The 70,832-nt window shown below is 45.9% G+C and overlaps 4 protein-coding genes, 1 long non-coding RNA gene and 3 other non-coding genes across 8 annotated transcripts; 3 read left to right on the top strand and 5 right to left on the bottom strand.

The window, feature by feature from the left end:
- Window positions 1-25,644: 25,644 nt before the first annotated feature.
- Window positions 25,645-25,726, bottom strand: TRNAS-GCU (transfer RNA serine (anticodon GCU)). The gene has a single exon. It is a non-coding gene; the product is annotated as a tRNA-Ser (tRNA).
- Window positions 25,727-25,854: 128 nt separating this feature from the next.
- LOC125545956 (transcription initiation factor TFIID subunit 9) lies at window positions 25,855-30,216 on the top strand. Its single transcript, XM_048710015.2, has 2 exons — window positions 25,855-26,216; window positions 29,506-30,216. The coding sequence occupies exons 1-2, from the start codon at window positions 25,899-25,901 to the stop codon at window positions 29,860-29,862; spliced, it is 675 nt and encodes a 224-aa protein (XP_048565972.1). The 5' UTR covers window positions 25,855-25,898; the 3' UTR covers window positions 29,863-30,216.
- TRNAS-GCU (transfer RNA serine (anticodon GCU)) lies at window positions 28,000-28,081 on the bottom strand. Its single transcript has one exon. It is a non-coding gene; the product is annotated as a tRNA-Ser (tRNA).
- Window positions 30,217-30,450: 234 nt separating the features above from the next.
- Window positions 30,451-30,523, top strand: TRNAK-CUU (transfer RNA lysine (anticodon CUU)). Its single transcript has one exon. It is a non-coding gene; the product is annotated as a tRNA-Lys (tRNA).
- Window positions 30,524-30,624: 101 nt separating this feature from the next.
- On the bottom strand, window positions 30,625-32,808 carry LOC125549221 (transcription factor MYB1-like). Its single transcript, XM_048712686.2, has 3 exons — window positions 32,592-32,808; window positions 32,171-32,300; window positions 30,625-31,301 (listed from the first exon to the last, which is right to left on the bottom strand). The coding sequence occupies exons 1-3, from the start codon at window positions 32,722-32,724 to the stop codon at window positions 30,773-30,775; spliced, it is 792 nt and encodes a 263-aa protein (XP_048568643.1). The 5' UTR covers window positions 32,725-32,808; the 3' UTR covers window positions 30,625-30,772.
- A 10,087-nt stretch (window positions 32,809-42,895) lies between these two features.
- LOC147981542 (uncharacterized) lies at window positions 42,896-43,586 on the bottom strand. The gene is made up of 2 exons (XR_015599920.1): window positions 43,399-43,586; window positions 42,896-43,125 (listed from the first exon to the last, which is right to left on the bottom strand). It is a non-coding gene; the product is annotated as an uncharacterized LOC147981542 (long non-coding RNA).
- Window positions 43,587-53,845: 10,259 nt separating this feature from the next.
- LOC147981541 (serine/threonine-protein phosphatase 7 long form homolog) lies at window positions 53,846-55,206 on the bottom strand. The gene is made up of 4 exons (XM_087517149.1): window positions 55,114-55,206; window positions 54,599-55,036; window positions 54,216-54,508; window positions 53,846-54,137 (listed from the first exon to the last, which is right to left on the bottom strand). The coding sequence occupies exons 1-4, from the start codon at window positions 55,204-55,206 to the stop codon at window positions 53,846-53,848; spliced, it is 1,116 nt and encodes a 371-aa protein (XP_087373275.1).
- Window positions 55,207-62,557: 7,351 nt separating this feature from the next.
- On the top strand, window positions 62,558-63,736 carry LOC147981540 (uncharacterized). Its single transcript, XM_087515996.1, has 3 exons — window positions 62,558-62,689; window positions 62,798-63,258; window positions 63,352-63,736. Exons 1-3 carry the CDS (start codon window positions 62,558-62,560, stop codon window positions 63,734-63,736), a joined length of 978 nt encoding a protein of 325 aa, XP_087372122.1.
- The last annotated feature ends 7,096 nt before the right edge of the window (window positions 63,737-70,832 follow it).

Genomic DNA, 70,832 nt, shown 5'->3' with positions numbered 1-70,832 from the left:
AGTAACCTTTATTTCTGAAATTAAATCTTCCAAGGTTCGATCGGTGGATCTTGTTAATAGATTTGATATGGCTAATAGCTTTGTTGTTCCTTCTAGAGGTGATTCTGGAGGTCTCTGGCTTATGTGGAATGACGATATTAAAGTTTATGTTCATGGCGCCTCCTTTCACTATATCCTAGCAATGTAGTTCATCAAGCATCGGGTGTTCACTTCTGTTTGATTTGTATATATGGCGACCCCTATCATAGGCAGACTAGTACTATTTGGAGTCAAGTTTCTACTTTTGTGTATGATAATCTGGGCAAGCCCATGATGTGTATGGGAGACCTTAATGATATCTTGTATGATACTGATGGTTGCAATGGTAGTGTAAATTATTATCGTATGTCGTCTTTTCGGTATCTTGTTAAAAACTGCGGGTTTTTTGATATTGGTTTTAGTGGACCTGCGTACACTTGGCGTAATAGGCAACACACTGCTAATCCTATTTACAGACGCTTGGATAGATGTCTTGTTAATTCTGATTGGTGTGCACATTTTCATAATACGCAAGTTCTCAATTTGCCTATCATTCTCAGTGATCATGCTCCCATTCTTATTTCCACATATGGTAACTTTGTTAAGCCAAGGCAAATGTTTAAATTTGAAAACTGGTCGTTACTTGAAAAAGATTTTAGTAACTTTGCTAGATCTGCCTGGAATAATAGTGCATCTGCTTCTTTTGTAGCAAAATCTTCTTCTTTGGCAGGTTCCTTAAAAAATGGTGTAAGAAGAAAAAGCCCTTCCAGCAAGAACTTTTGGAATTAGAGACTAGCATCAATCAGATTCAGCAGCTACCAATGCACCAGCAAGATCATAACTTGGAAAACTCTCTTATTCTCAGGTATGAGCACACTCTCTCTAAACTTAATCAATTTTACAAACAGAGAAGCAAGAAGGGTTGGGCCATTGGGGGTGATCGTAACACTAAGTTTTTTCATCAAGCTGTGATCAAAAGAAGGAAAGGAATACTATTTGTTCAATTAAAGATGAGAATGATGTGTTGCACTTAAAGCCTAGTTCTATTACTAATACTTTTGTCAATTATTTTAGATACATCTTCTCCTCACCAAATGTTAACATTGAGAGACCTTTTCTCACCACTCATTTACCCGAGAACTCTTTAGATCCCACTTATTTTATTCCTGGTAAACATGAAGTCTTGCAGATTTTGAAAGATATGAAGCTTAATGCTTCTCCGGGTCCAGATGGATTTAATGTTGAATTTTATTTGGCGGCCTGGGAGTGGATAGGATAGGAAGTCACTCAGCTTCTGGTAAGCTTTTATCAAACTGGTATCTTACCTCCTCATATAAATGATACTAATATCGCTCTTATTCCGAAAAAGTTAGTGCCTCAGGTTCCTATGGATTATCGCCCTATTAGTCTTTGTAATGTCGTTTATAAAATCATTGCTAAATCATTGGCTAATAGGATTAAACCTCATCTTCCTGATTATATTGATCCTGCTCAGTAAGCATTTATTGAGGGTAGAAGAATTAGTGATAATATCATCATTGCTCAAGAGATTACTCACACTTTCTCTCTTAAATCGTGGAATCATCAAGCTTTCATGCTGAAAATTGATCTTGCTAAAGCTTTTGATCGCCTAGAATGGAATTTCATTGTGTATGCTCTCACACGTAAAGGGTTGCATCATCATTTCATTAACTTGATATATGTGTGCATTTCCTCGCCTACTTTCTTTGTGCTCATTAATGACCAGCCTTCTCATAAATTTAGAAGTTCTAGAGGTATTCGTCAGGGCTGTCCTATGTCTCCTTATTTGTTTGTTATTGCCATTAATGAGCTCTCTCTTGCCCTTAATGAAGCTCTAGCTACTCAACATCTACAAGGAATTTCGCTTGGACCAAATTGCCCTCCTATCCACTCTCTGTTGTTTTGCAGATGATCTATTGGTTTGTGGCCAAGCTAATATGCAGGAAGCAAATTCTATGGCTCAACTCATTCATCACTTTTGTTCTATTTCAGGTCAAACTCCAAATTGGGCCAAATCGGCTATTCTTTTTAGTACTCATGTCAGTTAATCTTCTATACATGAGATTAAGCAAGTTTTTCATGTTTCTACCGTGAACAACAATTTCCCTCATCTTAGTCATCCTCTTATTCTTCCTGCTAAAAATAGAACTGTTGCATATAACTTTGTTCTGGATAAATTCATGAATAAATTGTCGGCTTACAAAGCTAATATGCTTTCTCATGCTGCTAGGCTTGAATTGATTCGTTCTGTTTTCTCTGCTATTCCTGTTTATTATATGGCTAACATTTTGTTCACTAAGAAGTTTATTGCAAAACTTACTGCTGTTATTAGGAATTTCTGGTGGACAGGTGTTAGGGAAAAGGATTCCAGAAGAAGCCTTTTCCTTAGAGCATGGAAAGACATATGTGATTCTAAGAAAGAAGGTGGGCTGGGCATAAGGAATTTGCAGGCTATTAATGAGAGTCTCATTATTGCAGCAGCTTGGAGAATTGCTAAATCACCTTCTTCTCAGGTGTACTTCATTCTCAAAGCTAAATACTTTCATGACTCTTCTATTTGGGCAGCAATTTCTTCTCTGCCTAAATTAGCTTTCTGGACTTCTGTTTTGAAGATGCTTCCCAAGTTGAAAGTTCATTCTTTTTATCAATTAACCCAAGGTAACATCTCTATTTGGAGCACACCATGGTGTAGTCTTTGGGCCTCTATCCATGATCATCTTATTATTCAAGAGCCTGGCTTCATATATCCTTCTTTAGTTTGGGACCTTTGGCCTCCTGGTCAAAAAGCTTGGAATTGTGCTCTAGTTAATTCTCTTTTTCAGCATCCATTGGCCTCTGTGATTCTCCAAACGGACATTATCTATGATGATGGTCCAGATATGCTTTGTTGGGATCTTTCTTCTAATGGTATTTGTTCTTCTAAATTTGCTTATAAGTTTTGTTTGCAAGAAATTCATGAAAATCCCATGGCTGCTCTTTCTTCAGTGTCTTTGGAGGTGAAGGACTTTCTTAAGTTGATCTGGAAACAAAAGCAAATGTTACCCAGAGTTAAAACTTTTGCTTGGAGACTCTTTCGGAAAGCTTTGCCTACAGGTTTAAGGGCGGTTGTTTTTTCACTCATATTTCTCAGGCTTGTTGTAGGTGTGGTAAACAAGATGATGAATTCCATTTGTTCTTTTTGTGTGATTTTGCTCATGCGGCTTGGTTCTCCTCTCCTTGGTTCATTAGATCAGATGTTTAAATTCATGGCCATACTAGTTTGCATTCCTCTATTTCTACCTTTCTTAGCATGTCTCGTCCACATGTCTCTATCGAAAATATTCTTAATTTTTTGTGGTGTCTTTGGAAGGCTAGAAATGATTTTCTTTTTGATCGGAAAAAAGCCCTCCCTCATCATGTGCACATTGTTGCAAAAGCCTTGTCTTATGATTTATATGATGTTTCTAATCATATGTCTAGCTTGCAGGAGGTGCCTCAAGTTCAACTTTCTCCTGATCAACTTCCTCTGCAGGGAAAGACTCTTAAATCTGATTTGCTCGTTGTCGGTCCTAAAATATACTCTGATGCAGCTTTCAGATGTAAGAAATTTCCAGGATTGGTGCAAGGTTCGGTTGCTACTGGAGTTGGAGTCTATCTTTCGTGGCCTCAAGATCAAATTGAAGTAAATGTGCAAATTCAGGCTTCAGCTCCAGCTACATCTTCTCCAATACAGGCAGAAGCATTTGCACTTTCTTTTGTGGCTCATTTGGCTAACAGGCTTAACATTATTCACCCAACTTTTCTTATGGATTGTCTATCCTTGGCCTCATTAGCTGCATCGGGTGAGATTGTGGAAGCCAATACCCCATGGAGCATCCGGAAGCTTTTGGGTGATTTCTTCAAGCAAGTGTCAAATTTGCAACCTCAAGTGTTTCATATTTCTAGGGAAATTAGTGGAATCGCTCATAATGCAGCTCATCAGGATCTATGTTCTAATGTTGAACCTGAAATATGTTGCTTTGCTTCAGCTCATAGACATATATCTTGCCCTGTTGTTTCTCTCCTAGATACATTTCAGGTTCAGGGCTTTGTAATTCATGCTGTAAGATGCTACTGAGCTGAATGAATTTGGTGCTTCGTGCGCCTTTTGTTGTTCAAAAAAATGCCCATGAGTTGCAATGAAAGAAAAAATGTCTCTACATCCTTTTTATTTAATGAACAGTAAAATTTTCAAAAAAATAGAAAATGACTTTGTATTTTCAAAGGGAAAAAGCAATGTGTACGTGAATGTTTTATTTGTGTATTTGTTCAGATTCTATTGAAGTTTTACAACACTTGTGTCAGATCTGCTGCTCTCACTCTCTAGCGCCGCGTCAATCTCCTACTCGGCCGTCTATTCACGTCCATGGCCTTGTGTATCTGCATCTGCTCCCATTTTCCTACTGTCTTCATGTCTCCCATAGGGGAACGAAGTTAATTTCTTCCCTCTTAATATTTGTGCTCAAACCGAACCTACTCTTTATCTCTTTCTATTAATTCTTTCAATTTTGCTAAAGCACATCTAGATGTGCTATAAGTATTGCACATCTAAGTCCTATGTCATTGATCTTATGTTGAGATTCGTGTAGATATTTTCTTTTTCATTTTTCTCTTTCTCTCTATGCTTAATTCACTCATTTAGATGTGCAATAACTAGAGCACATCTAGATGTGCCCTAGACACACCCTAATTCTTTATAGGAGGCTTACTGATTTCAAATCCCGGATGTATGTAAATTTGTGCAAAAGGATGCAAAGCAGCGAGGTGGGACTAAATGGTAGCGAATCATATATTCTGTACACAAACACGTGCTAGCTAAGTTGGACTTTGCGTTTCAAACTGTATGTGAGGTCGGGGTTCCGATCCCACGCGCCAGCGTTTATTTTTTGCCTCCTCTGCCGCGCAGTCCTGGGCCGCCACTGTAGTTGGGCCAACTGCTACAACGTTGAGGAGCACGTGTGTGACGTACGGGCAGCTTGGATAAAAAATATATAATATGAGTGAGGTGAACGGACAAAAAAGAACAAAATTACGGTGGTAAGAAACACTACTCCCTTTATTAGTACTAGTAATCATGCCACCAACAAATATAAAGTTGACCGTGCCGAAAGGAATGGAAATTTTAAATTATAGTTGAACATAATAATTTTAACATTCCTTTAAACAACAAATAAATACATGTGGGAACATGTACTGACTACTGCATATATGGTTCATAGACAGTTTGTGGAGGTTTCACAAAAGAAATACAACATTACAAACTGTAGGCTCGAAAGATCAGATATACTGGAGAGGCATCTATGTGAAAATGAATGAGGTAACATCTGCTTTCAACATACTATATAGCTCGTTACAATCCACCAAATAGGACTACCCAATAGTGATGTCACTATCCATGTCATCGTTGTTGGTGGGCACGACAAAATATCAGGTGGAGTCTCTACCTCTCGTGAACCACACAATCTCCGGTGGTTTCAAGCTAAGCTAGGCTCGCCCGAATGACAATTTGCACTGGTAGAAAAAGGGCCTATAGTCCCGGTTCGTAAGGGCCTTTAGTTCCGGTTCCGGAACCGGGACTAAAGTGTCGGTACTAATACCTCCCCCCTTTAGTCCCGGTTTAATCCAGAACCGGGACTAAAGGCCCTCCACGTGGGCATTGCGCAGAGCCCAGTCAGGAGACCCTTTGGTCCCGGTTGGTGGCACCAACCGGGACCAATAGGCATCCACGCGTCAGCACTTCTGTGGCTGGGGTTTTTGTTTTTTTTGAAAGGGGGGGGGGGGTTGGGGGTTTTGCGGGGTTAATTTAGGTGTTTCATATATTGTGTTAGCTAGTTATAATTAATAGAGAGAAGTGTCCTCTCTTATGTCCGTGCTTGGTCGACGCTACGTACTATACATACGTATATAGAGAGGACTAGACACGCTAGCTAGCTAGTAAGCAAACGGAGGAAACAGAAGATCGTCATGAACATATATGCATATATACAGAGAGAAGTGATATCGACCACCTCTCTTTCTCCGAGAGATTGGTCGAACAACAAGTTCTCATATATCTATCTGACACTACCGGCTACATATATACAATAATTATCTCTTACAAATATAATCATACGGACTCAGGGTCCACATAGAATTCTCCGTCTTCAGGGATCACGTGGTCAAGAAAGAATGCCGCCAATTCCTCTTGAATTGCTCGCATGCGAGCTGGTGCTAGGAGTTCATCCCGCTTCCGAAACATCTAATTTGAAGAAGGGGGTCAATATATATATATATATATATATATATATATATATATGAATGAATGAAACTCAACACAAATGGTGGTAATAAAATAAAATTGTGAATGTTGTTTATTACGCACTTCATATTGTTCGTCAGAGTAGCCCCGCTCACAGGTCGTGTGGCGGATGGACTCGCAAATGTAGTATCCACAGAAATCATTCCCTTGTTCCTGCCACAACCACTTTATAAGAAATAGAGGTCAATCAAACTGATAAGCAAGAATGCCAAATGGTATTGATGAAACTAGCGCTTGAATCAATAGGAGATGTGCGGAACATGCTACTATAGTACTTACTTTCGGGTGTCTAAATTGCAGCTTCTTCGGGAGTCCCGGAGCTTTTTTGGTGAATTTTTTCCAAACCCTGCCAGACAAAGAAAACAATTACTTGATATATCAGGAAATGAACAAAGTTGCTGATATGTTGGATAATGATCGATTTAACTTCTCGAGCATTTGAGTCATGTCCGCATAGTCCTGGGGATCTTTTCGTCTTGAGTCTAAGACAGTTACTAGTCCCTGCTCAAGCTTAATCTCTAGGAGAATATAGTGGAAACTGCACACGCATGCATAACTCATCAATTACATTACTATAACCTTGACTAATACATAAGGGAAACCGAATATGGACAAGACAGTAACACTCACTTGAAGTTGTAAGGAAAGAGTATTATATCTTTGTTTTCATTTATTACCAACGATCGTAGCAAGTTGGCCTCGGTAGCTGCGACATGAAATTTAACCTGAGTTGCATCTATGATATTTGTGTTAATGAACCCAATATCACCGATTTGTCTTTTCTTCAATTCGACGATCTTCAATCTGCATAATATAGTGAGGATAATTAATACGTGCAATGAAAGAGCTGAGCTATATAGAGAGACTTAATGACAGAAGTAGTACTACTTACAGACAGTAGCAGGTGACCGTTGCTTTATCGAGGGCCAATTGATTGAAAAACTGAAAGAACTCCTCAAATGGAACAGGCAACAGATCAATTCCAACGAGGTCATGCTCCGGTTTAACTCTCGCAGACAAAGTACTCCTCCCCCCAGAGTCTCTGCAGATTTTCAAGTACCAATCATGCAATCTTCGCATCATCGTTGATAGAGATCTTTCATCTTTGACGAGAGGCTTCCCGTACTCGTATCTTTGTATCTGCACGTCCATGGGTTCATAATGTACTTCGTCGGGCAGGTAATCTGCAAGATTGCTATAACCGGGCACCATCCTCGGATCATTATCGACGTTGTGGCTAGGCACCTTGAGCGGGGGGCACGATTGCTTCGCTTGTTCGCCGAGCTGGGCAATTTGTTTCCCAGCTCGTCGTTCTTTCAGCCTTTGATCACTGACAGTACTTCCCGACCGCTCCGCTTCGGCAAATTCCTTTCCAATAATGCGGTCATAGTTTCCTTTCGGCGAATCAGACTTCGGTGGTTTTGTCAGGGCAGCCAGAGTGCGCTTCACTTTCACCCGATCTACCTTCTCCTCCGGAGGTGGATGTTTCTTTGCTTTCACCCCTTCAAAGAATTTCTTCACTTCTTCTCGCGCGATCTCGGCGTTCTCCTCCTGGGTCCTCTCGTATGGTAACTTCTCTGGAGTCTTCAGAGAAGGACCGAATCTGTATGTCCTCCCGCCTCTGGTTGTACTGCTAGACGCCGACTGAGCAGACGTAGCGGTTGTCTTCTTTACTTGCTTAAGAGGCGGAGGAGAAGGACTACGACGCGCCGGAGCAGCTGGAGCGGCGGCAGGTCTCTTCCGCCCTTGCTGACGAGGCGGAGAAGGAGGAGGCTGGCTGCTCGGGCGCGTCGGCGCAGGCGGAGAAGGAGGCGGAGTGCCGCCGCGCGCCGGAGAAGGAGCCGGCCGAGGGCCCTGATCGTCACTCGCCGGAGGAGGAGGCGGTGGAGGCGGAGTGCCCTGACTCGCCGGAGGAGGAGGAGGAGGCGGTGGCGTCTAGTTCGGAAGGTTGATGAGCTCCTTCCGCCATAGGCATGGAGTCTTCAGAGCAGACCCCAGCCGAGTCTCCCCTTCACCGGTAGGGTGGTCAAGCTGGAGGTCCTCAAATCCCTCCGTTATCTCATCCACCATCACCCTAGCATATCCTTCTGGAATCGGCTGGCAGTGAAAAGTTGCGCCGGGTTCAGTAGGAAAAACAGAGCCAACAGCCGCCTTGACCTTCAAATTCATCCATTGCGTCATAAGGTGGCAATTTTGAGACTCTGTTATAGCATCCACGGGATAGCTGGCAGGAGCCGTCAAGGCATGCTCCGGCTGAAGCAGCTCGGTGGAAGCCACGCTGCTTCTGCGCTGAGATGGCGGGGTAGCTTCGGGGGAGGCTTCGGCAGTACGTTTGCTGCGATTTGCTTCTCGTTCCTCTATCGCGTCTACCCTTGCTTGCAGCGCCTGCATTTGGGTCTGCTGCACTTTTTTCCTCCTCTCATGGGATTTGTAACCGCCTGCGTCCGGAAACCCAACCTTCCACGGAATGGAGCCTGGCGTGCCTCGTGTCCGTCCAGGGTGCTCAGGATTCCCGAGGGCCATTGTGAGCTCGTCGTTCTCTCTGTCTGGAAAGAACGTCCCTTCCTGCGCTGCTTCGATATACTGCTTAAGCTTACTGACTGGTATGTCCATTTGATCGTTCGTCCAAATGCACTTCCCTGTTACAGGGTCCGGTGTTCCGCCAGCCCCGAAGAACCAAGTCCGGCAACGGTCTGGCCAGTTAATTGTCTCTGGTTCGATCCCTTTATGAACCAGATCATTCTCAGTCTTGGACCACTTAGGCCGGGCTACGAGGTAGCCACCTGACCCCGTGCGATGGTGAAGCTTCTTCTTCGCAGCATTTTGCTTGTTTGTCGCCGACATCTTCTTACTCTTTTCCGATGTCTTGTGGGCCACAAATGCGGGCCAGTGATCTCTGATATTCTCATATCTGCCCTTAAATTCTGGTGTCTCATTATTTTCGACAAACTTATTCAGCTCTTTCTTCCACCTCCTGGATAGTTTTGCCATCCTCTTCAGAGCAAAAGACTTGATTAATTTCTCTTTAACTGGGTTCTCTGGATTATCCTCAGGCGGTAGGGTGAAATTTGACTTCAGCTCAGTCCAAAGATCATTTTTCTGCATATCATTGACATAAGAGACCTCAGGGTCTTCTGTAGCCGGCTTAAACCATTGCTGGATGCTTATCGGGATCTTGTCCCTAACCAGAACCCCGCACTGAGCAACAAATGCGCTCTTTGTCCGGAGGGGTTCAATAGGTTGGCCGTTGGGCGCGATTGCTATGATCTCAAACTTTTCATCCGAGCTCAACTTTTTCTTCGGGCCTCGTCTCTTTACCGAAGTTGTGCTCGATCCGGAGGGCTAGAAAAAAGAACAAAGACTTAATTAATATGTGTACATACCAAAACAATGAATGCATCAATCAGCTAGTCAGCATAGGCTTAACTAATATATATACCTGGCCGGACTCGGTTCGGTCACCGGAGCCGTCCTCATGTTCTTCTTCTTGCACCGGCATTAGGTCACCGTAGCCAGCTTGTTCACCCTCTCCTTCCAGACCATCGGTTTCGTTGAGAAACAACGAGATGTCATCACTTCCTTCTGCGATTATGTCCCTCAACAACGCTTCTTTTGTTGCTTCGTCTAGGGCGGTGTCCATAGTTTCTACAAATATTTACAACATGGCAATTATTATTCAAACATGATAGATGGATATATTAGTGCCAAACGTAGAACTAGCTACCTAATCATAGTAAGCTATCGGGAGGGGGTATATATCGACAACGACGACACTACATCTATGTCCCTCGACGACCCTCGTTCCCGATAAAAAAAAGAGGAAGAAGAAGAAAAATAAGAGGAGAAGAAAGAATAGAGGAGAAGATCTCCTCTATTCTTTCTTCTCCTCTTTTTTTCTTCTTCCTCTTCTTTTTTTATCCTCTTCTTCCTCTCATGTTCGATAGGATCGCCGAGGGGTCGGGAGGTTGCGTAGTGTCTCAGGATTCAACAAAACCATGTCTTCATCATTAGGCGAAAGTAACATGTGCATGATGGTACGAAGCTCTTCAAATTTGTTCTGGAACGGACTCCCAGATAGGATAATCCGCCTTTTGGTACAAAGTTCAGCAAGAGCCTTCCGAATATCGCTATTTGGAAGGCCTTTGCTGAATTGGTACCAAAAGGCGGATTATTCTATCCGGGACTCCATTCCAAAACAACTTTGCAGAACTTCGTACCAACATGCCCTGGTTACTTCCGGCTAATGATGAAGGCATGGATTTCTTCAATACTTTGACACTAGGAGAAGAAGAAAGGAATAGCTAGAGGAGAAGATCGAAGAAAAAAAAGAAGAAAAAAAAGAGGAAACCCTAAATAGCTAGCAAGTATCGTGGGTGTGAGATACATGTGGCCTTCGGTGTCGGACACTACATCCACGTCCCACAAGTGACGTGGGCGTCGAAGCCCGCGCCACTTGTGCGATGTGGATGTAGTGTCCGACACCGACGGTACATGTATCTCACACCGACGATACTTTCTATTTAGGGTTTCTCCTCTACCGCTCGGCGACCCTCTCGACGACCCTCGTTCCCGATAAAATAAAGAGGAAGAAGAAGAAGAAAAAAGAAGAGAAGAAAGAATAGAGGAGAAGACTTCCTCTTCTTCCTCTCCTCTTCTTCCCCTTCTTCCTCGCCTCTCTCATGAATGTCCGGCGTTCTCGATCCCCCCCCCACGTGTCGAAGGAAAAAAAGAAGAAAAAAAGAGGAGAAGAAGAAATGAATAGAGGAGAAAAGAGAAAATAGAATATATATTCTATTTTTCTCTTCTTCTCCTCTATTCCTTTCTTCTTCTCCTCTTCTTTTTCTTCTTTTTTCTTCTTCTTATTTATTTCTCCTCGTCCTCTCCCCTCTCGGCGACCCTAGACCCCCTCTCGACCCTCGACCCCTAGGCAACCGTCGACCCCCTCTCGACCCTCGACCCCTTCCTCTTCTTTTTTATCCTCTTCTTCCTCTCATGTTTTTCCCCGATAACATTTTTTTCTCCGAGATAGTTAGTGTTCCCGAGTGAACCGGAGGGGGACATTGGTCATATTTTCTATGAATGTTCTATATACATACATCCATCGATATCATTCCATACATACATATACATCTACATTATATATGAACAAAAAAATATCAAAATTCATCATACATACATGCATCTACAGTATATATGAACAAAAATTATAAACTTTCTCCCCAACTCATACATACATACATACATACATCTACATCATATCAATATATTGCAAATTTGGAGCAGGGAAGGAAGGAGAGGATGGGCTACCTCTCCCGGAGGGATCGGGGAGGAGACGCGGGCGGCCGGCGTCGGGGGCGACGGCGACGAGGACGGGCTCGGGGTCGGCGAGGGCGAGGGCGACGGCGGGGCGCGCTCGGCGGAGCTCGGGCCGGGGGCGCGCGCGGCAGGAGCTCGGCGGCTCGGGGACGACGGAGCTCGAGGGCGAGGGCGAGGGCGAGGGCGGGGCGGCTCGGGGTCGGCGACGACGGCGAGGCAGGGCGCGCTCGGGGGCGTGGCAGGGGCAACGGCGGCGACGGCGAGGCGAGCAGAGGGGCAGCCTGGCGGCGATCGAAGAAACTGTACCAAAATTTTCACAAGTGTGGCTTATATAGACGGAGCATTGGTCCCGGTTGGTGGCACCAACCGTGACCATTGCCCCCTTTAGTCCCGGTTCGAGCCACCAACCAGGACCAAAGGCCTCTTTTCGGCAGCCCAAAGGGCGGGAAGCGAAGGCCATTGGTCCCGGTTGGTGGCACCAACCGGGACTAAAGGGGGGCAATGGTCACGGCTGGTGCCACCAACCGGGACCAATGCCACCTTTAGTCCCGGTTGGAGCCACCAACCGGGACCAATGCCCTTGTGCTGCCCTGCGCCCAAAAGTTTAGTCCCACATCGCTAGTTGACAGCGCCCAACACCAGTTTATAAGCTCTGCTGCCTCCTCCCTCTCGAACTCCTCTGAACTGCAGGCCTATGGGCCTAATTTGACAATGCTTTGCCTGTGGGCCTATTGGGCCTTCTGCGGGCCTGAATCCTGGCCCATGTAGGGTTTCTAGTCGTATTCAGGCCGTGGAGGCCCAGTAGGTGGCATTTTTTTTGGTTTTTTCTTTTTTATTTCTACATTTTTTTGGTTTTTTATTTTTTTATTTCTACTTAAAACTAAATACTTATATTTTTTTAGTGATTTCTTTTTGCTTTTAGGTCACAAAAATTATAAACTTTCTGTTAGTGCCATTAGTTTTAAATTTTAAATAGTTTAAATTTGAATTTTTAAAAATTTGTGTGAATCACTAGTTTATGAATAACTTTACTATAAAATTAGAATTTTTTTTTCTATTTATTTTTTATTTCTACTTACAACTAAGTACTTATAGTTTTTTAGTGATTTCTTTTTGCTTTTAGGTCACAAAAATTATAAACTTTCTGTTAGTGCCATTAGTTTTAAATTTTAAATAGTTTAAATTTGAATTTTTAAAAATTTGTGTGAATCACTAGTTTATGAATAACTTTACTATAAAATTAGAATTTTTTTCTTCTTTGCTATTTATTTTTTATTTATACTTACAATTAAATACTTATAGTTTGATTTTAGGTCACACAAATTATATTCTTTTTGCTATTGAAGAATATTATAGTTTTATTTTAGTTGATCATAAAATAATATTTTAATTGATTGTTTTTATTTTCATAAAAGTTTTGTAGTTCATTCTGTTTGCTATTAATTCATTCTTTGAGCTAAATGACTCTGAAATTGGAAAGCATTTCAAAATGAACTCTGAAAAGGTTGAAAGTTGGCATGGTATCATCATTTCACCCACATAGCATGTTCCAAAAAGTAGAGAGGGTTACGACAAAAACTTGATGCACTTCGTGTACAAAATGGACAATCACTTTCGAAGTATCAAAGTTTCGAACCATAAGACATGAAAGCATTTCAAATGAACTCTGAAAAAGTTGAAAGTTGGGATGGTATCATAATTTCACCCACATAGCATTTGCTTATTGCGGGAGAAAGTCTTCACTTTTTCTTCGCTTGTGTCATTTGCTTATTGCGCCGTAACCATGGATAATCTTCATTGTTTATCAGGATGCTTGCGTCAGCCTTGACATTGAAGGGAGGAATTTCATGAAACTTTTCATAATCTTCAGACATGTTTGTCTTGCCGTCCACTCCCAGGATGTCCCTTTTTCCTGAAAGAACTATGTGGCGCTTTGGCTCATCGTATGATGTATTCGCTTCCTTATCTTTTCTTTTTCTCGGTTTGGTAGACATGCCCTTCACATAGATAACCTGTGCCACATCATTGGCTAGGACGAACGGTTCGTCAGTGTACCCAAGATTTTTCAGATCCACTGTTGTCATTCCGTACTGTGGGTCTACCTGTACCCCGCCGCCTAACAGATTGACCCATTTGCACTTAAACAAAGGGACCTTAAAATCAGGTCCGTAGTCAAGTTCCCATATGTCCACTATGTAACCATAATATGTGTCCTTTCCGCTCTCGGTTGCTGCATCAAAGTGGACACCGCTGTTTTGGTTGGTGCTCTTTTGATCTTGGGCGATCGTGTAAAATGTATTCCCATTTATCTCGTATCCTTTGTAAGTCAATACAGTCAAAGATGGTCCCTTGGACAACAAGTACAACTCATCACAAACAGTGTTGTTACCTCTGAGACGTGTTTCCAACCAACTGCTGAAAGTCCTGATGTGTTCACATGTAATCCAGTCGTCGCACTGCTCCGGGTGTTTGGAGCGCAGACTGTTCTTGTGTTCATCGACATACGGGGTCACCAAGGTAGAGTTCTGTAGAACTGTGTAGTGTGCTTGAGACCAAGAATATCCGTCCCTGCATATTATTGAGTCTCTTCCCAGAGTGCCTTTTCCAGTCAGTCTCCCCTCATACCGCGATTTAGGGAAACCTATCTTGTTAAGGCCAGGAATGAAGTCAACACAAAACCCAATAACATCCTCTGTTTGATGGCCCATGGAGATGCTTCCTTCTGGCCTAGCGCGGTTACGGACATATTTCTTTAGGACTCCCATGAACCTCTCAAAAGGGAACATATTGTGTAGAAATACGGGCCCCAGGATGACAATCTCGTCGACTAGATGAACTAGGACGTGCGTCATGATATTGAAGAAGGATGGTGGGAACACCAGCTCGAAACTGACAAGACATTGCGCCACATCACTCCTTAGCCTTGGTACGATTTCTGGATCGATCACCTTCTGAGAGATTGCATTGAGGAATGCACATAGCTTCACAATGGCTAATCGAACGTTTTCCGGTAGAAGCCCCCTCAATGCAACCGGAAGCAGTTGTGTCATAATCACGTGGCAGTCATGAGACTTTAGGTTCTGAAACTTTTTCTCTGGCATATTTATTATTCCCTTTATATTCGACGAGAAGCCAGTCGTGACCTTCATACTGAGCAGGCATTCAAAGAAGATTTCTTTCTCTTCTTTCGTAAGAGCGTAGCTGGCAGGACCTTTATACTGCTTCGGAGGCATGCCGTATTTTTCATGCAAACGTTGCAGGTCCTCTCGTGCCTCGGGTGTATCTTTTGTCTTCCCATACACGCCCAAGAAGCCTAGCAGGTTCACGCAAAGGTTCTTCATCACGTGCATCACGTCGATTGAGGAGCGGACCTCTAGGTCTTTCCAGTAGGGTAGGTCCCAAAATATAGATTTCTTCTTCCACATGGGTGCGTGTCCCTCAGCGTCATTCGGAACAGCTAGTCCACCGGGACCCTTTCCAAAGATTACGTAGTGTAAATCATTGACCATAGCAAGCACGTGAACACCGGTGCGCATGGCGGGCTTCTTCCGGTGATCTGCCTCGCCTTTGAAATGCTTGCCTTTCTTTCGACATTGATGGTTGGTCGGAAGAAATCGACGATGGCCCAGGTACACATTCTTCCTGCATTTGTCCAGGTATATACTTTCAGTGTCATCTAAACAGTGCGTGCATGCGTGGTATCCTTTGTTTGTCTGTCCTGAAAGGTTACTGAGAGCGGGCCAATCATTGATGGTCACGAACAGCAACACCTTAAGGTTAAATTCCTCCTGTCTGTGCTCATCCCACGTACGTACACCGTTTCCATTCCACAGCTGTAAAAGTTCTTCAACTAATGGCCTTAGGTACACATCAATTTCGTTGCCGGGTTGCTTAGGGCCTTGGATGAGAACTGGCATCATAATGAACTTCCGCTTCATGCACATCCAAGGAGGAAGGTTATACATACATAGAGTCACGGGCCAGGTGCTGTGATTGCTGCTCTGCTCCCCGAAAGGATTAATGCCATCCGCGCTTAAAGCAAACCATACATTCCTTGGGTCCTTTGCAAACTCATCCCAGTACTTTCTCTCGATTTTTCTCCACTGCGACCCGTCAGCGGGTGCTCTCAACTTCCCATCTTTCTTTCGGTTCTCACTGTGCCATCGCATCAACTTGGCATGCTCTTCGTTTCTGAACAGACGTTTCAACCGTGGTATTATAGGAGCATACCACATCACCTTCGCAGGAACCCTCTTCCTGAGGGGCTCGCCGTCAACATCACCAGGGTCATCTCGTCTGATCTTATACCGCAACGCACCGCATACCGGGCATGCGTTCAGATCCTTGTATGCACCGCGGTAGAGGATGCAGTCATTAGGGCATGCATGTATCTTCTCCACCTCCAATCCTAGAGGGCATACGACCTTCTTTGCTGCGTATGTACTGTCGGGCAATTCGTTATCGTTTGGAAGCTTCTTCTTCAATATTTTCAGTAGCTTCTCAAATCCTTTGTCAGCCACAGCATTCTCTGCCTTCCACTGCAGCAATTCCAGTACGGTACCGAGCTTTGTGTTGCCATCTTCGCAATTGGGGTATAACCCTTTTTTGTGATCCTCTAACATGCGATCGAACTTCAGCTTCTCCTTTTGACTAATGCATTGCGTCCTTGCATCGACAATGACCCGGCGGAGATCATCATCATCGGGCACATCGTCTGGTTCCTCTTGATCTTCGGCAGCTTCACCCGTGGCAGCATCATTGGGCACATCGTCTGGTTCCTCTTGATCTTCACCAGCTCCCCCCGTTGCAGCATCACCGTATTCAGGGGGCACATAGTTGTCATCGTACTCTTCTTCTTCGCCGTCTTCCATCATAACCCCTATTTCTCCGTGCCTCGTCCAAACATTATAGTGTGGCATGAAACCCTTGTAAATCAGGTGGGAGTGAAGGATTTTCCGGTTAGAGTAAGACCTCGTATTCCCACATTCAGTGCATGGACAACACATAAAACCATTCTGCTTGTTTGCCTCAGCCGCATCGAGAAACTCATGCACGCCCTTAATGTACTCGCGGGTGTGTCTGTCACCGTACATCCATTGCCGGTTCATCTGCGTGCATTATATATAATTAAGTGTCCAAATTAATAGAAGTTCATCATCACATTAAAACCAAAGTGCATACATAGTTCTCATCTAACAACATATAGCTCTCCAGAGCATCTAATTAATTAAACCATACATTGAAACTATGTAAAACATTTCAATGCGAAAACAAATGCGATCATAATCGCAACCAAGGTAACAATTGATCCAACGGCATAATGATACCAAGCCTCGGTATGAATGGCATATTTTCTAATCTTTCTAATCTTCAAGCGCATTGCATCCATCTTGATCTTGTGATCATCGACGACATCCACAACATGCAACTCCAATATCATCTTCTCCTCCTCAATTTTTTTTATTTTTTCCTTCAACAAATTGTTTTCTTCTTCAACTAAATTTAACCTCTCGACAATAGGGTCGGTTGGCATTTCCGATTCACATACATCCTAGATAAATAAAATCTATGTCACGTTGGTCGGCATAATTTTCATAAACAATAAATGAACCAATAGTTCTGAAGATAATATACATACCAAATCCGAATCATAGACAGGACGAGGGCCGACGGGGGCGGATACCAAAACCATCGCACTATATAAGATGCAATAATAAATGTAAGAAAATGATACAAGTATCTATCTAAACAGACAAGTAAGAATATTTTTCCTTTCAGAAAGAAGATAGGAACAAGAGGCTCACCACGGTGGTGTCGGTGATGAGATCAGCGCGGGTGATCGACGGCGGTGAAGACGGGGACGGGGCGTGACGGACCGCTAAATCTAGACAAATCTCGAGGAAAATGGAGCTTGGAGGTCGAGCTTCGAGAGGAGAAAGTTTAAGTAGTGTGGCTCGTGCATTCCATCGAACACCTCATGTGCATAGGAGGTGAGCTAGAGCACCACAAACCCCTCCCCTCGCCGGCCAGAGAAAAACAGAGCACTGGAGTGCTCTGTTCGCGGGCGAGGGTATATATAGGCACCTCATTGGTCCCGGTTTGTGGCAAGAACCGGGACTAAAGGGGAGCCTTTGGTCCCGGTTCAGGCCACCAACCGGGACCAATGGTGGTGGGCCAGGAGCGAGGCCCATTGGTCCCGGTTCGTCCCACCAACCGGGACCAAAAGGTCCAGACGAACCGGGACCAATGGCCCACGTGGCCCGGCCGGCCCCCTGGGCTCACGAACCGGGACCAATGCCCACATTAGTCCCGGTTCTACACTGAACCGGGACTAATGGGCTGAGCCGGCCTGGACCATAGCCCTGTTTTCTACTAGTGTTGGCGTAGGAAATTGTTATATCATCACTAATGTCTGAATTAGAATTTAGGATACCCGTCTTGCAAACAGAATAATCAGTTTCTCTATTTCCATCAACAAAAAGTAAACACAATCCATCACAGTGTAACTGCAACTATCAACACAAGGCCATAATTTTCTTTGATTCTGCATCCAGATTGAACTATAGATTTATTAGCAAAAAAGGCAGCATCTAAAAAAACAAATATTGTACCAGAACATGCAATTTGTAGAACTTGATACCATGGAAATAAAGTATAGTGCAATGGAAATAATAATAAACTTGATCAAGAAATTTTTGATTAGCACGGTACTTGTAAGATATTACGACTGGACCACTACTGAACTACTACCAAGATTCCAAAACACATATACCAATGCGGCGGTGCTGCTGCTTCTCGCCGGCAGGGGGTGCGCGGTGGAGCTGCCCGTGCTCGCCGGCACAGTGCAAGGCGGAGCTGCTGCTGCTCGCCGGTGCAGGGGAGGGAGCGGGGCGTTGACTTACGCATGCGGGCCAGGTCTATCATAAACGCGTTTAAAATGGATGAATCGGTTGATTTACACACATGGTAGTTTTTAGTCACAAATTAGCAAAAAAAGTGGTACTTTTCAGGACAAAATCGTAAAGTGGTAGTTTGTAGGCACGGTTCCATGAATTGTGGTAGTTTTTGGTTAAATACTCATGCAAAACACACACACACACAGACACACTCAAAGGGAAATTTGGAGATTGTTAGCAAATCCATTGAGAGTAGCATTGTTACATATGCAAATCATCGTACTAATTAGAAGAGCATAACCTGCGACCTGCGCCTCCTCGGTCACTACATTGAGCCCAGTCTTCTTGGCAGTTGCCTCGGCCTTGGCAGCATGCAGCCCCTGCCCCTGGTGTGTCCACGATGGTTGGGACGATTCAGTCCGTGGTGCCAATCCTTGTGAACTGCCAAGTTTCAGTACCAGTGCAAAACAAGAGTAAATATTCACGTCAACCTAGTGCAAGCTGCTACCTGGCATTTGCAGCTGCCATTCAGAAAAATGTGTGTGACAAAATGGTTTTATAAGATCTTATGCAATTTCCCTATGAAAGCTCTAATGCAAACACATTAATTACACATATCTGATATGCTTGTAAAGTATAAATGATTAACTTATAATCATGGTTGCCATCTTGAAAAGAAGATCTCGCATATGGGCTGACACATTTTAAACACAATATTACAATCTCCATCACAACGGTTCAGAGATGAATGGTAGGCATAGAAAAGTAACTGAAAATTTCTACAACTCACATCTGACGAAACTTGATAGTCAAAACTTTTGACCAACAGAATAAATACATGGACCAGTGTGCAGCACATATAGTAATTAAACATGGGGCAAAATGTCAATCTAACCTATGCAGTTTAATTCTACGCCAATGTGACATCAGTGATTAGAAACTATACTCATAACATTACGTTTCAGGGAATAAGAGGCGGAGGAGGCACATATATTCAACCAGCTGCTCCTGTGCAGATGAGTGCTGGCCGGCGACGCTCGAGCGAGGTTGGCCTCTCGGGTTTTAGACGGCCGCATGCGAGATCAAGGCGCTAGCACAGCGACGTGATTCAGAGGTCAAGACACCGGCCTGGTTGGTCATGTAGCCGTTTGTTGTGGCTGTAGAGATCGGGTGGCCAGCGACACCACAATGCGCTGTACTTTGCACGCTTCCATGATTCGAGTACGGTAGGCTTGGAGATGGTTCCCTTGAGCCGAAGGCGCTGCAACACCATGGTGCGTAGGGTTAGCGTAAGAGGAAAGTACACCAAAGCACGTCCCATCTTCTATCTAACTCAAAGCAAAGAGGAAACAAAAATCTGGGACATTGGTAAACAAGGTAAAACATGAAGATATATCAGCTAGAATCTGTACCTCCATATTAGGACAGTGGTAAACAAGGTAAAGCATGAAGATATATCAGCTAGAATCTGTACCTCCACATTGCAGCAAAAAATAGCAACAAACAACGTATAACAGGAAGACTTGTTAGAAGTTCTACCTCCGCATCGAGATGCTTACAAAAGACTCGTCAATGGAAGTGACAAAATCAGGGACCCATGTCAAGCATGGTGATTGCGCATAAGTAACACAATCAAGTAAAGAGAAATTCAAACAAAATGCTATGCTAGTTTAGGAGTCTTCCGCCACTAATTTCCAAATTACATTGGATATCAAATAGAACAGTTTCTATTTGACTAAGCCCCTCCTTCACTGGAGGCTTACCATATCATATCTACATGCTAAAAACTAAACCAAAACAATTCTCTGCAATATATACTGTTGGTGAAGATGATCAAAATAATCTGCAGTAGAACAAAATTGAATTTCACCATTCTAGACAGAACCAAAATTAAAAAGATATGTTGTTTATAATTTATTAAAAGATCTGATGTCATCTGTCCCCAATTCTAGACAGAACCAAAATATATACTGGTGATGGGCATATCTGTCCCCAATTAACAGATTCAAATTATTGCCAGTGCTAGGACCAAATGCAAGGGCCAATTCATGCCAGTAGCTGTGAATTAAAAAAGAAAAAGAAATAGTACCAGCTGCAAATACTCCAGGAATAAAGGGGCAACCATGGCATCGTACAAGATTTATCTACAGAGATTATAGACTTACAGGAAGGGGATATACGGAGAGGAACCTATCAAGGTAGTTGACAGACAAGGCCATAGTCAACGACAAGGAATTTGCAGATTTAATCAGCTATCACGGCACCATATATACATCAAGACGATATCTGCTGCAGTCCAATGAGAAGATCGCCAATAAAATTGATTAGAAGGGCATCTTCTAAATCCGGCCCATCACATATCAGTACCATGCTAGAGAGGAACGTTTTGAATAAAATCAAGATGCGTGGGCTCACCATCCAAATCCAATATATGGCGTCCCTCCAGACGGTGGCCAAATCCAGCCCCCTGAGTCGCCGTCACGCTACGAAGAAGTGGAACCTGAAGCAATGGACGGAAGAATCAGAGCTGCATGTGGCCGGCTGGTTCAGGGGACGCGGCGGGCGCGGGTGTAGGGCCGTGCGCGGGCGCGGCCGCAAGGCTGGTGTCGGGGCAGGTTCCATCTCCTGGACTCTGGGGATCTCGCAGGATGGATGCCACACTATGAGCGGCAACAATCGCGATGGTGATCGTGCAGGGAGGCGACGATGTGGTGCAGTGCGGCGAGGTCGCCGTGCAGGCAGGGGACGTTGGTGGTGGGCGGCGTCTCGCACCAGGCCGCCGTCGTGCCAGACGGTGAGGTCGAGGTCGTGGAGTTTTTTTGGAACTGGGAGGTCCTGAAGTTGCCTTAGTTTGCGATCAGATTTCCGTGATTGCAGGGGACGTGGGAATGGTAGTTCCAATATTACATCTTAGGTGAAGCATGGTCAGTCATTGAAAATTGTTAAGTGTACCCCATAAAAATATTAGATCAATGGTGGCTGTTAGATTGAGAAGTGTGGGTCTAATCGTGTGGTGTTGATTGGTTCGTGTGAATTGTGGGACTAATTGCAGGATGCATTTAAGAAAGTTTTGTTTGATTGTTTAATAGTAATGTAGACTAGCACATAGCACATTTGCTCGTGCGTTGCAACGGGAGACTCTGGATCGGCACAACCTTTTCCGAACACCTTGGAGGGTTGCTCGTCCATTATTAGGAGCTTTATGAGTGTGGCCGAGTCTGAAAATCGCATGCTCCTCCGGTCCCTAGAGCGACACCGTGATTTATAGGGTTAGTTCGTATCTTGGCATTTTGGCCGCTGTTTGACTCGTCATCATCCTCTGAGTCACCTTATATTGTTTTCCTTTGGTTGATCTAATAATTTAACAATCTTCCTCTTACATGTCATGAATCCCATTTTCTAAACCAACGGCTCATTGCTCCAGCCTTTCTCAGTGACCATAATGGCGTTTCATGTGCAACATCCTTTGAGTAACCTTGTGATTTTTTTCGTTTTTTCCTATCCTTTATCATGCATGTCATAAATCCCTTTTTTTTAAACCAACAGGGCTGCCTCATTCCTCTAGCCTTCTTAATAATCGGCTTAATTATGTACAAACCGGTGAAAATATGTGCAAGATAGAAGATGAGACTATTAATGGGAGAACATATATGAAACTATTGATTATGAGATTATTATACGCTACCTGGACGGGCCTTGGGCATATCACTGCACACGCGATAGCTGCAGCTGCTCCGCATGCCCATGTCGCCACCGCACCCTGCCCGCGGCATACTACGACTGATTTGCTCCCTGAAAAGACCTGAACTCGACCACATCCTTGCGCCATAAAGAAGAATCGACATATCTTTCAAAATGGACCAGGCGCCCTTAGAAATCACAGGTAGGAGCCAGCAAAGGTGGTTCCCACTTGCCAGTGCGAGCATCAACTTAGGACGTCAAGGGTCGAATCCCAACACCCCTGTCTGTTCAGGTCAAAAGGAACCAGGCGTCATTTAAGAGCACAACCATTACTAGTAGCGTACTGATTGCAAGGTGAGACATTGCACACCAGACTAATAATAAAGGATCGAATCCATGTGCGAGCCCTTTATTTTATTCTTTTTTTCTCTGTTTAATAATCTGAACACACACGTGTCTGACTTACGAAAAATCACAATAGGATGAAAAAAGTGGAAAACAAAAAGGAAATTGATGTGTTTTTTTGAAACTAAAGGAAATTAATGTGTTTGTGTGCAGGTTGGACTCTCATCATACTATAAAAAGAGAATGGATTGTCCATAGACGTGTCAATGATAAAACTGTAGGTTCTGTACATGTTTTTATTTTACGTAACATTGTGTAGATCTACCTTTAAATCCTAATCGTCAATCTTTATGGTTAACATAAAATCAACGAATATAATTGCATGACTTATGGAGAACTATGAAAGCTTCCGTCCTTTATTATTAGGTATAGATTTTGTTTGAACGGTCACCGGGGAGGAGAGGATCCCCACCTGAAAATATTGCTCAAAAAGCTGCCAAAGCCAAGAGTCGCCCCTTAAGCTTTGGCTGATCCAGTTTATAAGGGAAACCGGATCGAAAATCTAAACAAGTTGACCCCGTTTATGAGAAAAACCGGGCCAAAAACCGTACAGGTAACAAGGTTACAGAAGAAGAGAAAAAAAATTGATGCCCAGGAGAAGGCACGACCTAGCTAGCATGCAGAAAGACCAACACCACGAGATATACAAGTAGATGTGGGGTGTTGTTGAGGGATCACAATGCCAAGATTGTGCAAACAACCTAATGCACCGCACCGGTGTGCGTACCGAGCCTCACGGCACAACAGAGGATCATCCATAATCAACGAGTGCCAAACCATAACACGAACCTTGACTGGGAGATCCGCCATGAGCGGCCGAGACGATTAGCAGGTTGGGGAGGCATCATTGTGTCATCATTGAGCAAAGGTGAACCAAGACAACACCAAGATCCCGAAGCTCGCCGTAGCACAACGAGAACCATGGGAGGGTCTTGAGCATGCACAACAACAGTACGAAGACCACGCGAAGGACAACAGAAGAGAAATCACATGAAGAACACACCAACATGGATGGCACACTAAATGATGGGCATGGGCGGATGGATGGTGGCGAAGGGCTCAATGAGGAGGCAATGTTGGCGATGGTATGGGGAGGACGGGGCGGAGACGAGTGGATTGAAGGAAAATGGAAAGGTCACACAGAGTGCGGAGAAGTTCACCATACAGACGTGAAGTTGCAAACCGCGCCGTCGACATGGAGGAGAGCCAAAACTAAGCAGGTACAACTCAAAGACCACGCCTCCAGGAAGGAAAGCGACATCGGATTAGCGCCGCCGTTGTTAGCTGACACACGGGTCAGCAGGGATTTCTCCCAAAGCTAGTGCCAGATCAAGGCCGACATCGTCAGAGCAGCTCCGACAGCCGAAGCAATGCAAATTGACGATCAACGGGCCACCGTCCATAGGGGGCGAAGGAGAGGCAGGCGTGGGGTGATGGAGAGTCGAGGAGCCGACAGGGGGTGGGGTAGCACGCAATGGAGCGCAGGGGCGAAGACGGCCAGGTCGAACACTGCACATGGCAGATCCGATGCACACATGCTTAGTCGTCGATGCAGGGGACCTCAAAGGCACAACCAGCCGGCGTAGACACTTCGGACTCGCCCAAGCACCAGAACCAGCGCAAGCACTAGGGATGAAGCAGAGCAAAGGAGGTCGGGCTGCCACCCCGCACCACCTAGGCAGGACGAGCAGGCAGACCAAGACCCGCACAAGGCGGGGAGCATGGATCCCGCAGCCGCGGCACACCGGCCCGGAGTAGAGGAGGGTCGACGCGGAGGATGGCGGCGCAGGTCGAGAGCGGCGAGCACCGGCCGGATCTGAACGGTGTAGGACGTCGACGGCCACGGTGAAAGTGGACGTTGCGCGGCAGCGCGAGATGGGCGAGGCAATAACAGGGGGTGGAGCGTCAGCGCGCAGCAGGGCTCGGAGCATGCCCAGAGAGTTGAGGACGAGATGGATCTAGATCTGGCGAGTGGAGATGGAGTGGGGAGGGTCGCGGCCGCGGGCCGCGTGCGTCCTTGCCGCCGCCGCCAGCTTTGGGCTTTGCCCTTAGGCGTCCTCCGGCGACGGCGAGTAGGGAATGGGCGGCGCGGCTGCTCCTTGTTGTTGGCGGCGGCGGGGGCCTCCGGAGTCGCGAGAGCGACCCGGGAGGCAGCAGGCACTCCCTTTATTAGTAGGTATATATATAGATAGATATGGAAAAGGAAAATTTGTGTTCCTTTCTATAAACTGAAACTACCTGATTCTTGTACAATAGCAAATCTAGCGGTTTAATCCTATATTCGTACTGTTGATTATCACTCTCGAAGGAGAATCATACCTAAGGTGTCGTATGTATAGCATACAAACAATGATTAAGGCGTAAACTAGGGAGGCCTCACCATGCAGGTGCCCCACGAGGAAAAGTAGCACGGTATCTAAACCCTATTACGGTTCTATCGTCCTGGAAGAGTTAAGGTGGGATATAATTTGCATCATGATATCTGTGGAGACTATGAACCTACTAGATACGGTTATGTGGAGAGTTAAGGTGGGACATGAGTGCATCACGATGTCTAAGGATGCAATCTAATAGATCGTTCTATCAAGTAGTTGGGCCATAGTTTCTTACCATAAAAATTGCTGCATATGCAGCAGCACCGACTATTAGAAATCCATCAATCCACATGTGGTGTGGAATGAATTCCACTCCCATTCCTTGGAGTTGACATGTTCACATCATCACATGGCAAAGAATGACTTAAGAACACCTAGACGGGGGTATGTCCAATGCTCCATGGAGACAATGGTACTCGGAGGCGGCCATCATGCATTTAGGCTTTGGGAACTCTGATCATAGGCCTCTTATATTGGATACAAAATATCATAGAGAAGATCCAGAAAGCGTTGTTTTTATGTTTCCATTCCTTTGTTTGAGGGTAGTGTAAGTCTCCCCAGTGGCCACAGAGAGAAAAAGGCAAAAAAAAAAGAGGAAAAGGGAAAAAAGATATAGCGACGCCTGAGAGATTCGAACTCTCGCGGGGAAACCCCATGTACTTAGCAGGCACACGCCTTAACCACTCGGCCAAAGCGTCACTTGGTGACTCCAACATGTTCCGCCCATATCTATACCGTACATTTGGTTCCAAAAGGACTGGCAGCCTGGCACCGTGGCACGGTATCGAAACCCTTTTTTTTTTCCGAGTAGTATCTAAACCCTATTCGCCCCACTCCCCAACCCCAGACACCACAGCCAGCAATCAGACCATGGACGGCGGCGGCGGCGGCGGGCGGCCAGCGCTCCAGCCCGCGGCGGCCGGAGGAGGGGCGTCGGGCCCGGACGAGCCCCGCGACGCGCGCGTGGTACGGGAGCTCCTCCGCTCCATGGGGCTCGGCGAGGGCGAGTACGAGCCGCGCGTCGTGCACCAGTTCCTCGACCTCGCCTACCGCTACGCCGGGGACGTGCTCGGCGACGCCCAGGTCTACGCCGACCACGCCGGCAAGCCCCAGCTCGACGCCGACGACGTCCGCCTCGCCATCCAGGCCAAGGTCAACTTCTCCTTCTCCCAGCCGCCGCCCCGCGAGGTAAGACCGCCACCACCACAAACCCTAGTTTCTATCTGTGTCTTCCTTCAATTCGGATTGGTCACCGGATCCTACGAACTGGTGCACAACGCGCAATTAACTCTGGTACTTACCTTCAATTGGTGTTTGACGAGGAGAAGGGGCCACATTAAACCCTAGATCAGGGGGAGTAGTGCTGTGAACTTCAACCGGGGAAATAATAGCCATAACAGAGGATGCGCAGATGTATTGCGGAAGGAACAAAAACTGATCTGTGCTTTTGAGATTTCAGTTAATTGCTGGGTCTTGGCTGAGAGATATTTTTGGGGAAAATTTAATTTCAGATGAGGGTGGATACTGGATTAATTGGATGTGTTCCCCAATAAGAACACATCAAAGCCCCAGATATGGTGGTTGGTCAGAAGCCGCCATTCGTGACGCACGCAGAGATTGCGGTTTCAAGTCCTCGAACTCGTGACGAGATGCCGTTTTGTCCACACTTGTACATGTCCGAGGGACCAACATATCAGTCAATGCTGTACTGAAATTATTATAATTAAAACATATGAGGGAATGGTGTGGGATTCGAACCCAGATTCATCTCAAGTAGCAGTACTCTAGCACTCTACCACTTATACCAAGATGACAACTTATCCCTTAGGAAGCTGGAATTGAATCTGGTGGGGTAGCCAGGGAGTGCCGACATTTGGCCTGAGATGCAGCTAACCACTTGCCCTGAGAAAGAAATAATAATAATAAAAATCTACGCCTGAGAGATTCGAACTCTTGCAGAGAAACCACATGTACCTAACAGGCCCACGCGTCAACCACTTGGCCAAAGCGTCTGTTGGTGTTATCATGACCTTCTGGAGCTACATAGTAGTATCTCTTTTGGTCCAAAAGTAGGTTTTGATATCTAAACCCGATTTGTTCCCCAAAACCCCATCAGCTATAGCAGATCATGCAAGCAAAGTCCAGGTGGGGCATAAGGTTGACATTCAATTTAGTCCATGTCTTGTTAGGAATGTTCAGCTGAGCCCATGTCTTGTTTGGAAAGTTGACTGCGTATCTACTTAAGGGTCCAAAAACTCAGGAAACATGCACAAGTAGTTCCATATACACAATGTAAGCGTTGAGAATCAAATACAAAATAAATGCCCTCTTATGTTAGTGCAGTGATGCTGATTGTACTGTAGCAGCTGTCCTACCGTTGGAATTGGAAACAAGATACTCGGTTTCTTTTTTAGTTACCTTTACTCTTAAGATATATTATGTGTGTTATTGATAACTTTCATTGGATTTGACCCTCTTTATGGTCAACTCAAATAATTGCACAGAAGGGAAAGCATCTGTTAGAGCCTCTAGACCGAAGGATATTCCTGTGGCCAGGAGGCACTAGAGGGCTGGCAAGGAGGCACCATAGCCAGTGCACATAAGAAAGGCAACGGGATAGCAGGGAATAGAGATGAAGGCGATCTATACTCTAAGCACTACTTACAAAACTAATGCTGCATGAAAAAACTGTTATGGTTATGGCGTAGAAATAGAGCAAACCAACACTGAAAGAATGAAGGTATTGAAGAAGAAAAAGGCATGGGCTAAATTCCAAGTAAAGAGAGGAACATGGCACAAGAAGCTTACCACCAAAGTGAGGACCAAAGGTTGCTGCTGTGTAGCACGAAGCCAGGAATGCAGACAATCTGAAGTGAGCGGCCATCCAAGGCTTTACTTACAGAAAAGGATCATTGTGAATCCATTGCAGAGTAGAGAGAAATAAGCCACCGAGAAAAATAAATAAAAAATTCGACGCCTGAGAGATTCGAACTCTCGCGGGGGAACCCCATGTACTTAGCAGGCACACGCCTTAACCACTCGGCCAAAGCGTCTCTTGTTTCTAAATTATGTTTAACATTTACTTTCAGAGCTAAACCTGATTCTCTCCATTCGGGCGATGGCACCTTTCCTAGTAGCCTGCCATTAGGGCCAAGACGAGTCCATTATCCTTTAGGAAGTTGGAATCGACCGAACTTTTGCCAGTTTGATGGGTGACCTGGGAGTGTCGAGATTTAAATCCACCCGGGTGCAGCTATAAGCAGATGATGCAAGGAGAGTCCAGTTGGGCAGAAGTTTGACGAGCTATAATTCAATTTACCCCATGTCTTGTTAGGAGTGTTCAGCTGAGCCCATGTCTTATTTGAAAAATCGAATGCTTATGCTCAAGGGTCCAAAATGTTATGAATCATGTGCAACTATTTCCATGTACACAATGTAAAGAATCAAGCAAGAAATAGATACCCTCTTCTGTTAGTGCAGTGATGCTGCTGATACTGTGGCAGGCGTCTTACTGTTGGACTTAACAACAGAACACTCAGTTTCTTTATTAGGAGGCTTTACTCTTTAGATATATTATGTGTATTATTGATAACTTTCGTTAGATTTGGACACTCTTCACTGGTCAAAGTCAAATAATCACATAGAAGGGATATCAGGGCATCTGTTAGAGCCTCTAGACTGGAGGGTATGCCTGTGGCCAGGAGGTGCTCTGACAAGGTATCGGCAAGAAGGCACCAAAGCCAGTGCAGAATCAGAAAGGTGACGGGGTAGTGGGGAATAGAGATTAGAGGAAGACTCCTTTGCTGATAAATTGCATCAGTTACCGCAGCTAGGGGATCTTTATATAGGCAACTCAAGACTAGTGTCCTGGGCGAGTACAAACTTGAACTGCTGCAGAACGTGACTGCTGCTGGTTCTGTTGAAATGACTCTCATCTTAGGGAACAAAATATCATTTCCTTAATACAGAACTCTTACTGTAGCATATTCTGACTCAGGTGTGGCTGTTGTGGCCTGTGGGCTTCCTCCTCTGGTACGGAGTTCCCCACATAACATTCCGTAATGACGGTTACGTACCAATTCACTAATACACTGGTGCCCCACTCCCACACCCTCCAATTCCTCGGGAACAGGGTAATCCATGGCTAGATTTATAGGAAAACATGAAACAGACAGGGTATGATTCTTAATGTGTATGAGGCTGGCATCTCAAGATATACCTAAAATGTTGATGAATAATGTCAGGTAGTACAAAGATATTAGAGATTGTGGGTCGTCCACAAGGGTACTCGTGTGTTGGCTGCTAAGATATACCTAAAAAAGATATTGCGTATGTGGATAAAGGCTATGAACAACTCTTTTGGTTATGCTTTGAAGTTAATAAGTGCCTGTTTTATCGTTTGCCTGGAAATTCTAAGTTGACACAAAGTACTCTATATGCATAGGTGGGCTGACAAGTCATTTTTCTGATGTCGCAGGTTCTACTCGAGCTGGCACGCAGCCGGAACAAAATCCCGCTGCCCAAGTCCATTGCTCCACCCGGCTCGATTCCACTGCCACCTGAGCAGGACACCTTGCTGAGCCAGAACTACCAACTCCTACCTGCATTGAAGCCGCCAACTCAGACAGAGGAAGCAGAAGATGAGGAAGAGGGCGCCAACGCAGACGCTGCCAATCCTAACCCAAACTCCTCGCAGGATCAGAGGGGCAACGAGCAGCAGCAGCAGCCTCAGAGCCAGAGCCAGGGCCAGAGGGTTTCTTTCCAGCTCAACGCCGTGGCCGCCGCAGCTGCAAAGCGTCCCCGAATGACGATTGATCAGCTGAACATGGGCTGACTGGCTGTTGTAGATCGTTGGCTGGTCCCTGGTACTCTGTGTCATTGTGTCATTGCTGTTGTAGATCGTTGGCTGATCCCTGGGATCGCTCTTTCTGGCCATCGCCCTCCAATTTCACCATTCAGATTATTCAAAAAAGTAATAATTCACCATGAGAAGCGCTGATGCTTGAGGAAAGGGAGCAGCCTTGCAAATAAGTGTGTGTTGTAGCCGTGCACCCCAGGTTGATTTGTTTCTGTCCATTGTTGTCAACTTGGTTTGCTCTGTAGATTGTATTTACTTGTCAAAGTTGGAACTGTTCCATTGCTGTTTCTGAATATCAAATCAGTGTTCCTATTGTGATTGCCTTCCTAATATGCTCTTGGTGGGATGTGATGTGACACACATTTGGTGGTTAAATTGAGAATCTAAAGACAGAGGGAGAAAAATAGAGAGAAAGCTGCAGTGTCAAATGCATATGCACAAATTTAGCTGTTTTCTTTATCAGAGTGGCTTTCTTGTCAGGGTGAGGTGGTTGAATGGTGTGTTACCTTCTGTACACGCACTGGGTTGAAGAGGTAAAAGTAAATAAAAATGAAATGACCATCAGCCCGTCTAGCTCAGTTGGTAGAGCGCAAGGCTCTTAACCTTGTGGTCGTGGGTTCGAGCCCCACGGTGGGCGCTGGTATTTTTATTTCGTTCCTTTTATTTATACTCTCAACGAATCGATTTCCATGCGCAGTTCAGGAATGATGGCCGAAACCGAGACCAAGGCACTCCAGCTTATTTGGCAGCAGCACTTTATTTACAGCACCAACCTGTAATTTGTTACACATATGATGAACTGAGGTATGCAAAGTCGTAATTTACTACACGTAACTATATTATTCACGCCAAACACATTTGACATTTTGACCATTACGCCCGTTCATCAAAGCCACGCCAATTCCAGGTCCCCGAGTCCGCCATGGCCGTCGCCGTCTCCTCCGGCCACGCCCAGCCCGAGCAGCTCCTCCAGATCATCATCCCCAGTCCCGGGAGCACCGAAATGCTGACCGCCCAGGCTGTCGGCACCGCCGCCGCTCCACGGGCTCATCATGAAGCCCAGCTCGATGCCCTCCAGATCAAGGTCGATCGAGCCGATCGACAGGCAGTCCCCCAGCTGATCCTCCTCGGCGACGTGCTCCGGCGCCGCACGCCCCTGCTCGTGAAACCCCTCTGCTGCCGCCAGCACCGTGGTGGTGCACCGCAGCGCCTTGGTCCGGATCGGGCTGCTCGTGCCCTCGGCCGGGGCCTGCGCCTCGCCGCCGGCCTGCAGCGGCGGCGGCGGCTTGGCCTGCGGCTGGTTGGAGCAGCCGGCGCCGTGGGACTGCAGCATCCTCTTGCTCAGGGTGGTGTTCCAGTAGTTCTTGATCTCATTGTCTGTTCGCCCCGGCAGCCGCCCCGCGATCAGCGACCACCTGCCACGGGCCACGTCAACTGTTATCACATGCTGACCCTGAATTAGTAAGCACCTGCAATTGATTAGCAGTAGCGAATTCTAGCCGGCCCTATTTACTTGCGCCTGACAAGGTTAGCTGCAGCTTCTGCATATGTGACAGTCTGACAGAGTGCGTGGTTGTTGTAGGTCAGAGCCTTTTCCAAGTCATGGTGTAGATCGATTAGCAGTGGTGGTTGTGCCAAATCCGGGAGGGAGTGGCATTTCGTTCTAGACCTAGCGCCATGGGAGCCTTTTCAAGTTATGGTGTAGATTGTTGTAGTAGATCAGAGTGGTTGTGCATGCATGCATGCATGAATGAATGCATGTCATCATCAACTTTGCTGACCGAATAACTCGTTTACCTCTTGGGGCTAGGGACACGCATTCAGGCTGTCAGCAAGAGGTTGTTCTTTTCTTCGGGCATGGCTGAATTGGGAACATGCACGCTGACTGATATGGATAGTAGGTGTGTACAGGTGATCATGATAACTGGATCCTATATTCATTTAGCAGGCATTGGCCTACTTTGTCTGATCATACATCTCTCTCTGTCTCCCATGTAGGGAAAAGGAAAATGAAATTCCAACGGAAAGGTATTAGCATGACCTTGGTGTTTATTACTAATACTAAATTTTGTCAAGCAAGTGTGAGTAATTAATACTCCTTCACGACCAAAGACCGACTTGTACATCTTCGTTCACACTATATACTACGTATTACATTAGGAATATGCATGTAAATGCAAGTGTAAGTGTAAGTGTAAGTAAACAACAATATACAATGCTTGATCATCTACACAACGGAAAATGTGCACGATGCAAATGAAAGGAAAACAACATAGATGTGCACCTGTTGCCTAGGAGCCCGTGGAGCCTGACGATGAGCTCCTCTTCGTCGTCGGAGATGTTGCCTCTCTTGATCCCCGGCCGGAGGTAGTTGAGCCACCGCAGCCGGCAGCTCTTACCGCAGCGATTCAGCCCTGCACACAACATCTCACACGCCGTTAACAACTCAACACGACCATCTCGAGCTATGCTAAACTAGTGATGTCCCCCTGCCCTCTCTCTTGCCGCATTCCTTGTTTCAGCCACCTGGCTTCTTCAAGCATACGCACACATACACTCTTTGTTTCAGTTGCAATGGCTAGAAAGAGCTTGGAGGAGAGATCGGTCAACTAAGAGAAAATCGCACGCATAATCGATAAATGTATGTATTGATGCAATGTTCGGAGAAGAGCAAAAGACTAGATACGATGGTGTTTGTAACCTACCAGCTCGTTTGGGAAGGCTTCCCCACTTGCCCTCGCCGTGATCGTTGATGTAGGAGACCAGGATGTCGTCCTCCATTGCCGTCCACGCCCCTCTGTTCAGGCCCTCCTTGGCGCAGCATGGCTTCCTCCCCATATCCCCTGCCCCTCTCTCGGTGTCGGTGTGTGCATGTGTCTGACAGAGGAGCGCTCAGCTGTTCATGTGTATATGTAGGACGTTCCTAGATGGGGGGCTATTTGAAGGTTAGATGAGGTTGTGTGAACGAAACCCTAGTAATTAGGTGTTAAGTGAACGGTAATCTAAACTTATCCGCTGGCCCTTTCTCATTGTCTGATGGGAAAATAGTGGCTGCACCCAACTTCGGTGCACCCACACAGTGAACAGTAAATTTGAAAAATTTGAATTTTTTTTCAAAAAACTCCTGCATTCGAAAAATTAGGATTTTTTTCTTCCAAAAAACTCATGTCTGATTGATAGTGACATGCGTGCAAGCAGCTCATCTGTAGATCCCTTTTAGCAGCGCACTTCTATTATTTTTTGAAAAGAGGAAAAACCATCTGCCTCTGCATTGAGCGATGCACACAAACATTTATTACTCATTATTGAAAATGCTGAACATATTGGCTTACAAAGAAGACAATAAAATCCAAGGCCATCCACATAGGATATGCCTCGTGCCACGACATCTTCAATCATACTGTCAAACCTACGATGACACATCAGCATGAAAAGGGTGCAACGCCCAAGTCAACATCTTCAAGAAGGAACTGTCGCTCACGCGCCGATGTTGGCTGGTCCAACCAGATGCCAGACCAAAGGCTATCACCCCTCTTCGAACCAACAACTTCAACAAGGTAACAATGCGCGGATGTCAATGCTGCCTAATCGAGCCAAAATGCATGGTTATGAGTTTTCACCTAGAGAAAATACATCTAAAATGTCTGTCACCATAATTCCATCCACCACTCTACTAGCCTGCCAACCCTCTGAAGAGTTGGATATTTTGATATTTTCCAAAATGTCCAAAGTTAAGACCCAACACTATGGGTGTATCGGGCATTACAAGACAAATCCAAGGAGCACAAGAACACCCAAAATCAGAGTTTGCATGAAGAAATGACAACCTAAATATGAAATTGCACATGCAGACTCCAGAAGAACAGACGACACATGGCACGACCATGCCAGGTCGTATCAGCACTAGTACCAGCCTATGAAGGCTGTGAAATCAGACACAACTTCTGCAATTCTTCAATGATTTCGTCAGGTTTGTTCCTACACGATCCTTGGCGACCAAGGGAGGTATTGGGAGAGGATTTTGCTCCCATAGTGCCCTTGGATGAAGGGGTAGGTGGAGGATTCACAAAGGAGACCCATAGAGGCCACACACACACACACACACACACACACACACACCACTCAACATATGCCTATTTGGACATGAAGGATATTACTATCCAGATGAAGCGAGGAGTAGAGATATTGCGGTGATAGAAGTTACCTCCCTCCTTAAGACCCCGCTAAACCCGTGTGATGGTTGTAAATGGAGGTGAAGAGGTGAAAGTAATATCCTCCCTTCCTTCTTTGATCATTTTATAGGGGAATAATGGAGGCCGCCCATTGGTAGGGTCCACAGGAAGACCCTTAATTGTTGTTTCCATAACATGAATGTGGGGAGGAATGGTGCTGACGTGTGTGATATGTGGCTGATGCACGTATGTTGTACTAGGCTCTGCCCACTTACAGAAATAATGCAAGGTGGCTTAGTTATGCGAACCTAGAACTATGCATTTGCATATCTTATGTAGATCATACTATTAGTGATGACACTAAACCCCGAGAACATCTTAATTATTCAAGTACCACCAATTTATTTTAGTACATTTTTATCTACCGTTTTTAACTTCGCATTGGTTGTTCAAATAAACCACTTTATGATTGTTTCCTTAGAAACAGACATAATATTTTAATTCAAGACTACGGTTTGGGTGCGAATATAGCTACGTGTGTCACAACGTAGTTGCGATGGTGGTAGTTACCTTCCTTTTCGCTCCCTGTGGAATGAGTGAGGAGAGGGGGGTAGGCCTCAATGGCCCAAACAGGCTTAGGTGGGCGTTAACTGAGTTTTTTAGGGCCCTGGCGAGGTTTCCAATGGCCACCGCAGAAGGGTCTATCCCATCAAATTGAGGTCAAATTCAAAACATCGGCTGACCAAACAAATTCGGGACGACATGAATAATGTGCATGTGCTCCAAATTGCGTCGCTTTTCTCTTGGGGAATGTCTTTTCTTATGTTCGAGTATCTTCTTTAACTATGATTTGTACCTACCTTTTTTGTGATCATGAATATACAAAAATAATTATGCACTGAGGAAATTAACAAAATGTAACAAAGTTGAAAACCATACACCAAGCCATAATAGTATTAGTTCTTATCTCAAACTTCAAATAGTTATTCTACATACTAGAGTTTATCAACACCGTCTAGAACCCTCCACCAAGATATTTCAGGATATTCATATAAACACATAAGAAAAAACACACGAAAATTCATGGAAATGCCACAAAGTAATCCATAGAGCATAGTGGTATTATATTATATATTTTTTACTTCCATTATAGTTAGGGTGAAGCTCATATAATAAATAAACTTTAGAGGTTATTTAAAACTAACATGTACATTATGGCAAAACACTGCTTTAGCACTAGAATTTCAGAGTTTTGGGATTCTTCTCCCCCTGACTTTATTCTTCCAAATATTGTAAACGATATGGCAATCATCTGTGGAATAAAGTTACTGATCAAAAAAAAACTTCAGAGGTTATTTAAAACTAACACATTTTTTTTGAAAAAAATATTTACTGTTGGGCACACGTTTGTTAAATAAATTATAGACATTATACAAACATAATATGAAATTTCATCTTAATCTTTGACTCAACTAGTCACAACATTAAACATAAAAGGTATTATTATAGCTTATAAATAGTATCTAATGAACATGTGATTAATAACATGAAATTTAATTAATAAGAAAGCAATTTAAAAGGAAGTATAAAAAAATAGTACAAATATATGGAGAGGAGATTACGAAGAAAATATTTGATTTTAACTAAGTCAATCTAATTTCTCGTTCGGTCTAATCCGACACATCAGAGATATTCTCTTTCTTCACTTTGACAAAAGTCTTGAAGAGAGCATGTCCGTTCAGCCATCATGACCGTGATGTTAAATCAAACAAAAATAAATCATGTGGTGGAGCTCATGGATGGTGGCGCCGACCTTTTTGCCCATAACAAGAAGCTGAAGAATCTCTTCGGTCATGAAGAGTTATGAGCTAAATCCGAGGATCTCAGGTAGTAGGTCCCGAAATAAGTGTTTAGACACTATGGTAACAAGGAACGAGTTTTTATCCATGTTAGGGCGCTTCTCGGAGGTAAACCCCTACACAGTGCTTGATTTCTATTTCTATTCAAAAAACCATATTTTATTATGGATGTGAAGAAACAGTTTAAATAATAGGAAAATAAGTTTTGAAAATGGAAAACGTTATATCACTGCAAGAAAAAAAATTCATGTAAAAATGCTCATCACGTATTTAACCTATTGTGTATTTTAAATATTGGTCATCACATGTTTTATAAAAACTTCATGCGTGAGAAAAATACATTATGTATTATTTGAAAAATATTAACTACATATTTGTAAAAAATTCATCAACAAATGTAAAGATATTAATCATGTATTTATAATATATTAATGACAAGTTTTTAGTAATGTTTGTGTATAAAAAAGATACAGATAAACTGAATGGAAAAATGGAAAGGAAAAAAACTAAAAAAAGAAATGAGAAATAATAGAAAACTAAAAGAAAGAAAAAAAGAATAATAACTTTCAACAAGCAGTTGTTCTTTTCTTCAATCATGGCTAAATTGGGAAAAATGTATGCTGACTCATATGGATAGTAGGTGTACAGGTGATCATGATAACTGGATCCTATATTCATTTAGGTTTTGGCCTACTTTGTCTGATCATACATCTTTATCTTCCATGTAGGGAAAAAGAAAATGAAACCCCAACGAAAAGCTTATCACCCTTGGTGTTTAATAGCAATCTGTTTGTCAAATAACCGTGACTAATTAATAATAATACTTGCAAGTCCGGGCGCGCCCCTCACACCTGACGCTGTTGTTGATCAAGACTGCCAAAGAACCTCCCCTGCACATCCCTGCTGCTACCCCGGTGATGTTCATGGAGGACGAGCCATCTGACACGGCACCCATCCTGTAGGAGATATGCCCTAGAGGCAATAATAAATGATATTATTTATCTCCAAGTTCATAATTATGTTTATGTTCCATGATACAACTGCTATGGTTCTCGAGTCTGCAGTAACCACGAGGCTCGGAGGAAGAATCATATGCACGTGTGGAATAATAAATGGTAAAATGTATTCCTAGTCTGGCCTCTAAGACTAGCTCAAGTGTTGCATGATGGTTCTGTTTTCCTAATCATGGGCATGTCTATGCCATCAACTTTGAGAGCACAATGTTAGAAGAACATTTGTGTTGAATCGACCCAAATTGATGTTTTGTTATGAGATACATTCGTCACAAGTTAATGGATAATAACAAAGAGATAGTTAATGTTTGCATAATTCCTTAGACCATGAGAGTATCGAGTTTCTTCATACTTGCTACATGAACTTTGGGGTTTGTTAAACATCATCCGTAAATGGGTGGCTATTACGACGGCTTATGGGTTCATGGAAAAGTGTGTCAAGTAACTTGATAGCCCAAGATTGGGATTTGCTCCTCCGACGATGGAGAGATATCTCTGGGCCCTCTCGGTGTTATGGTATCCGCCATCGTCTGGTCAGACACTTTGTGATTTGATCACAGGGATGCCGGAACACGGGAACGAGAAAAGAGAACAAAACCGGTAACGAAGTAACTAGCATAGTCGACAAGTTATTGATCCACGGGGATGCAAGTAAATATCACCTCGGGTATTTGTAACATATCACGAAGCAACATGAATAGCATACGGCAACTAGAGGTTCACTCGAATATTCATTCGTGTGGGTATAGGGGTCAATATGGGTGCCCACGGCTCCGATGTTGATCATTGATCGGAAAGTGTTCCGGTCATGTCTATGCTTCACCGAACCTATAGGGTCACACGCTTAAGGGTCATATATCTGCTGAATACTAGATAGGAAGTCTGAGAGAAATTTGCCGAAAAAGTTTCGGAGACAATGGAAGAGTTCCAGAGAGAGAATAGCGTAATAGTTTCACAAAACCGAAAAGTTGTTTCGGGATATACCATTAAGTCAAATTGGTTTCGGAACACACCTGATAATTCTTGGAGGGTGCCAGAATTATTCTGGAAACTTCTGGGAAATTTTCGGGATAAAAACCGAAAATGTTTCGGAGCTGCCGGTACCGCTTTGGTTATTTTTTCACAGATGAAATTCACTAATCTGAAATTGTTTCAGAACGAATCCAAAATCATTTTAGTGGGTACTGGAATTATTCTAAGACCCACAGAAATATTTTCAGATTTAATGGACGCGAAAAATTGTCTTCATGAATAGTGAAAACGCATTCTTGTTTGCTTTTCACAGATGAAAATCACTAAACCGAAATTGTTTCGGAACGCGTTGAAAATTATTTTAGTGGGTACTGGAAATTTTCTGAGCCCACATAAATATTTTCAATTCGAATGGACGCTGAAAATGTCATCATGAATAGTGAAAGTGCTTTTTTGCTTGGCTTCTTGGAGAAGCCACCTTGAGGGCCTTTTGGTATTATCCCCTTGGCTTCTTAGAGAAGCCACCGTTGGGCTTGGCCTATAAATAGTGGTGGAGGGGGCTGCTTAAAGACACACTCTTTCTCACATACAAGTGCCATTGCAATGATCTGGCTTCTCCCCCCTCCCCGCGAAATAGTTTCGTAGAGCCGAAAGGCTGTCTCGGTTCTGATGGGAACTAGTTCTGGACGGCGAAGCCCTGCTGGATAGATGACACCATATGTGTGCAACTCTGTAGAGAGATCATAGTTTCGGTCTTAGTTCGAGAGTGCCTCCCGAAGGGCTGTTCGAGTGACCGTCCGAGTTTCGAAGGTCCTCCCGAAGAGTTGTCCGCGACACCGTTCGGGGGACTGTCCGAGGGGCAGATGAGGGTATACATTCTCGCGGTTGGGAGGTTGTAAATCCTAACTGCGGGGATCTGCACCGCCGATTATCATCGACTCTACTTCTCACTGCGCTACGAGTCGGTAACGAAAAAGACCAAACCTTGTATGCAGTCTTCATAGTGATCCTGTCGGAAATTTTTGTTTTCTGCTGCGTTACCCTACACATCCTCGCCACGCCACTAGCCGCTGCTTGGGGGGGGGGGGGGGGGGGGGGGGGGGGGGCGGCACTCCACTCCGATGTTCATCCCAAGGCCTGCTCCGTACGCCGCCTTTCTCCCGACAGGAGAGGCCAAATGCGCGTCGCTAGACACTGGCTCCAGGTTTCTCCCCGAGCAGGCGAATTGCTAGGCTTCACGCCAAGAACAGAGGCACGCCGGTGGCGCTCATGGCCGAGAAGATCCTGTACCGGCAGGTTGGGATTGTGCACGAAGGGAACCAAAAGACTGAAGACGCGATTGCGAAGTTCGCCCAGCTGTTCCAAGGGCAGCTCCCCCCACTGCTGTCAGCGCGCTGCGGGCTCTCTTCCTCCTTGACTGTGACCTGGCCACAACAGTTGAAGATGGCCTCCTTGAGCATGGTGGGGCTGAGGGTCTGGACCATGAGGCGTCTGGGCAACTGGACGCCACGGCCGCGGTCTGATCGTGGGATAGTCGTTAGTTGTGTTCTAGCTATCTACCTGAGTACCTTTGTTTCTCCATGTTAGTTCAGTCCAGAATCCCCTCTGTACGTGTGTGTGTGTGTGTGTCATGTTGGAATGTTGTCGCTGTTGTTCAACACCACAGTCTCAAGTCGTTACTGCTTCTGTTTGCGGATATGTGCTACTCCCTCATGTTTCATTCCCTCCTCCTTCCCTTGATGGGAGGCGCATCCGCGGTGACCGGTCTGTTTTCCCTGAAGTCCGCTACCTCTGCATGGTAGAACACAACCTCAGAATCATCAGTTGGAACGTGAGGGGGTTCAACTGTCTGGATCGCAGGACTACTATACATGAGGCCATCATTACTTCCCAGTGCAACCTTTTATGCATTCAGGTGTCCAAATTGGCAGTGCATGACGCCACGACTACTGCATACATTGGAGGCTTCAAGCTCAAGAATTTCGCTACCTTACCTGCCGTGGGTACCGGGGGGCATCATCTTGCTTTGGACCGAAGACATCATCAACGCCTCGGACATCTCTCGGGGAGAGTTCCACCTTCGGCCACCATTTCGATTGTAAACTCAGACATCTCCTTGAAGCTCACCAAGGTGTACGTGCCTATTGTCGCCAACAGGAAGGACGAGTTCTTTGCGAAGTGGCTCGGGCAAAAGCCGGTGGCCGGGGTCAAATGGCTCATAAATGGGGATTTTAACCAAATCTACCGGGCAAGGGACAAGAACAAGAGGAGTGCAAATATCTCACGCATAAATCGTTTACGAAACACCCTGCAGGGCTGGGAGCTAAAGGAAATTCATTTGCAAAATCGGAAGTTCACATGGAGCAACGAATGCATTGACCCCACTCTTTGCAAGCTTGATAGTTTTTTCTGCAACCCAGATTGGGATATTCAGTTTGGCTCTCACGCCCTCTCAGCCATGGCAACTTCCCTTTCATACCACTGCCCATTATTCCTTACAAGTGACATAGGGTCTAAAAGACCACAAAATTTTAAGTTTGAGAATTTCTAGATCGAACTTCCCGGCTTCGGGAAGGTGGCGGTGGACGTGTGGGCCAAGCCTACTCCACACACGGAGCCATGCCGGGTCCTTGCCGAAGAGCTCCGGTGCGTGGGGGTCGCTTTGAGGAGATGGAGCAACGGTTTTTTTTTTTCCGGTGCCAAGCTGCAACTTGCTATGGCCCCGGAGGTCATTTTGAGGCTGGATGTGGCTATGGATTTGCGGCCTTTGTTGCTTGACGAGCGGGACCTGAGGAAGAGGCTAAAGAGGAGGGTGATCAGGTTCGTGGTCCTCGAGAGGGTGAATGGGAGGATGAGGAAGAACTTCATTCGTAGGCCGCGGATTACAGCGGGCTGGGCAAACATCCATGAGGATAAGGCGAAGGTGGCCCAGGAGCACTTCTCTGCCATGCTGGGCAAGAAGGCATGGCCACGGAAGGACTTGAACAGGGACAACATCACCTTCAGTTAGTGTGATCTGTCTAGCCTGGCTGACCCGTTTTCTGAGAGAGAGGTTCTTGACGCTATAGGGGACATGCCAAAGGACAAGGCACCGGGGCCCGATGGATTCACAAGGGCATTCTTTCAAGCTTGTTGGGAGGTTATCAAAGGAGACGTCATGGTTGTCATCAATAGTTTCGGTGACTTGCACACCGAGCACTTCCAGTGGGCCAACATGACCAATATTGTGCTCCTTCTGAAGAAGGACGGTGCGGAGAGCATGTCAGACTTCCGGCACATCAGCCTCATCCATATGGTAGCCAAGATTGTATCAAAAATGATGGCTTCCCGTCTGGCTCCTTTCATGAACACTCTGCTATTTGTCCTCGCCATTGATCCCATCCAGAGCATCCTCCACTAGGTAGGGTAAGGTGAAGCAGATCGGCGGCAGGACCACCCACGTGTGCACCTCTTTGTATGCTGACAATGCGGTAATCTTTGTGGCGCCCTTTAAGGAGGACATACAATAGCTCACTTCCATCCTGGCTAATTTTGGGGAGGTCACCGGCCTGGTGACAAACTTGGAGAAGAGCACCATCACGCCTATCAGGTGTGATGGTATCAACCTCGACGACGTGCCCGAGAGCTTCCCGGCCACGCGCTCGGCCTTCCCCATGCGCTACCTTGGCCTTTTGCTGTCGGTTTACCGACTCAGGAAGATTGACCTACAACACTTAGTGGACAAGGTCGTTGGAAAGCTTGTGCCTTGGCAAGGCCGTTTTATCACGGCTATTGGGTGCACGGAGCTGGTTAAATCTGTCCTCACGGCCCAGGCAACCTTTCATGGTACTACAGTTAAGCTGCCAGAGAGCACAATTGGCGCCCTCAAGAAGATTGAGAGGGCTTTCTATGGGCTGGATCTGATAAAGTATCCGGTGGGCAATGCAAGGTCAGCTGGAGGCTTGTATGCAGACTGAAGGGGCTTGGTGTCTTGGGTGTCCTTGACCTGAATATGTATGCACGAGCTTTGCGATTGAGGTGGCTCTGGTACGAGTGGAAAGAGCCAGATAGAGCCTGGGTGGACATGGGAAACCCATGTGACTCGACGGATAGAGAGCTTTTCTATGCTTCCTCAACTATCACTGTGGGGGATGCCCGGAAGGCGAAGTTTTGGCACTCCCCTTGGCTGGAGGGAAGAAAGAAGCCCAAAGATATAGCTCCATCCATTTTTGCGATCTTAACAATAACAAGTCGGTAGGGATGCCCTCCAGGACCGTAATTGGATCCAATGGATCAATATGACTGACGGACTAACGGTGCGGCATATTGAGAATTTTTGCGCACTTTGGGAGAGGATTCGGCACATACAGCTGCATGATGATAGGGCGGATGGCATAGTATGGAACCTCACGGCCAATGGAGTTTACTCCTCACCCTCGGCCTACAAGACGCAATTTGAGGGGACTGTGACCTCCAACATGACACGGGTCGTCTGGGGTAATTGGGGGCCTCCCAAGTGCAAATTATTTGCGTGGCTTGTCACCATGAATCGGATTTGGACGGCGGATCGGCTTCAGAGGAGAGGATGGCCAAATTGTAACTTATGTCAACTCTGTAAGAGGGAGCCTGAGACGGCGGCACACTTCCTCTTGCATTGTAGGTTCTCCACATGCATTTGGAATGTGGTTAAGTGTTGGCTCGACGTTCAGGAGTTGGATGTCGCCGCCTGGGCTGGGATCCCAACGGTCAAGCAATGGTGGGAGAAGACTGTCCTTGGACGAGGCCACAAGAGGAAGGCCATGTCCTCTCTTCTAATGCTTGTATCATGGGAGTTGTGGAACGAGAGGAATGCGAGGGTGTTTCAAAAGAAAGCTACGATGCCGACCGTTGTGGTCGATCATATCAAAGCGGAGTCCAAAATTTGGGTTCTGGCCGGGGCAAAACACTTGGGATCTTTGATGTCGCGAGAGTAGGCTTTTGTTTTCTCATTTGTTGAGGAGTAATGACCCCCTTGAGACCTTGTTACCTTTCTTCTTTATTAATGAGATAAGGCAAAGCTTTTGCCTCCGTTTCATTTTTTTAATAATAATACTCCTCCACAAATAAAAATAAATTAACTTGTTCAACCGATCAATATGTATAGTAAGCTGTCATTATGAATATGCATGTAAATGCCTCTCTTGATCCCCGGCCGGAGGTAGTTGAGCTACCGCAGCCGGCAGCTCTTCCCGCACCGGTTCAGCCCTGCATACAACATCTCACACGACGTCAACACGGCCATCTCAAGCTATGCTAAAGCTAAACCAGTGATCTCTCTCTTGCCGCATTACTTGTTTCAGTCACCTGCTTCTTCAAGCATACGCACACATACACTCTTTGTTTCAGTTGCAATGGCTAGAAAGAGTTTGGAGGAGAGATCATATCAACTTAGAGAAAATCGCACACGTAATCGACACATGTATTGATGTAATGTTCAAAGAAGAGCAAAGCTTAGAGACGATGGTGTTTGTAACCTACCAGCTCGTTTGGGAAGGCTTCCCCACTTGCCCTCGCCGTGATCGTTGATGTAGGAAACCAGTATCTCGTCCTCCATTGCCGTCCACGCCCCTCTGTTGAGGCCCTCCTTGGAGCAGCATGGCTTCCTCCCCATATGTAGGACGTTCCTAGATGGGGGCAGCCTCTGCCTCTCTCTCGGTGTCGGTGTGTGCATGTGCCTGACAGAGAAGTTCTCAGCTGCTCATGTGTATATGTAGGACGTTCCTAGATGGGGGCTATTTGAAGGTTAGATGAGGCTGTGTGAACGAAACTGTGGTAATTAGGTGTTAAGAGAACGGTAATCAAAACTGATCAGTGACTGATCTGCCGGCCCTTTCTCACTGTCAGATTGATTGGGACATGCGTGCCGGCAGCTCATGTGTAGATCCCTTTTTGGTAGCGCACTTCCATTATTTTTTGTAATGAGGGAAAAAATCTCGGCCCAAGCATTGAGTGATGCACACAATCATATATTACTAATTATTGAAAACGCCGAATAAATTGGCTTACAAATAAGAAGACGGAAATCTGAGGCCATCCACATTGGATATGCGTCGCAACATCTCCTCTATCCACCTAACCTAACAGCGCTCAAACATAACACAATCTTGCACCCCCACCCCCGGACCCCCTTCGCATCACCCATTAAGAATAATCCCCAAGGCACTCACACGGTTGGCAAATTTTATTAATTATTAGTTGATGTTTTTCTATGATCAAGTAAATCATCTTCAAGTCGTCCCTCAAATCACAACTGTTTGTATAGATTTAAGAGAAAAGTATGTTTTTGCTTCCTCAAATTCCCTAAAAGTACCGGCTTGGTCCCTCAAGATTTTTTGGTATATATTTGGTCCTTCAAGTCTTAAAACCGGATAAATTTGGTCTAAAACCAGATTTTGAGCACGTTGACCAGGGTTTCACCATGTTTGACCATGTTTAACCGATGAACAGTAAATTTTAAAAAAATCTGAAATTTTGTGACAACCAACATGCTTGGGTGCACTTGATGCATGTAAATTTTTGTGGTAAGTAACATCGAGGGGCTCTAGCAAATTTTTTTGTGGCTTTTTTGAGCCAAAATTAGTGTTTCTTTTTCACGAGCTCCTCGGATGTCGAAACACCATAAAAAATTTCACGCACCCAAGCATCTTGGTTGCCACAAAATTGCAGAACTTTTTTTTGCTATTTTTTTAATTTGCCATGCATCAGTCAAACCTGGTCAATATGGTCAAACCCGGTCAACATGCTGAAAATCTGGTTTTGGACCAAACTAATCCGGCTTTAAGACTTGATGGACCAAATGTATACCAAAAAATCTTGAGGGACCAAATCTATACTTTTGGGGAACCTGAGGGACAAAAACATATTTTTTTCTCTCTAGATTTAACCATGCAGCTGGATGCATCATTACCCATACACACTCGGTTGTCTCTTAATGCCCGTGAGTAGCGCACTTCATGGTATATGCCTGGCAGAGGGTGATCGATTCCACACTTTCCCTAGGCTGCAAACAAGTCCAAGGAGCCACTTGATTGCGTTGTACCTGAATTGTGAGTCCGACTGAAGCTCCGAGCCGGACCCAACCTTTGTGAGCGGGGCCAAGTTTGGCTTAGGACAAATCTAAAACTTCAATTTTTTTGGAACCGAGGTAGTAAAGAATAAGATCAACATATAAGACCAAATGTTTTCATACGTGGCAAATCCTAGTTAATCATGTTTTGCATTAAGCAAGTACTCAGGACTGAGGGGGTAAGAGTTTGCAGTGGGGTGCTATGCGTTTTGTGTTTTACTATGAAAATAATCAAGTCAAAGCTAGTACGGATCTAGAGAGTCACACGCCACCTAGCCTCAGAGGTCGGAGCAAGGTAATAGTAAGGCTGGTCATAGTGGGAGTTAGTGACTGCCCCTCCATTCACGAAGTCGGTAGGGATTAGTGTCCTAACTGGTGGGCTTGGCGATGGTTAGGATGGCACCAACGGGGATGTTGAACATCGTCGGTCAGCTCGGAGCTAGGACGGTAAGGCTACCGGGAGGACGACCCCAATTCAAATGCAACTTTCCGACGTTGGCAATTGCTTTCGGAGGCTGGCGGGACAAGCTCAGCATCGAAGGTCGGGCAACATGGCCAAACATGAGGAGGCTCATCACATGAAGAGAGGAGGGGTAGGCAGCGACGTGGAATGAGTGGGGAGAGTGGAACGGGCCTTGGGGCCCTGAAACGGGCTTAGGAGGGCCCTGATCCAGTTTTCCAATGTCCGTATGAAGCTTCCGATGGCCACCACACGAATAACATGCATGCGCTCCAAATTGTGCCACTTTTCACTTAAGGAATGTCTTTTCTGTTGTTTGGGTATCTTCTTCAAGTATGATTTGTACCTACCTTTTTTCAATGTTTTTGTGCTCATGTATATACACAAATGATTATACACCAAGGCAATTAATAAAATGTAAATGAACTTAAAATGCATACAACAGTCCATAATATTATTACTTATTATATCTCAAACTTCAAATAGTTATTCTACATGCTAGAGTTTATCAACACCATCTAGAACCCTCCACCAAGATATTTCAGGATAGTCCTACTTTCGCGTGAAAACATATAAACACACAAAAATACATTTAAATGCCACAAAGTAATCCATAGAGCATGGTGGTATTATATCATACTTGTTTTTACTTTCATTATAGTTAGGGAGAAGCCCATATATTAAATAAATTTCATGTGTTATTCAAAAGTAACATTTTTTAAATTATGTACTATTGGGCACATGTTTGTTAAATAAATTATTGACGTTATACTGAGATAATAACAAATTTCATGTCAATATTTGACTCAACTAGTTACATCGTTAAAAATACAAGGTATAATTATAGTAAAAAATTAAGTGAAAACATCATTTAATATTATTAAATGTAATGAATAACAGTAAGTTATAGGGAATTATAATACTTTATTACAAATATATATAGATGTCAAAATTAAGCAAACATTTAATATTAATTAAGTCAATGTCATTTCGTATTCGCTCTAATCCAACACATCAGGAAAATTCTTTTTCTCCACTTGGGCGAGGATGAAACGAATCGTGTGGCAGAGCTCATGGATGGTGTCGCCGACCTTCACGTTAATGCGAAGGAGCCGAATGATCACATGAGTCACGAAGAGCAACATCACAACACCGCAAAAAGAGTAGAGCAAGCGGAGTCAAAATTACACCTAAATTTCAGGTTATTATCCAAAATATCATGATTTACAGAAACGATTGGTGTTGTTAGTCGTGGAATCAGAGGAGGTGTTAGATAATTATAATTGGAGAGTGACACATCAATAAAAGGATTAATTTTCTTGGGAGTGCGAACACGACAATTAGAAGTTTTTCTATTCCATATGGACAGCTCATTATATGTGAGAGGAGACACATGCACACGACTTTTTTGTCCGTCACATTTACGAGTATATATTGTGTTTTCATTTTTCTATAAGTTTTATATTTACCAAAATTAAAAAAGAATTTGAAGAAGCTGTTTAAATAATAGGAAAATAAATTATGAAAATAAAAAAGTTATATCATGGAAAAAATAGCTTCCATGAAAATGCTTGTCACTCATTTGAAAAATTGTGGTGTATTTTAAAAACTTTGTTGTCACATGATTTATAAAAACTTGGTGCATAAGAAAAAAACATTATTATTTGAAAAAATATATCTATTACATATCTGTAAAAAATGTTCATTACATATTTGTAAAATGTTCATTGGCAAATGTAAAGATATTCATCATGTATTTATAAATATATTAATCACAATTTTTGTCAGTAATGTTCATGTGCAAAAAAAGATTCAAATAATATGAATAGAAAAACTAAAATGAGAAATTAATTTTTTAAATAAATGAGAAATATCAAAAAATAGAAGGAAAAAGAATAAAAACTGCAACAAATAGGAAAGATCAGAAAGAAACCTAGCAGAGCACCCGAACGTGGGCCGGCTGTCATAGGCAGATGGAGCGCTGCTTCATTGAGGCGATCATTTGCATGTATCATATTTAATGTTTGAGGAGATCATCTTTTTTTAGACAAGCTCACAAAGCTTTAGTTATCCAGTAATAATGTTTACAAGGATTACAATAGGATCACAGAGTTGACCTAACCAGACAGAACGACCAATCCGAAAGAAAGAGCATGATTTGCAAGTTTGTGAGATATAAAATTAATGTTCCTAAGCTTAGGAACAAAGTTACAGAAGGGGGAGGCTGAATAACATCCTCAGATCTCTTGTATTATGGCTCCATAGCTTCTAGAGTTTCTTGCTTGATATCCTCAACCATCACCTTGCAATCCAAAGCAATATGAAGATGTTAGGCATAAAAAGATCTTCTGGTAAAGCCAATGCTTCTCTTAAGGCCAACGCTTCAAATGTTGGAGGGTCATTCATTCCCCTATATAGATTGGCAGAAGCCCCCAAATCATTGCGAAGTTGATCGCGGCAAAGGGCACCAGCAAGTCCTACTCTCCCATTCAAGTCTAAATTAATAAGGTTGCTAGGAGGAGCTAACCGGCAAGATGAGACGGGATTACTATTTATGGTGCTTGGAGATTGAGGCTTTGTCAGACCTTGAAGTTCAGATAGAAAAGCTAATGAAACAATGTGTTTTTCTTAATGGACCCCCTTCCAACTTGCGCTCCAGATTGCTCACAGAGTTACTATCATGCGCATGAACTCCCCATGCGTTAATGACTTGTTCATAGCGAACAACCAATTTTTAGGGTTTTCATCCCCGTTGGAACACATATGCTCCACCGTCTCTTCATTTAATAACGACCAAACACTGCAATAGACAATCCATCAACGAGTGTCGCCACGAGTCCTCAACACCGCAAAGTGTGCAAACGCATGCCAGAGACAAGTTGTGATGGTGCAAAAGATTAGGAGTGGGCAAAGAATGCTGAGCTAGCTTCCAAAAAAATACTATATGCCATCGCACAATCTATCAGCGAGTGTTGGCACGAGTCCTCAACACCACGAAGCGTGCAAGCGCATGTCGGAGACATGTTGTGATGGTGCAAAAGATTGGCAATAGGTAAGAAATGCTAAACTAGCCTCCCTCCTTGTAAATACTTTGAGTTTTGAAGGCTCCTGAATCCTCCATAGAGATGTCCACCCATTGCTCTCAGCTCATAAATCAGAAGCTCTAGTACACTCCTCTAGCCAACTCTCCCTATGGAGCTCGGTTGCAATCATCATTTTATATGCATGCCGGAATGTAAATAAGACTCACATGCATGGATTGTGTTTAATGTGAGGCCTCGCAACACACACATTGGGCCGAGGGGGCACCACAAATCCAGCCACACCGTCTAGGCCGGTCCATGTGCGGGGTGGGCGCCCCTGTTTTTTTTTTCATTTTTGGTTGCTTTCCAACTTCCAAAAATGCTCACAAAATTTTGAAAAATGTTCATTAATTATTAATATTTTTTGTCTTCTAAAATATTCAAGTATTTATTTTTTCTTGAATTTTAAAAAATGTCATGAATTTGAAAATTGGTCCCAAATTTCCTAAAATTGTTCAAGAACGTGAAAGTTTCCCCCAGATTTCAATAAGTGTTCTTGAATTTCAAAACAGTTTCCAAATTTTAATACATAGTCCGAATATCAAACAATATTGACGAATTTGAAAATGTTTCAAATTACAAAAAATCATGAATTAAAACAATTATTGGTCTAAAAAGTTCTAAACTTCAAATAACATTCCAAATTTTATAAAATGTGCATGAAATTAAAAATGAAATAAGAAATAAAGAAAATAAAAACTAGAAGAAAAAGCACAGAAAAAAAGAAATAAATAGTTCAGGAAGAACCTTCCCAAAAATGGTGGTGAGGATAATCAGTAATGGGCCGGCTCATATAACTGGAGTCAATAATTTACGTGCTATCCACCACGGGACCTCCTAATCGGCGCTGTAAGCGCCGGCTAGCGCCCGCTAAAAAGTACTCTCTCCGTTTCAAAATAGATGATTCAACTTTGTACAAAGGTAAGTATAAAGTTGGGTCATCTATTTTGGAACGCATGGAGTAGATGTTAATTTGAGCAAAGTGGGAATCAGTCTCTACTCACCTAAGTCGGGAGCTTCAAGCCTTCCGACTAGACCAGGCTTAGTTTGTCGCCTATAATCAGGAAATAATCCTATTTGACACCTCTTTTAGTACAAACATTTAACGTTCATAGGCAAAAAAGGAAGACGAAAAAGAGGTAAAAGAAAAAAGGGAAAAGAAAGAATAACAGATACTCCCTCCGTTCTTAAATATAAGTCTCTTTAGATGTTTCACATGAACTATAACATATGGATATACGTAGACATGTTTTAGAATGTAGATTCATTCATTTTGCTCCGTATGTAGTCCGTTGTTGAAATTTCTAAAAAGACTTATATTTTGGAACAAAAGAAGTAGAAAAAGTTCAATCTTGCCGGATCCCGCATGGTGGCTTGGTGGTTACACCAGCGGTACTAGGTGAGGTAGGATGGGCCAGCCCAGCGTGGAGGAGCTTCAGGCGCCCGTTTGTGCTTGAAGGATATATGGAACACCTTCTACCTCACCAGCGGTACGCATTTGTACATAGAACACCTTCTAAGAGCATCTCCAACAGGCGCGCCAAACTAGCGCCGCGCCGTAAAATCCCCTCTTTTAGCACGCGCGCAACCGGTATATGTGTTTTTTGCGCGCGCGCGGCGTGACCGGCGCCTGTTGAAGATGCTCTAAAAAAAGTGTGCATGGAACAGCCTTTTCTGCCCTTTATAGCGAGCCAAGCAGACAAGCCAGCAGAGCCAATCTTTTACTTTTAATTGATATATATATATATATATATCAATATTTTGTTTGCAAAAGCTTGCAGATAGTAGATGAATCCTACCGGTGCTTCCACCTATCTGTGTTATCCCTGTATAAATTTGAACATTGAGTAATAAAGTAAATCATGTTTAACCCTAAAAAGACCTATCTGTGTTCGTACAAATTGACTTCCAAGTTCCAATACTCTGTAATGAATTCAAACTTCCTTTTTCCCTAGTAGTGCAGTTTTCATTTGGAAAAGAACCTAAAACAGAATATTTTAATTTCCTACTAGAAGGATATATGGCATACAGCCCCCACGATCTCTGAACAATTTGGATGACTACATCATCACTAATACCGCATGACTCATGTGGTTAGCAAACTTCAAACTTGCATACATGACTACTTCAAGGATACTGTCCTAACAATCTCCAGACCAATCATCGTGGTTAGTTTGATGAATTGTGGAATTCTTACTTTCTGGCATATTGAGAAACAGTATAACGGGGCTAGCTACGAGCCTCCACAACGATTTCACTATCTAGCCGTCGAATTATCAAACGTACGGTGTAGCTCAAAGTCGGGCGTCCCTGCTCACCCGCGCTCGTCGCGCGCCGTCTCGCGGGCCGCTGCTTTGGGGAACGACCTCCTCTTCCTGTCAGTAATTGGGCCGTCAGGGCCCACTTATTCACGATCAGACGATGACAGCCCAGATCACCCCCGAACGAACAGTTCCTCCGTGCCGCTGTCCTTCCTCCTCTCGATGCGGCGGCGTTTCTCCCTCCTCGATGCACCGTAGATCCGCCGGTATGGTCCACCCTACCCCCTACTTCCTCCATAGCCCTTTCCTTTATGTTTTAAAATTTTATGTCCTGCAGTGTTTGTGTATTTAATGACGGCTGCGGCAGCCACCCGCACGCGTTGGCTTTCACCGCCAGCTGTCGCTGGAGGCAAACTACCTTGATGGTTTGGTGGCGATGGAGGCGCTAGATGTTAGACCTAGCTAATCTCATGGCTGCCTTTTCTTTTTGAACATCAATACAGACGCAAGCGTTTATACATACGCGCATACACGCACCCATATGAATGCACACATGCACACCCTACCTCTATGAGATTTTTTTTCAAAACTATATTATTTTTTGTAGCAATTTCGGAAACTATAGGACGTAATGCAAAAAAACCAAAACTAGTAGCCCGTCGGTCATTCTTTGGCCGAAATACTACTTTTCGGCCACAATTAGGCCGAAGTAGTACTTTTCGGCCATCCCCTGGCCGAAAAGGTACTTTTTGGTCAACTCTAGGTCGAAATAGACTTTTTGGTCTAGTCTAGGCCGAAAAGTCACTTTTTGGTCAACCCTAGGCCGAAGTTGCATGGCTCATGCTGAAATGTATTTTGTCGCCACCCGTTTCCCGCCCACCCCTTCCCGCCATATGTTTCCTCCACCCGTCTCTCGCCAACCCCTCCCCGCCAATCCCTTCCCACCTTATTTTCCCGCCAATCCGTTCCCGCCTTATTTTCCCGCCAATCCCTTCCCGCCTTATTTTCCCGCCAATCCCTTCCCGCCTTATTTGCCCGCCAATCCCTTCCCGCCAACCCTTTCCCGCCATACCGCAGTTATTCTTTCCCACCATTTTCTCCTCTGTATCTATAAAACCCGCTTCAGGCGGAGGTGGATAAGCATTCCAGTGTAGTGTAGTCGAGATGTCCCATTATCCATTCGATCGTAGTTTCACCCTGAGATGAGCAGCACTCTACTGAGTCTAGCTACCGATTTCAGGATGGACAATAGGATAGTTCCATGGGACGAACTCACCGGTAGTGACACCATAATGAATGAGTTGGATCACCAATTATGTAGGTCTGGGTGGCCTGAAAGGACCTATGAGGAGGTACGTCAAGAACTTCTTAGGTTGCATGAAAGGTGGAAGAAGGTGGTGGAGCCGAAGAGTGAAACTTTCAGAAGGACTGCAGAAAAGCATCCATTTTTATGGACTGAGGAGAGCGAGGACGACGATGATATCTTCATGCCACCGCTTCCGGGTTCTGCATCGTCGAAGGGCAAGAGTTCTGCATCGTCCAAAGGAAAGAGTTCTGCATCCGCGAAGGGCAAGAGTTCTGTATCGACCAAGGGCAAGAGTTCTGCATCGACGAAGGGCAAGAGGAGCGCATCGTCGAAGGGCAAGAGGGCTGCATCAACAGAGGATGACGATGATGACTTCATGTAGTATGTAAGATGTATTCCAGTTGTACCGTTTTATTCAGATGTATTTGCATTATTAGTTTGTATTGTATTATTGTAGGGCATTATGTTCTATCTGAATTTCATTTTGTAGTATGTAAGATGTATTGCACAAGTTCAGCCGCACCGTTTAATTCAGATGTACTTGTATCTTAATTATCGTTGTAGTCTATTTGGAAATGTAACTGAAATAAGAATGCGAATTAATAGTAATATGTCTCTCGCATACATAAAACAATATATGTCTCCTGATCACATAGAAGCAAGTGCGATAGTAACACATACATGAAGCATGTCTCATACATAAATACTGACACACAGCTGCGAATAGTCTGAAACTAACATAGATAATGAGTCATACATAGATAGATAAGCATATCACTGCGGGGGACGACGACGAGTCTGGGTCTTCCTCGGGCGAGGACCGGAAGGCAATAAGCGCTGAGGCGGTGGACGAGGCTCGCGATAACCACGACCATAGTTAACCTCGTCTGTCACGGTCTGTGTCTCCTGCGTCGGTGGTGGTGGTGGAGTGTGAAACACTGTCTGCGAGAAGCCATAAATGTTTGTAGCTTGGTCATCATCCTCGCGGTCGCCCTCAAAGTACGAATCACCACCACTAAGGATCGGTGACTGCTCTGAATGCATGAACGGTTGCGAATGGTTGCCGCCTGCGGTAAAGTAAAATTGATACAAATGCATGAATGAAGCACCACCAGTAAGCATCAGTGACTGCTGAGAATGCAAGAACGATTACTACATTGTTCAAAAGAATGTAGTGAGTAGTGTTACCTAGATTCATCTGCTGATGCCAGGAAGAGCTCCATGGCTGTGAAGGAGGTGGCTCATGCCAGGAAGAGCTCCCTGGCTGTGAAGGAGGTGGCTCATGCCAGGAAGAGCTCCCTGGCTGTGAAGGAGGTGGCTCATGCCAGGAAGATCTCCCTGGCTGTGAAGGATGAGGTTCTGCACGGTGCACAGAGGGTCGTGGTTCTGCACGGTGCACAGAGGGTCGTGGTTCTGAACGGTGCACAGAGGGTCGTGGTTCTGAATGCTGTACAGAGGGACGTGGCGGACGATGTGCTGGAGGAGGAAGTGTAACATCCGAAGTCCGTCTACACGTAACAGCTGCGTAAATCCCACGTAGCTTGTCATCAAGACGCCTCAACCATGAGACGCCCTCTCACGGTGGGATAGTTTCTCCCCTCTGAAAGCGCCGCATTAAAGCGGAAACCTCCTCTCGCGCCTGTAGTGTCAAGTCACCCTGTACACAAAGAGTGAACCAATTATATCCTTGTTGTATGATAGACACCATGAATAGACAACCAAGCGAATATGTCCAGATTAACAAAAGACTTAACATATGAGAACCAAGGCATTTACCGCGTGGTGTCTGGTTCCCACAACAGAGGCAGTTGGGTACATATCGCTGGTGAGAGGGGTTTCGATCTGATCAGGAGCAGCTGATGGAACCAAGTAGATCCCCGTTGTATGCCGGTAACGCTGCAGATACAACCCGAACATTTCCCAGTTAAAGGGCCGAACCTCACCCCAGATATTTGTCGCAGCGGTAGTCCATTCGTCAACGTAAGGGGTAATGCTCTGAATCCAATAAGCCATGGACTTGTTTCCTCCTAGGCGACTGTCCCTGAGATTGACATGCGCGATACATGATTAGGTATATTATGAATGCAGAGCTGCCAACTAAAATAGTATTAGTACTTACTTCTGCACGTGGTCTGGCAAGTGTGGAATATCTGGAATCTCTGGCTGTTGATATAGACCGAACTGTCTCATCACCCTATGAAGAGACATCTCCTCAACCGTCACGTCGAACACCAACTTGGCCTTGGTCATCCAAAAGTGCCGATCTCTAGTGCACAATCCAGAAATCCCAACTGGGTACCTCGATGATATAGCCTGAGGCGAGTATGGCTCCCAAATAACTTGATCCTCGTGCAAACTATCAAACTGCGCCATGAAGGACGGGTAGCATCCCCTAACCTGAGTATGCGCAAACTGTCTCTGTGCATGACAACAAATAAGCATTAGTAATACTATTGAATGGCAAGAAATAATTGAATTAATTGTTACTTAATATAAAAGTACCTCTCGCCGTGTCCAAACAGATCCCATAGTAGGTAAGTCGCCGATAGCAGGCACATAAGTCCCAGCTAAGTCCTCCAAACCAAAAGGTTTATCAATGTAGACATAGGGCCGTCCAATAGGGAGCCTCTCGTATGACCAAAGCTGCAACAATAATGGACATCCAACAAGACTAGATTTTCTAGACTTCAACAAGCAAGCTTTGCACAGGCCTCTGTACGTAGCCGCTAACACAGCAGAACCAAAACTCCTCTGTAGAATATCCGCAGGGCAACGTGCTTTAGCTATCTCTCGTGCAATACCGATGAGTCGTGCATCGACAGTGGTCACGTGGTTCTCCGTAAACATTGTCTTGCCGAACAGCCAAAGAATATATGCTTCTAGGGACCGGTCAATCTGTGCCTCCGACAACTGAACGTCGGGATGTCCTAACGAGACAATCTACATAGAAACGTAATAATTGTATGAACATCGGACAACTAAAAAACAACATTTGTTTAAGTGGCCGTGATGGTTACCTGAAACTGGCTCAACCATCTAAAAAGAGGTCCATGAGGATCGTTGTCTATAGCCCTAGCAGTCCGGACTGCAGCCAAAAAACGGGTCTGCATCGCTGCTTGCCACCCAGATTCTGCCTCTAAGGGACCTATGGCAGCACCGGCCAGAGGTAATCCCAACAAGTAAGACACATCCTGTAAAGTAGGCGCCATCTCTCCCCAAGGAAAGTAGGACCTATGTGTCTCTGGTCTCCATCTATCTACTAAGCAGGTAAGGAGTGACTTGTCGTAAGAGAAACGTTTCACTTGCCTCTTGTGTAACTGCAATGGTTCACCTGCCTCATCTAAGTCCGGACCATCAATCCACTCATCCAATGTACCCTCAACCAGCCGTGCCAAGGGTAGAAGTCCAGCCCAACTTAACCTACAAAATAAAGAGATTGTTAGCGGTTATGAAAAGTATGTCAAACATAGTAAGTCATTATATGGTCTCCATTATATGCACACATACCTATCAACCCATGAATCGTATATCAGCCAGTTAGTCTTTGGGGTACGAGTGACCAACACGTCTAAGTTGTTGCCCGCTTCTGTAAGGGCGCCCCGGTGCTTTCTATCGATGTTACCATTAAGCAACGGATACGAAGACATATCTGCAATTCAAACAACAAATCTCAGGTGCAAATAAAACATAGTACGGCATATTACAAATTATAACATAGTCCTGACATATTACGAATTAAAACATAGTCCTGACATATTACATATTAAAACATAGTCCTGACATATTACAAATTAAAACATAGTCCTCACATATTACAAATTAAAACATAGTCCTGACATATTACATATTAAAACCCACTACGGCACATTATATAGCTTGTGAGTTATTTCTTCCTCGTCCGCCCCTTCGGCCTCGACTGCCACGACCACGTCCGCCTCTTGCTCCTGTTGTCGCAGCCGTCGATGTGGAAGCACTCGTCGATGCGGAAGCACCATCTTTGTTCAGGTCGGGACAATATTTCATCCTATGCCCATAAGCCGCGCATAACAAACATTGTCTGGTTGCTCCACCAGCTTCAGACTGGTCCATATCGTTCCGGATGCGACGGGCCTTTCGTCTGCCCCTACTTGTTCGCCGAAGGTCTGGATGCGGGATGTATACTCTCTCACCGTCGTTTACCTTGTTGAAATTGCCGACGACTCTAAACCCTGTCATCTCGCCTGTCCAGGTGTTGAGCACTGCCTCTTTTAAATAGTATGGGGACACGAAGGATATAGCATCCAACTGAATCTGGCCATAGGCAGCCAACACATGAGAGCAAGGTAGGTGCAACAACTTCGGTTTGTTGCATGTACACTCACACGTCGGACATAATTCCGTTCCAATTTTTACCTCGTGTGTCTTCACCTCATTTCCAGAACCAAAACCATCGGTAGGAAGCTGAACCTCATACCTCCTTTCTTGATTCCCTATGAGTCTGACACTGTGCTTCTTTGCTTTCTCTATCTTCTTTGCCATGTATTCCATGACACGGCTACAATAAGGTGTGTTCTGATTATCTTCAATATGCTTCTTTGCTAACTCGTGCCTTTCTCTGAAATATCTCAAAGTGCCATGGAATACAGCCTCCACAATAGCTGTGAGTGGTAATGCTCTATTCCCTCTCAGCACAAAGTTATACACCTCTGCAAGATTAGTTGTCATGTGGCCATACCTAGCTCCATGTGTGTCATGCAGCAAAGACCAATTCATTGGAGGCTCTTTCTCTATCCACTCAGAAAAATTCTTTATTGCCCTTCCCTTCTTTCTCTTAGTATTAGGAGGGTCAATTGCTGGCAAGTCACAAAGACCAACTGGCTCCTCTAGCTCCGCGATGAGTGCTGCTAATTTAACCTGATCTTCTTCCATTTTCTTCCTTGCATGGACCTGCTTCTTAGTAAACTCATCTAGTTTTGACCAAATAAATTCGTATTTCCGCTGCTGGCTCTGCTTGCATAATTTTTTGAACAAGTTCATCAACCGCTTGTTCTTGAACTGTGAGAAAAAATTAGCCCCAAGATGGCGCATGCACCACCGGCTCTGCAAGTCCCTCCAAGGTGTTGGTTCGTCATCTGCTGGATTACGAAGTGTCTTCACGGCCTTCAATATACCAGCATGTCTGTCATGAATGACACACACGTTTGGTTGGTCCTTCACGATGGCAATTTTCACTTGGCGGAAGAACCATACCCAGCTGAGAAAGTTCTCACCCTCCACAAATGCCATGGCAAGTGGGATGATTTGATTGTTCCCGTCCACACCAATAGCAGTCAGGATTTGCCCTCTATACTGACCGATCAGGAATGTACCATCCACAAATATAACAGGAGGACAATGCCGGAAAGCTTCGATGCACATAGCAAAAGAGAAGAACACTCGTTTCAACACCTTGAAATCTGGTATACTCAGCAACCTCATGTATTGTACGTTCACATAAGTGCCGGAATTCCTCTCCTTCAGTATGCCCAGGAGACGGACAACATTATCATATGAGTCGAAGAACGTCCCAAACCTTTCCTCCATAGCCTTCTGCTTAGCCCTCCAAGCCTTCCCATAAGGAATGACATAATTCCATCTGACCTTCACTACTGTCTGGATGTGTTTTGCTTCCATATCTTTCTTCTCTATTATCTCAGTATACATGAGTTGCGCAATGAGACTTGAAGTCATGTTCGGATGCTTGACCAGCAGGTTCGTCCTCACACAATTATGTGGGACGACAATGGTGACAACCCAGTGGATGTCATACTTCGGCACGTGCCTGTGCACCTTCCCAGGACAACCTGTTACAACACATTTCACGGTATAGTTTGTTGGACTTGATATGTGTGTCTTGAAAACCCTCTGCGTAGACATAGCCCACTTTATCACAGCATACTTCAATTTTTTCTTTGTATCAAACATAGCCCCTATTTGTACTTGGTTCAGATTATATTGCCATGGAGTCTCATGGCCATCGTTCACCGTAAGGCCGGTGGATATGTCCTGCTCCCATGCAGAAGGAATCGGTACCTCAACTTCATCCTCAGAATTTTCAGAATCCAGTTCCTCCACCAATCCGTCCTCGTCCTCTTCCTCCATCACCCTCTGCATTTCATCCCCTTCCTCATCCCCATCAGCAAAACCAGAACCAGCTAATATTATCGAATGGCTACTCTGCCCAGTATCAGGACCACAAACATTGTGTGGCACGTAGTCTGACTGTTTCTCGGGTTGGCTACCATCCACATCTTGTGGCTGTGACCCGGATAAAACAATCTCGTTAGCCACTTCACTGCCTTGGCCGGATTCATACCCCCTGTGGAGTTGTACGGTATTCTCCTCCTTCGGCACAGGTTGCACAAGTGCATATGGGTGGATTCTTCGGTCTCGCCAGCGTCTTAACAGGGACAACCAATGTTGGCTCCTATCTATCGGCATCAACTCCCACTTGACATTTTTACAAGATTTGGTCCACAATGCATGAATACTGACGGAACATACTTCAGGATCCAGCCCGAAACTAGTTGTCAACCAGTACTTCAATTGTCTAATGTCCAGTCTGTCCGGGTCTGCTAGTGTCATGACGCCATTTTTAAACTCGCTAAGATCAACCCCCAACTCATTATATCGAACATTACCAGCGCCGTAGTAAACATTCAGATTTATTGATTCAAACATTTTCACCTGTCAGACATTGTCATCTTCTCATTAATCACAACGAACTATGCGCTAAAATGCCTCCAAAAATATATTAACACTAAAATTCACAATATGACTTATACACTAACTTAACTATATTAATCACAATATACACTAATATTATCCGCTACACGAACTATGCGCTAAAATGCCTCCAAAAATATATTAACACTAAAATTCACGATATACACTAATATTATCCGCAACACGAACTATGCGCTAAAATGCCTCCTAAATTAAATTTACATTGAAATTCACAACGAACACTAATATTATCCGCTACACGAGCTATGCGCTAATATTTACATTTGTGACAACGTGATTATACCTTCGAAGTGTGTGTCTGCTTCTTGCTTGCACCACCGGAGAACGACAACGCCGCCCCCGACGACCGGAGGTTCAACTCCGGTCAGCCCCCAACCTGCTCCTCCTCCTCACCACCTCCTCCTCTGCAGCTGCTGCTACCCGTCCTCCTCTCCACCATGGCTCCTCCTCCCCACCATGGCTACTCCTCCCCAAACACATCAAAAACTATCCCATAGCAAAAAATAACACTGTAGGCCGGTGGGGATTGCTATGATCTACCGATTCTGTGGGTTGGATTTGCAAATGTGTGGCAAATGGAGGAGATCGGCGCGGGGGGGAGTTCTACAAAGAAGAACTGAGAGAGAGAGAAAGGGAAACGAAGAACAGAGCACAGCGCAGGGGCGAACGGGTGCTTATCCGCACCTTTTCGGCCTAGCCCTGGCCGAAAAGGTCTTCGATCGAAGCCTGGCCGAAAAGGCCAGCTTCGGTCACCGGTGGGCCGAAAACGGCCCAGTTCGGCCGCCTAGCAGCCGAAGCTACTATTTTCGGCCGGGCCCCCACCAACAGCGAGTTTTCGGCCCAAGCGCGGCCGAAAAGCCTACTTCGGCCATGGCCTGGCCGAAAACTCCCTTTTCGGCCCACTCCTGGCCGACGGGCTACTAGTTTTGCGTTTTTTTCATTCTACGCTATAGTTTCCGAAATTGCTACAAAAAACATGATAGTTTTGAAAAAAAATCCCTCTATGAGCATCTCTCTTTTCTTTCTTTGTGTTTTTGTTAGAATAAGTGGCACATGCGGTCTGATGTGACCCATGCATGCACGTAGAGTAGGAGAAGTGCTCATTGCACGTTCTCTCTTGGATCCTCCTGGTTAGCAGCGGTTGTGGCCGTGGCTGTGGGATGATGCGGCCGTCTCGGATCACATACCAGCTGACCAGGAGTTAGCTGACCAGGAGTTAGTTAGCTCTTTTATCGTTGTACTTGGATAAAACAGAAGCAATCAACAGAAAACGCTGCACAGTTGGTTGCAGCACAAAACTGACCCTCTCTTATATATATATATATATATATATATATATATATATATATATATATATATATATATATATATATATATGGAAAATAGTTACTACCATCGGTGGTAGTTACCTCCGTCCTCCGTGCCATCCGATTGCATTGTGATCCGTGCAATTCTTAGCGGTTCATGGAAAGGGAATGAGTGGATTTCTCGTGCCCGCTTCGTGGGTTAGTTAAGCTAGCTCCTAATTTTCTTGCTTTCGCTGAGCGTTTCTTTCCTCGCTACTTATTTGGATCAGGACGCCGGGTACCATCCCACGAGAAAAGGATTGGATCTGGCATACAGAACCAAAACAAGCTCGTCTATCTCAACTACCAAATCAAAAAGTGCACCTGCTAGCAGAAAGGTATGGCTCAGCAATTGATTTACATACATGCATGATTCTTTCATTTACATCTGTGCATGCATCCTGATGCTAATTGACTTCTTTTTCCTACAAGCTTCCGTGTTGGGAAGACAACTCGGTAGGCTATTGCCGCCGCCGCCGCCGCCGTCGTGTACCACCTGCTACTGCTGCTACCACCGACAACATCTGCAAGCTGCAACATCCTACATGACCTCAATTCCCTTCAGTGACCAACCCAGGAGATTTTTGTACGGTGACGGCGAGGACACACGAGCGCACATGGCCGATGGGTGGCTGCTCTATTGTGGTAGTAGAAACAACCTGCACGGCCTGGCGGTAGCAGTGGCAAACACGGGAGTACGGCCGACAAGCGACTGGCTGACTGCTCTAGCATGGCGGCGTCGAAGTCGCACCGGCCACGCGGTCGTCTCCGTGATCCATTGAAGAGCCTGGACGAACATCACGCACTGAAGCCTCTCCATGCAAATCCTCCTTTTCATGTTGAGCCGATCAAGATCGTATATGACCGAGCAGCGATAGGAAGACTTGTATTCGAGTGAGATGAACAGTGTTTTTTGTATGATGAGATGAGTAGTTTTCGGTGGTCAACGTTGCCCCTTCATGTGATGCATGGCTGACATCACGTATGCATGCATGATGCACCTACTGGACCGTGAAATCAATACCAGATGCATTATTAGCAGTATATAAATAGACGGATATTAACATGTACTCCACTTCATTCTGGCCGGGCGGATACATACTCTTCTGTGCTATTATAGATACACTTCAAATTTAGTTTTTTAATACCATATACTCCATACTTTATACTTGACCTTTTTTTCTGAATGCAATATACTCCATACTTAATATTTTTGTTTTGAAATATACTACATACTCCATACTTCCTCATATGGAACACATACATACTCTTTAGAGTATAGACATGTACACTATGGCTTTGAAGATATCATCATGTAATATGTATCCTCGTCGACGCTGAACATATACTATCCGCTACTTCATACTAAGTTTCAATTAAAAGTATATATATATATATATATATATATATATATATATATATATATTCTACATAGTGTATATATACACTCCCTACTAAATATGACAATTCGAAGTATATATACTCCGGAAGCCATACTACATACTGACATACTCTATACTACTTTTTTATTCTACATAGTGTATAAACTCCATACCATACTCCATCTCAGATTATTCTACATACTCCGTATGCCTAGAAACAAAAGTTCATATATACTATATGCTCAATCAATAATATACAATACTATTTTCTAGTAATACCAAGCATCATCCCCACACAAAAAAAAACAAGTACCGTATATGGCTATTTCCAAATTATATACAATATACTTTACGTTATTTCTTGCACAAGGTATTTGCGGCAACACACCATACTGACACGTCTCTTTTGCTTTTTACGTGGGTACATGACGCCACTTATCCATTCAACACAGTTGGTTAGTTCGGAAGACCTCGCAATAAAAAAGAAGGTTTTCTTTTTCTTTTTTGAAAGCAATAAAAGAAGGTTGTTGAAACTAACGCATGCAATTTCTTGCTAATTCTTTTACCGAATGGTAATCAGACGCAAGTTAGTTACCCTGCTATTGGGTTTCCCACATCCACTAACCCGTCTAGTATGGAGAAAGAATGAGACACGTGGCAGGCAAACACTTAGATGATAACTACCACCGCTTGTATATATATAGGAAAATGAGTTGATACTCCTATGAGTACATACTCCCATGCCACGTGCCACTCTTTTTGCTTCATCGCCGTCTACTTAGTTGCTACTTATCTGTTCAGCGGAACTATCACATGAGTGTATATATATATATATATATATATATATATATATATATATATGATCTTCCTTGCTTGATCGCGTTTCTCGACAACGACAATTGGTATCAGAGCTACGTGGTGTTTGATCCATTCTCTGGTGACCGGCGGTGTCCGATCCGCGGCGTACCATGTGTGACAACGATTCTGGAAAGGAGAAGAACAAGAGTGGGACGAAGTCGCCGCCGAAGACGCCACTGTCCACAGCGCCCGTGGCGCGTCTGACAGGCGGCGACAGCGACGAGCTCCGCATCGTCGAGCGGGTTGTGTGGGAGAGCGAGACCTCTTCGTCATCCATGGTCCTCACCCACACAAACTACATCGAGTGGTCTCTTGTCATGCAGGTCAAGCTGCAGGTCGCCCGCGTCTAGTCTGCGGTGACCGAGGACGCCGCCGACGAGCACGACGACCGGCGCGCGCTGCAGATCATCCTCACCGGCGTGCCGCCGGAGATGATCCAAGTGCTGGCCTCCAAGGAGACGGCCAAGAAGGCCTGGGAGACAATCAAGACTCTTCGGATGGGCAGCGAGCGCGCGCGCGAGGCCAAGGCCCAGGTGCACCACCGGGAGTTCGAAGAGCTCCGTTTCAAGGATAGTGAGTCCGTCAAAGAGTTCGCGCTGCGGCTCTCCGGCCTCGTCGCCGATCTTGAGCTGTACGGCGACCCGGTGACGGAGCACAAGGCCGTCCAAAAATTTCTCCGCGTCGTGCCTCGCAAGTACCGGCAGATGGCAATGGCGATTGAGGCCCTCATCGACCTCAAAACCATGACGATCGAAGAGCTCACCGGGCGCCTGTCGGCGTGTGAAGATCACTATGATCTGGACAAAACGGCGTAGTCCGGCGCGCGCCTCATGTACTCCTCAACAGAGTGGGACGCGCGCGAGCAGTAGCTCGGCTTCGGCGAGTTGTCATCCGGCGGCAACAGCAAGAACAAATCGCCGGGGAAGAACAAGTTCCAGGGCGGTGGCAAGCCCACGCCGCCAAGCGCGGGCGCGGGTGGATCCGGCGGCTCCGGCGAGAAGAAGAAAGGCAAGTGTCATTACTGCAACAAGCCGGGCCACTGGAAGGAGTGTCGTACCAGGTTCAAGGATGAGGATCAAAAGGGCAAACAGAAGCAGGCGAATCTTGTGCAAGCCGGCGCCGAGCACGATCAGGGCCTATACATGGCCGTGGTCACCACTGTGGACGCAACACAGCTCATGGCGCCCCAGCACATGTACCTCAACGAGGAGAAGGTCATGCCCGTCCCCTCGCCGGACAGTGTGTGGTTCTTTGACACCGGAGCAAGCAGCCACATGACGGGCGATTGACACGTCTTCTCATCACTCGACGAGACAGTGCATGGCTCGTTGAGATTCGGCGACGACTCGGTAGTGGCCATCCGCAGGCGAGGCAGCATGGTGTTCCGCTGCCAGGGCGACGATCAGCGTGCTCTCACCGGCGTGTTCTTCATCCCCAGCCTGCAGACGAATATCGTCTCCGTGAGGCAACTGGACAAGGCGGGCTACATCATCAACATCGCGGACGGCGTCATGGTTGTCCTGGATCCAGCGCGGCGCGTGCTGACGCGCATCAAGCGCTCCGGAAACCGCTTGTACACTGGGGTACTCATCATTGATGCGCCGGCATGCCTGATGGCACAAGGCGACGACGCAACTGGAGGTGGCACGCTCGCATGGGGCATCTTCATTTCCACGCGCTCCGGACTATGTCCACGAAGCAGCTCATGCGCGGCATGCTGGTGACCGATCGCGTGGCGGAATACTGTGAAGGCTGTGCCCTGGGGAAGCAACATCGAACGCCGTTCCCGCAGGCCACGACATACCGAGCCGAGCGCGGTCTGGAGCTCGTGCACACGGACTTGTGCGGGCCGATCACTCCGACAACTCCAGGAGGTAACAAGTTCTTTCTGCTCGTTGTAGATGATCATAGCCACTACATGTGGTTTGAACTACTGAAGTCCAAGGACGAGGCCTTGGCCGAAGCTGACGGCAAATGCAAGCCACGTGCATTCAGATCGGACCGCGGCAGCAAGTTCAACTCCAAGAGTTCAGGGAGTATTGCGATCAGAACGGCATCAAGCACTTCACCACTTCACCATACTCACCGCAGCAAAACGGACTCGTCGAACGCCGCAATCAGACTGTGGTGGAGATGGCCCGGTGCCTGATGAAGAGCATGGGCATGCCGGCGTTCTTCTGGGCAGAGGCAGTGAGGACGGCCGTCTATCAGCTGAACCGCGCGCCGACCCAGAGCCTGGAGGGTGTCACGCCCTATGAGGCGTGGCACAGTCGTAAACCCAACGTGCAGCACTTGCGCACTTCCGGGTGCACGGTTCACGCGAAGCACGCCGGCCCTGGCATCACCAAGTTGAGCGACCGGTCGACGCCAATGGTGTTCGTTGGCTATGAGGAGGGCTCAAAGGCGTACCGGGCGTATGATCCAACAACGAAGAAAGTCCAGGTAACTCGTGACATTGTTTTTTAGGAGAGCAGGCCATGGGCTTGGAGCACCCCGGGCACGAGCGCAATCACCGCGGCGCCGACGACATTTACCGTGGTTTATACCACAGACAACGGTGTCTAGGAGATCGACAGTGGGTCGACAACCCCGCCGGTCACTCCTCGAAGCACGGCGACACCCTCTACACCAGCCTTGGGGACGCCGCGGTCACCTGCAGTCACCACGCCATCGATGGACACGCCCGAGTCGTCGCAGTCCGAGCCGGTCACACCCAAAACTCTCCGAGGGCCGGCTGGGACACGCCTCCGTCTCACGACGACAGGTGCAATGTGCCAACTGGGCAGCCGGTTTGCTACCAGTGTTTCACGAGTGTGCTGGAGGAGACCGAGGACCAGGCGGTGCGTGAACAGTTCGAGCGCTGCCTGCTAGTGCGCTGTCTCTTCGGTGCCGAGGAGCCACGAGGCGTGGATGAAGAGCTCACAAGCATAGCATGGAAGGGCGCCATGGATGTCGAGATGCAGTCCATCACCGACAACATATCTTGGGAGCAAGCTCAGCTCCCGGCCGGACACAAGGCGATCGGGCTGAAGTGAGTATACCGTGTCAAGCGTGATCCGGCGGACAACATCATCAAGCATAAAGCCCGCCTCGTCGCCAAGGGATATGTCCAGCGCCAAGGGTCGGATTTTGAGGAGGTTTTCGTCTCCGTAGCTCGCATGGAAACAATACGGCTACTGCTAGCTCTTGCTGCACACTCCAGCTGGGAGGTCCATCATATGGACGTGAAATCCGCCTTTCTGAATGGTGATCTCCGCGAAGAGGTATACGTCGCTCAGCCGCCAGGGTACGAGATCGCCGGCAAGGATGATAGTGTACTGCAACTCCACAAGGCGTTGTACGGACTGCATCAGGCTCCGCGCGCTTGGTACGCGAAGCTGGACGAGTCACTGGCTGCTCTCGGTTTCACACGCAGTCCGCTGGAACACGCCGTCTACCAACGTGCTGACGCGCACTCGTATCTGCTGGTGGGTGTTTATGTTGATGATTTGATCATAATTGGCACATATGCAGCAGCCATAAACTCTTTCAAGATCCAGATGCACCAGCTATTCAAAATGAGTGATCTTGGACTGCTAAGCTACTACTTAGGAATTGAAGTGCAGCAGAACAGCAGCAACATCATGCTCAGTCAGAAGAGCTATGCTGGGAAGATCTTAGAGATGGCAAACATGGCAAGTTGCAATGGGTGTCACACTCCGATGGAGTGCCGTCTCAAACCGAAGAAAGAAAAGGCAGCCATGAGATTAGCTAGGTGTAACATTTTACCCTCTTTATCTCATGTCCCAATGCTGATCACCCCAAGCCTTTTGCCTCATCTCAATGAAACGAACACGCCCGAGTGCCTTGGTCAATGCGTCAGCTAGTCGGTCTTGAGTCCCCACATGATCGATCTCCACTTGTCCCTTCTTCATGCAATCTCTGACAAAATGAAACTTGACATCTATATGTTTGCTTCTATCATGATAGACTGGGTTCTTGCTCAAAGCAATGGTTGATTTATTGTCCAGCAACAGTCTGAATTTTGCTGGCGAGACCCCTGTCATATCTTCCAGCAGCCAGCTTAGCCAAGAGCACCTTCGGACATGTCTTCTTTCTTGGCAAGAACCTGACCACTTGGAGTTCTCAGAAGCAGAAAATTGTTGCCCTTTCTTTTTGTGAGGCGGAGTATGTAGCCATAGCTGCTGCGACATGCTAGGGGTCGCAGGCCAAACAGCCTTTCCGCCCTTTTATAGCGGGCCAAGTAGGCAAGCCAGCAGAACCAAAATTTACTTTTAAAGTTGATATATATCAGTATTTTGGTTGCAAAAGCCTACTGAGAGTGGATGAATCCTACCAGTGCTTCCACCTTTGTTTTTAGAAAAGGAGGATTACCTCCCTTCTTTGCATCTGAGCGATGCATGCAGTCATTTTATTAATTATTCATAAAGACCTTACAAAGTAGTACATCAGGTAGTCTGAAGCCACCATCTTAGCAACAACTGTCGCTACTCCTATCCACTTGATGAAGGGGTGCCGATGATCCGAGCCTAATACCAAACAGACATCGCACCAAGCCTAACATCTAAAGCCGGAGACCCCAACCAAGCCACATATTGGGTTTGGGGTACAAACCGGTCCAACACACTCTCATGTGTCGTCACCGCCGTCTTCCACCAATCCATCTTCAGAGCAGAAACTAACGCACCGAGTTTGCCAGGCCTCTCTGCCATCGACGCCACCATGATGCCAGACAGCGTCCTCCTCCTGCGCGAGTCCATCTCCGTGCATCGGACGCCGAGTCTCCACTGTGCCACACCGCCGAGATCCGCCACCATCAATGTGTAAGATGAAGCACCGCTCTACCAAAGAAGCCGTCCACTAGTCCCTCGAGCCCGTGTACACCTCCAAAAATGACGCCCCCAAGAGGGAAACGACACCAGAGCGTCGTCGTCATCCGATCTACTGATCTAGGGTTTCCCCTGGAGGTAGCAGATAGAGATCTGGAGCTTCTCCACGGCAATGCCTTCAAGAAGGTAACAACACAAAAGAGTACTGCCATCGCCGGTCTCGGCAACAAGCCAAGAACGAGGTTTTCACCTGGATCCGCTCAACAAACCTCCATCAAGCATCATGTGCACGACTCACCACCAATCTAAGCCGCCGCACAACGAGCAGGCCGCATCGGGCAGATCAGATCCGTCCGGAGGCCAGACCATACATGGTCATCGTCGTAGATCCGATCACCGCCGCCAAACGCAGCCAATGCCGCTGCACGGCTGGCCGCCGCGCCCGCAGCCATCGCTGGCTGTCGTGCCGCCGTCGGTAAAGGCAGGGCCGCCCGCTGTCGTGGTTCTAAGACTGACAGTAGAATAGGGGGGGGGTAGGAATGTAGAGGCAAGATCCTAGCTATGGAGGAATTGTACACACGAGTTTACGAGTTCAGGCCCTTCTCGGAGGAAGTAACAGCCCTACGTCTCGGAGCCCAGAGGCGGTCGACTGAATATATGTGTGTCAATCACAGAAAGTGCGAACCCCTGTCCCAGAGGAGGGGGGTGGCTTATATATAGTGCGCCAGGACCCCAGCTCCCCTCCGTTACACAGGGTTCAATGCTCATAAAGGAAGGGCGTTACTGGTAACGTCTACAGTAAAGTGTTATAAATGCCCATAAAGCTATGGTTTAAGTCCTGACCGTTGCAGAGTGGAGAGTTTCTCATCTTCTGGTTGTCGAGTGTCTTCAAGGTGGTCGAGTGAGCACATCTTCACGGTCGAGTGGATGATGGTTTTTCTCCGACTGCTTCTGATTCTTTGTAGAGATGTCCTTGGGGATGGTATGTTGGACATATCCATGACCCTACCCTAGGTACATAGCTTCATCATTAGCCCCTGAATGGATCAGGGTTTGAGTGAGGAAGGAGTTGGGAACACTTCCGACCCACTCTTTGTTCTATGAGTATATCTTGTTCTGGAACAGTGATTTGAGGTGACGACGTCGACTCCTTTCTCAGTCGCCTTGGTCCATTCTTGGTTTTTGTCGAGTGAATTTTCATGATAGAATTCCGAATGATGAAGTTGAGGATGTTTGTCTTCAGTCTGATGGGTTGCTCTGCTCTCCGCGGATCTCGCGGGATTCGAATTTTGGGAAGTGCGCCAGACGGGCGGAACCGAGGTTATCGGGACGGATTAGGCAAGTCTCCTCGATCCCCGTGCCACCTTTTTCGCCACGTACTGTGTGCGCGACTGTTGCGGGATTTGTTTAGATCGTCTGGGTACACCAGTCAGCCACTCGGTGAAAAGCCTTATAAAAGGTCCCGGACCAGGCCTCTGCCCCGCACGCTCCCATTCTCTCTTCTTTTCCCCCGATCTCTCCGCCACGCTCGCTTCCGCCTCGTCGCCGGACCTCTGCTCAAGCTCGACCCGTCGCCATGGGGAAGGAGAAGACGGTGGCGCTGGAACGTGCGAAGAAGGCGACCGCCAAGGCGAAGGGCAAGCGGACCAGCCGGGGCGGATCCTCGTCGAGGTCCGGCCTGCCGGCGGGCTGGATCTAGGGTGACTGGATCCGCTCGGCAATCACCCAGGACGACCTCGATGACCTGGTGGAGGGGGGACTGATCCCCCACAAATCGGCACGGCTCCCGGGGAATGAGACCGAGCCGCGGCCAAGGGAGGGTGAGTGTGTTCCCCTCGCCACCCATGTAGATCGCAGATTCTCATTGCCTCCCCATCCTTTCTTCCGAGGTTTTTTTGAACTTCTTTGGGGCTCAGCTCCACCATTTCACTCCAAACACCATAGTCTATCTGGCTGCTTTCGTGTCAATGTGTGAAAATTTCCTGGGCTGTCGACCGCACTGGGGTCTTTTCAAACGCATCTTCACCTGCCGCTCCCAGTCGGACAAAAAGGCCAAGTCGAGTGACGAGAGGACACAAGTGATCCAGATGTGCGGGGGTTTGGGGATCCAGATGAGGAGCAAGAGTACCTTCCTAGCCATGATCCTTCCCGACTTGGTCCGAGGCTGGCAGTCAACTTGGTTCTACTGCAAGGATCAGCCGACCCTGGGTCAGTCGACTGGACTTCCTCCCTTTTCCTTGGCTCGAGTGGAGAAACCCGCCCCCCTGAAGGTAGTTCCAGAAGAGAAGGCACAGGTTAAGGTGCTGGTCGAGCGGGTCGTCCAACTTGTCCGCGATGGGGTGACCGGGATGGACCTGCTGGAGGTCTTTCTCGGTCGACGCATCCAACCGCTTCAGGCGCGTGATCATCCGATGTGGATGTACTCTGGGCTCGAGGATTCCACTCGGATCCACCCGGAGGATGTCAGCGAGGATATCTTGGAGAAGTGGTTGATGGGGATCACCGGCAACAAAGACAACCCCCAGGGGTCTAGTAGGATGATTCCATTCGACAACTCGCACCAGCCGGAGCAGGTATAATTTTGTTTTGTCAAGTATCTTTCCAATTCATCGTGTGATATCTCATTTATGGTCGACTGAATTTCCTTTGATCGTTGTCCTTTCAGGCCCTCATCGACATGTACTCAATGCCGAACGGAGTGCAGGACCCAGACGCCGAGGAAGAAGCGAGCGGGGGCGAGAGCGGCGAGGAGCATTCGGATGCCGAGGAGGACGAGGAGAGCGACGAATCGACTAAAGGCGAAGAGGTCGACTCGCCTCCTCGCAGGGAGAGGAGGTCCAAAAACGCTCACGACCCGGCGAGTGCTCCGGACTTGGCGGCCGCGCCGATTGGTCAATCTTTGAAGCGTCCCATGACGTCTTCCCCAACGCCGACTGAGAAGGCTCCAAAGCAGTCCAAAGTTGCGTCGCCGAAAGCGTCGAAGGCCACCTCCTCAAAACTGCCAAAAGCTTTGCCTAGGATCAAAGTGACCGTTCCTACTATCTCCGGGTAACCATCTGACTTGTCCTTTTCGTCGATTCGATTACTAGATGCAACCGATTGAACGTGGACCTTTGCAGTGCCGCTACGTCAGGAACCTCTTCTTTCCAGTACCGGGACGAGGAAATGGAAGATGCGGTGACCTCCAACTCAGGTATAAACTCTTGCGATTTTGTTCTTGATTCTTTGGTCGATTGTGTTCAAGTGGTTCACTTGGAGTCAAATGATCTGCCTTGCAGCTCCGCCCAACGTCATAGATCTTCCAGACGACGACGAAGATATGACTCTTAAGCCCAGGAAGAGCAAGAAGGTAGCAGCTGGCAGGATGGCTCAGCAAGAAGCACCTCCCATCCGTCAACCTGAAGACGCGGGCAGGGCTTCTGTGACCTTCGCTGCGCCCTTGTCGAGTGGGCATCCCGCACCGTCGACTGCACCTGTGATTCCTTCAGCTGTCCAACTCCACGCCGCGGAGCTCCAAGCCGCCGCACCTGGGTCGTCTGCCCACTTTTTCACCAGC

The sequence above is a fragment of the Triticum urartu genome, chromosome 3A (genome assembly GCF_056163025.1).
Source record: "Triticum urartu cultivar PI428250 chromosome 3A, HENAU_Tu73, whole genome shotgun sequence".
Classification (NCBI taxonomy): Eukaryota; Viridiplantae; Streptophyta; class Magnoliopsida; order Poales; family Poaceae; genus Triticum; species Triticum urartu.
Note: the sequence above shows the minus strand (reverse complement) of the source record. Positions and strands in the feature narration are given on the sequence as shown.

Excerpts from the sequence above, each read along its gene's own strand:
- LOC125545956 (XM_048710015.2), top strand. The coding sequence starts at position 25,899 with ATGGACGGCGGCGGCGGCGGCGGGCGGCCAGCGCTCCAGCCCGCGGCG. Across the intron at positions 26,217-29,505 it reads CCCAGCCGCCGCCCCGCGAG|GTTCTACTCGAGCTGGCACG; the intron begins GTAAGACCGCCA and ends CTGATGTCGCAG.
- LOC125549221 (XM_048712686.2), bottom strand. The coding sequence starts at position 32,724 with ATGGGGAGGAAGCCATGCTGCGCCAAGGAGGGCCTGAACAGAGGGGCG. Across the intron at positions 32,301-32,591 it reads AAGCCTTCCCAAACGAGCTG|GGCTGAATCGCTGCGGTAAG; the intron begins GTAGGTTACAAA and ends TGTTGTGTGCAG. Across the intron at positions 31,302-32,170 it reads CACGGGCTCCTAGGCAACAG|GTGGTCGCTGATCGCGGGGC; the intron begins GTGCACATCTAT and ends GGCCCGTGGCAG.
- LOC147981541 (XM_087517149.1), bottom strand. The coding sequence starts at position 55,206 with ATGCAGACCCGTTTTTTGGCTGCAGTCCGGACTGCTAGGGCTATAGAC. Across the intron at positions 54,509-54,598 it reads CTGTTTGGACACGGCGAGAG|TTTGCGCATACTCAGGTTAG; the intron begins GTACTTTTATAT and ends GCACAGAGACAG. Across the intron at positions 54,138-54,215 it reads TTGCCAGACCACGTGCAGAA|GGACAGTCGCCTAGGAGGAA; the intron begins GTAAGTACTAAT and ends TGTCAATCTCAG.
- LOC147981540 (XM_087515996.1), top strand. The coding sequence starts at position 62,558 with ATGTGTGACAACGATTCTGGAAAGGAGAAGAACAAGAGTGGGACGAAG. Across the intron at positions 62,690-62,797 it reads AGCTCCGCATCGTCGAGCGG|TCTGCGGTGACCGAGGACGC; the intron begins GTTGTGTGGGAG and ends GCCCGCGTCTAG. Across the intron at positions 63,259-63,351 it reads TATGATCTGGACAAAACGGC|CAAGAACAAATCGCCGGGGA; the intron begins GTAGTCCGGCGC and ends CGGCGGCAACAG.